The following is a 72089-nucleotide window of genomic DNA, read 5'->3' on the forward strand; positions in this document are numbered from 1 at the left end:
ATACTCTGGAAACTCCCTAAATGTTTTATTTCAACAATAGCCATTTTTTTGCTACTTCTCAAAATTACCAGGACTAAATACAACACGTTACTGCACTATAATGAAATAGCTCCTATGCAGCCATTAAAAATCACCTGTTTAATGAGTTTGAATAGTCTGACAAAATGCTCCTGTTATGTTGTTAAGTTTTAAAAACAAGATACAAAACTGCCTATATAATATGAATCCAAATATTTGTGTTGCATATGCATATACTCCAAATATTTCAATTAATATCCAAAATATTAATATGCCAAAATAGCATTACTCTAAAATATTGATAGCAGTTACTTCTGGACTACAAGGTTACAGTTGATTCTGATAATTTTTTGCCTTTAGCAGTTTCCAATAGTGATTAAGCTATATTTTCATAAAAAAAAAACATAAAATGCTATTTTAAACAAAGATTACAATGGCCAGGAACAACTATATGTACCCTTCCCCACTCCCACCTTATCAATAGTACTGGGTTCTTCCAAGATGATAAGAGAATGTAGGGTCAGAAAATCCATAAGAAACCAATGAGCATGTGAGTTACTTAATTTCTGGGATATCACATCTAAAATCACAATGCTTTCATTCTCTCAAATACCAAAAACTTCATCTCTCTATGCAGAAAATTTGAACTGGGGTTTCATGTTGTTAAGTCCAAAGATGAGTTACCATAAGTAAAAGGCAAAGGAAGAAGGAGGTGTCCACAGTCATAATGCCCATGAACTTCCTAAGGTCTTCTCTCATTCACCTGAGGTAATTCATTTCTACTTCTCCTTGAAGGAAATGTGCTCACAGATCACTGAGGGAGGGTTAGCCAGTTGTTTTAACCAGTATAGAATCAACAGGGCTAACATGTCAAGGCCTTGCTGGTATCGTGCAACATAAGGATAACTCAGGTAGAACATGGCACTTGATAATGGACAAAGAGGAGTAAGGTTTATGAAAAACACCACCTCTCTGTGAAAAACTTGTATTTTGATGTGCTCCCTGCTCTTCTAAAAGATATAGCATCTATACAAACACTGACTTACTCAATACCAAGCTCCCAACCTTCCCAAAGACAATGGGGAGTGTTTCCTCACACTTGTTTTATATTTTTATATACTAAAGGCTTCAGTCCTCTTAATCCAACCATCTTGGTCCTATTATTCGTCGGAGAAGACTTGCATCTCCTTGTCTGGAAACTTTCCTGTGTTAGGTCAGGTATACCAAAGGTTTCTGCTTCAAGTAAACTAAACAAATCTATCAACTGAAAGAGAAAAGTTAAATGTTCTAAACCTTCCAGATATTGTAGTCTGAATCAGAAGGAACTACAATGTAAAATCATGGTCAAAAACTAGGTCTTCTATGAAGCTATGACTTGAAATTTAATTCAACCACTTAATGAGAAGCCAACAATTGGCAAAGTTAAGCAAGGGCTCAGAAGATAAAGAGAAATTTCTTGGACTCCAGGACTGAGACAGTTCCCCAGAGGTAGAATCTGTGCAGACAAAATTCCATTCTTGGACCAGCCTTTTCTGGAACTCTATCCCTGGAAGACAGTTTTTTAAAGCATCTAAACAAAAATGTGCTTATCAACTATATTAGCCCTTGACTCATGTCTTCAAACTGGAAAAACAGCTCTACATGAGAGAATCTGAGGTAACATTCTCCTGTATATGCAGACATTTCACAAATTTTAGTTTTCTAAAAGAACTTTGTAAAGAGAATATGAGTTTATAATATGGACCTAAGTCTTCTTTATATTCACAGGGCACGTTTTTGTCTGGTATGGCTGTGCATTTGGTACATTTCACTGGACACTCTGCCTCACCAGATCCTTTTCTAACACTGAACCAATGTATGGGAAGTCAAACAAATATCTTATGCCAGAATCCCAGACCCCATGATGATAAGAGGTATGGTGATCATTTTCCCTTAGGTTATCTGATACCATATATATACACACTACTCCCAGGGTGTTATTTTTACTTCAAACTTTTACCTGGGTTAACTCAGCTCTCACTAATATCTGAGTCATTTATCTTAGCATGGACTCCAAAAAAAATTTTTTTAAGCTTATAAGCTTTCAAATTTTGGTTGAATACTGCTCCTTGGACACTTCTCAACCTTCATAATAAATCTTTCTTTTCGATATTGGGTCACTGGGTGCTTCATACCTTCCTACAGAGCCATTTATCTTAACCAACATATTTTCTCATTGGCTGTATAAATACATATACGTTTTCTTGTTTTATTCACCTTGCAGTAGAGGGGTAAAAAATGAACTCTGACAATATAATGTGGTTATTCTTCTTCTGCCACAGTCACAGGAAGCAAAAGTAACACAGAGAATGTCAAAACCTGGAGAATGCCTGAAGTGCAAAGCCTTTTATAACTAGATTTCACAATATAAACCACTTTGAGAAGCTTCCAGAATAGCAAGCACAATAGTAAATCAACGGTGCCATCTGCCAAATGACCTGGAGATGCAGAGAACCATTGGACTCATTAATTATTGATGACAATCAAAGTCAATTTGACTTCATTATGGGCCAAGAAGAGGAAATCATTAGGAGCTTGTTCTTAATGGACCTAAGTATAATGGGGGGTAATTTGGGGGTGGGAGAGTCCATCTCCCCACCTCTTCTCGTCCATCTCTTTGAAAGTAGCAATGTAACCAGAACTACACGAAGTGTCTAAATAATTTAGGCAAAAGTCAAGTGGCAGGAGGCCCTGAATTTCCAAAACCTAACATCTACCTGCATGGCTCACAGTTCTTCAGATAATTATACTATCCTCTCTTGTAGGGAGGGAGGCTGTTTAACCAAAACTGAGCTTCTTCCAGAATTTTTACCTGTTTTTATTCCATCTTTTTGGGGGATGAGGCAAACCACCTTCCTAAAGATAAGAGTGGGGGATACACATGCCATTCAAGTGTGGGGATGCAGGGATATACTGAGGCTCTTGGTCACACTTATTCAGCTTCCCGGGCCCTTCACTCACTCCTCACATGCAGCCTCTATTTATCAGAGCACAAACTTTAGAAAAGAAATGAAGCTGAATACCATATCTGATTGGAACTGCAGGGGGCTTTTGGTAGACGGATGCAATTACTCAACTTGGATTGCAGCCAGAGCCAACACTCCTGTGATCACTCCGATTTCTTTGTATTTCTCCAGCACCTTCTCTAGCACAGCTCATTGCGGTTCTCCCATCTGAGCTTAAGAAGAACTTCTGTGCCTCCCCAACAGCTTTTCTTTTAAACAATTCACTTCAACTGAACAACACAGAGCCTGTGATATTCCCAGTGTCGTTCAAATCATTCTGGGCGTTACAAGCAAAGGGTAAGGCACCATGTATGTGATCAAGAAATTTAGTCTATTTGTGGGAACAAAATCTAAACCAAAGAAATAAGGCGCCTGGGTGGCTCAGTCGTTAAGCGTCTGCCTTCGGCTCAGGTCATGATCCCAGGGTCCTGGGATCAAGTCCCACATCGGGCTCCCTGCTCGGCGGGAAGCCTGCTTCTCCCTCTCCCACTCCCCCTGCTTGTGTTCCTGCTCTCGCTATCTCTCTCTCTGTCAAATAAATAAATAAAATCTTAAAAAAAAAATAAACCAAAAAAATAATCAGAGAGCAATAGAAAGCACAAGCCAAGTACAAAAACAAGGGGCCACAAGCTAATGTTATTGTTATTCCCAGGTAGGAAAGGGAAGTGTACACTCTCTTCTTGGCTACAGGAAACACAAAAACTGATCTTGAACCTAGTTAATTTGTTAATGGTCACATCTACACATGGGGAAATTAACGGAGATAGCATATATGTGCTTTGATCATCTATACAATCCCAGTTCATTTCTGTGTTTAGACCTGGACTCTTTCTCCATTCTAAAACAGAGGGGTTTTTTAATCATACTTTTCTAGAATCTTTCTTTAGCAAGTGGCTTGGTCACCATGATACTCCATACCACTCTTCACTCAAAAATGAATATGTTTTGAGCTTCCAGCAACACGAATGACAGTTGATCCTTAGCATGGTGGCATTTTACTCTTATAGTCTGATATACACTCATGTACCTTTCTCACTAGAAACTATAACAAATTAACTCATAAAAATCTCTTCTGCTCATTTTTGAAGTATCCTTTGCAATTCACTTATATTTATTCTTTAAAATTACTACTTCAGAATTTTAAATGGACATGGAATTTATTGGACATTATGGTTATGTCTAATAGGAAACAAATCAAATGCAATATTGAGAAATTTCTATAACCATTAGTGCCCAATATGCAGCTAGTATGGTCCTTCCCAAAATCTACACCAGAAAAAGCATGTTTATTTGAATAGTATCTCAGAAAGACTCCTATTTTTCAATATAATAAAGTACCTTCATGACTATTCAAAGTACTTGCACACACATTCTCATTTTTGATTCTTACAAAGATACTCTGAGGTAGATAAGACATATCTTCTTATTCTAATACTCCTGGCAAAGAAACTGAGGTTTAGGGCACTTATGTGACTTATCCAAGGTCACACTTCTAGGAAGTATCACAACCAGCTATCCTGACTCCTGGCCCAGTGCTCTATTTGCTGCAACCTCTAGTGACATTCTTAGAATACCAGATGCCAAGAATGGAGAAATTAAATGAGACAGATTCTACATTATTTGCAAGCTGACAAATGAGATTGCCACAGTCTCATGGATGGTGGTAGAAAATATGATATCCTGGTTCAGAAACAAAGGACTACTATTCACAGCAATCATCATAGTCAGAATAACAGCATTTTTTCCTCAGTTGCCATAACCCAGCTCCCACCGTGAAGTGGGCCAGATGACTCCTGAACATGCAGTAAGCTCCATTATAGGAGAGTAACCCTAATTATTGGGAACCCAAGCTCTTTATAATATGCATTAAACATATTTGCCCTTTGCTCTGGAAGGAAACATTATATTTATTATACTAGACAGTAAGAAACCTCCCCTTCCCTTCAGAGGGATGTTTGTTATATACATACATTCTTTTAAAAAGAGTCTAGAACAAAGGTATTCAGTACCTCTGTTTGCAAGATGTGCAGGAATATAAAAGACTGAAGAAAATTGTCTCACAATATTAAGTTGTGCAAGAATTAGGGGTGGCTCCAGTTTAAGCAACCTATTCCAAGTGACAAAAACTGGTAAGTGGCTGAGTGACATAGGATTTAAACCTATGTCTTTTCACTCTGCATTCCATATTCTATTGTTCTCTGCTGCCTGTTCCAGCGTGAGGCAATATTTGGGGATAATGAGTATCTCTACATCCATTAAATCATACCTTTTGGTCAATCATTTCTTCAGTCCTGGTGTAGTGGAAATATCAAACATCCACTTCCCATACATATATTCTACACCCTATATGTAGCAGGAAAATGATTTATAACTCTGAAGAGAATAAAGATAGAAATAGATGGACTTTTGATCCTTTGAGCTACTTGTCAAGAGTGTAAGTCCAAGATTTGGAGCCAGAGAGAAGGAGATTGCATTGAATTAAAGGCTAAACAGACATTGAAGTGGGAGGAGAGTGTCCAACAAGGGAGGGAGAACACCAACAGAGCCTGAGGGCTAAATGGAGTAAAGGCAGATATTTAAGAAAACAGGTTTATCTAATAGGAAGTTCCCGCTTATGTTGCACCCAAATGCTCTTGTAGGAGTAACATCTTTGGGGAGAAATAAACTCAGAAGTGCTGAATTTCATTTCTGGGTCTCCATGGTTTAGAGACAGTGTCAATGTAAGGATTCTGAAGGGGAGGGAATCAAAAGATTGCACCTCTCCAGAAACTTACCCCCATCTTTTCCAGCTTTTAGTTGGGTTCAGCCAATGGAAGGAAGCAACCAAAGATCCAGAGTGTAGGAGGAGACAGCTACCAGAATATTAATTTACCCAGCTCCTTCCACAGTTGACTATCTCCCTCTACCTAAGCTCACAGTTCTCATCAGGCCATACTCTCTAGACACCTACTCTCTCTAGCTTCATATCTTGATCTCAAAGAAAGTCCAGTTGCCATCATGGTAAAGTGCCATATCTTGGGTTCTTAATTAAGCTTCAGCACTTGCTACGTGTGTGACTTTGGGTAACCAATTAACTTCTTTGTGCTTGACTTCCTTATGTGTATAATTGGGCTAAAAATAACTCAGACTGGGGGCACCTGGGTGGCTCAGTCGGTTAAGCATCTGCCTTTGGCTCAAGTCATGATCTCAGGGTCCTGGGATCAAGCCCCACATGGGGCTCCCTGCTCAGCCAGGAGCCTGTTTCTCCTTCTCCCTCTGCCCCTCCTCACTGCTTGTGCTCTCTTTTATGTACTCTCTCTCTCTCAAATAATAAATAAAATATTGTTTAAAAAATACCTCAGATGGATGTGTGAAGATTAAATCAGAAAGTCCTTACCATAGTGCCTGGCATATAGTAAATAATGGATAAGTATTAGGTCATTTTTAATCATTTTATCATTGTTGTTGTTGTTATTGTTATTTTTCAACATCTTCAGTGTGGAAAAGAAGAAGAAAGTTTTGCTCTCAAAGGCCCATTAACTTTTAAAACTGAAAGACCTAGCTAGGGACCCAGTAAATGTCAGTGAACATATGGCCCTCCTAAATAGAAAAATGTCTAGAACCTATCATACTCATAGCATATTCAGAGCATAGGTTGCAAATATTTCAATTGGCATGTCAAATATTAACAGCCTGTGTTTGAATATGTTCATTCAGTTATAGAAAGATGTCATCTCCATATCAAGGGATTAAAATCATTGTGTGAATGTTTCCTCTAAGCTGAGATTTCTTGCACATTATAGGATTCTCTATTATTAATCATTTTCTTTAATATCTTAATAATGTGATAGAAAAATCAAATTAGGATGGTAGAAATTTCCCATCAAACCATATTAACTGTCTGCTAAAGACTTCAGTTTTCTTCCTAATGAAAATGCTAACAGCCAGCTTAGTCTGCACATTGAATGGATCGGACAAACTCCCAACCCTTCCTTTTTGGAGAATACATCAGAGACATCTTAGAATCTTTCTCCTTTGTTGCCATTTACAGCTGACCAGTTTCCAATGCTTATCAATTCTACCTTTATACCAACTTCCCATTCTCTTTCTCTTTATGGCTGCATAGGTCCCCATTAAGTCTTGTCTAGGTGACTATCAGAACCTCCAACAGTGGCCCCTACCTAGTCTTTTAACACTCAAATCAGTCTTACACATTGTTGCCATATTAATTATCAAAGGCATATCACTGATTATATCATTCCCCTGTTCAAGTCTTCTGTGATACACCATTACCTACCAAAGGCAGCAATAGGAGGACGTGCTCTTAGCATTTCAAGTACTCCACATTCTGGTCCTAAATTACTTTCCCAACCTTATCTACTCTCTTCATTTTCTTTGATAGCCCAACTGGATTTTTAAGCTATGCTGAACATTTTCACTTTGCATATTTGTGCAATATTTCCAAATGCACTCTCTACCCTCTCTGCCCTGCTCTGTGTGTGAGGAAGCTGACCAATGGGGGCTTTCTTGCTTTCTGGTTTCTAACTGGGTTTGACATTGGAAGCACAAACAAGAGATCAGGGAGCTGGAGGAAAGTTAGCATCGGGTCCCTCTAAAAGCCAGAGGTGCTGTCAGGAAGCCTTCTCCATATGGCTTTCTCTATTGGTGTTCTAGTTACTTCCATCTCCTTGCTCTCTAGGCAAGACTCCAGATACTAGACCAGCCTTTGTTGGTCTCTCTAAAGCCTGATCACACTTCTATAGACAAACCCTTTATTAAACTCTCTTCAACTACACATTTCAGTATTTGCATCCATCTGTTTCCTAATGGCACCCTGGCTGATACAGTAAGAGGGACCAGGAATGGCTCTGAGAAACCAACCCTCAAGTGTGATTCAGAGGATGGATTTGAGGAGCACACGGATAACCTAGAACCAGGAAAGGGGACACTGGTTATCCGGGTTTTAGTGGCATTAAAATTTCTCAAACTAATAACCATGGTAGCATAGGACAGGAAGGTACGGCACTGTAATGACAATAGCAATTCTAAAGTTGTGAGGTCAGATGACACCACTCCTGCCAATCATAGAAAGAGTTCCTGGGAAAAAGACATACTGAAATCCTTTGATTTCCAGCTTAGTCCTTGGGTGGAAAATGAGAAAGTCCCCAGACAGCTTTGAGGGAGGCCCTCATCCCTTCAGTGGTAGGGCAGATATGGCTGAGCAAGGTCACAGAGACAATTAAACATCAAAATTTGCCAGATACCTCTTATAAAAAAAAAAGTAAGGGCATCAGTGGGAAAGGAGTGGAATCCTATGACATGAGATGAGGACATTTAGGCAGATGAATCAGAAGAGTCTGAGAACTCTGAACCTGGTAAATCCCCCTGCACCTCCCTCATCAGTAGAGGCAGCTGCCCCTTATTCCCACCTTTTCTGATAGAATCCACCTTTCCCTGCATAAACAATTTTAGTGACTTACATGAGGGCATTACCTTACAAAACAATTCTCCCACCACCACCACCACCTGAATTGCCTCCAGGACCAGACCAAGAATTCGAGCCCAGAAGGAGAAGCATAAGGCCCAATCCAGAAAGGTGTGGCCTGTGCAGAGAAAGTTGAGGACTTGTAGTGCAAACTCTATAAAAATGTAAGACAGCAGATTCTAAGGATGTTAGATCAAGGTTGCCATTGGTAACACCATCTATCTACAGAAAGTTATAGTTCCTGTCAGAAGGCCCTCTCCCTACAGTTCCCTTCTCTGAGTTTCAGTATAACCACCCCTTTCTTTTCCCCTTCAGGCTCAGAGGTAGTAATGGCTCCCCATTGTTGCTAGCCCCAAGGGACTGCATTACCGCCCTCCTTGACTTCACTTAATTCTGCCCACAATGTTGAACTTTCCTTAGTTACCCTGTCCAAGTGGGCTGACTCTTGCCAGGACCCTGACTGACACACTTTCTGGTTTCATGCTTTCTCGCCACAGTGCTTTGTATTCACGCCATTCCCTCTGCTCAGAATTTCTGCCTATTCATCCTTCAAAGCCCAACTTAAAAATCAGTTTTGAAATGATGCTTTCCTGAAAGTGGTACTTATGTATTCCTTCCTGAAACCATATTTTTCTTCCTATATACCTCTTTGATGTTTCTTAGCAATTTCTTCTTTGCACTGTTGCCATTTCTAAATATGACGTATTTCCTTTCTCCATCAATAAGATTCCTGCAAGCAGTATCCATGTTTAATTCTTGTTTTTATCCTTAATTGGCCTTGTCAAGTTGCTGATAAATAATAACAACCTTATTTAATTATTTCTATGTTTCAGGGGTGCCTGGGTGGCTCAGTCATTAAGTGTCTGCCTTCAGCTCGGGTCAAGATCCCACGGTCCTGGGATCGAACCACACATCGGGCTCTCTGCTCTGCGGGAAGCCTACTTCTCCCTCTCCCACTCTCCCTGCTTGTGTTCCCTCTCTCGCTGTCTCTCTCTGTCAAATAATTAAATAAAATCCTAAGATAATAATAATAGTTATTATTATTTCTGCACTTCAGGTACCGTTCTATGCCCTTCATCTATATTAACTGATTTGATCCTCCAACAGACTTTAGAAGTTACTACTATTTTAATGTCCATTTTATAGAGAAGAAATTGAGGCTCAAATAACTTGCAGTAACTCCACTGCAGTAACTCCTAACTTGTTCAAGGTCATACAGCTAATAAATAGCAGAACAAGCTTCAAGCCTAGCATATACTTTTAACCACAGGAATATGGTCTTCGTTCAAATGAGCAGAAACAAGAAGGAAAGAAATTCTGATACACATTACAACATGGATGAGCCTTACAGACATTATGCTAGTGAGAGAAAGTAGTCACACACTGGCAAATAAGATTCCAGTTATATGAGATCGAAGTCACAGAGAAAGAAAGTAGAATGATGGTGTCTAGGGGCGGGGCGGAGAGGGGAAAAGGGAGTTATTACTTAATGGGTATGGAGTTTCAGTTTCGGAAGATGGAACGTTCTGGAGATGGATGGTGGTGGTGATGGTTGCACAATAATGGGAACATACTTAATGTCACAGAACTGTGCTCTTAAAAATGGTTAAAATGGTGAATGTGATGCTATGTATAGTTTATCATGATTATTAATTAATTAATTAGTTAGTGAATTAATTTTTAAAAGTGAGTGGAAGAAATGCATGAGCCAATTAACAGACTGACTAATTAATTTATGATGAGGTAGCTTGTGGAGTAGACAGCAGCAAGCCTGAGAAGGTGAGGCGAGACCATCTCTCTGCATCCAGTTTCATCACACAATCCAGGTTAGCGTTGCTTCCATGGTTGTGGGTTAGGTTTCCATATAAGCACTGACGTTTCTCATTTGGGGGCCCTAGAAATAATCACATAATCACTTAGCCTAAAGGAGAACCCCAATTATTTGCCCTTAACCAATTAAGAAAATGGCTAATTGTCCTAAACTGTGAAAGAACTAATCCAGTTATATCAGATTTTTCTAAGAAAATTGTCTTATGACTAGGACCATGGTGGGTAAGCTCCCTTAGAAAAAGGGAAAGACCACCAACTCTACATGATGGAAAGTCTGGGCCCCATTTTGCTTTCCCTTCTCTAGTTATTTGCCTTCTCTCCCAGAGTGTTAAATACCCTCTACCTGCCAGTGATTCTCAAATCTATATCTTCAACCTTGACCTCTCCTTAGTTCAGATTCAGATTTCAACTGCCTACTTGACACCCCCACGCAGACATCTAATAGCTATCTGAAACACAAAGTGACCAAACAGAACTCAGTTCTACCCCTGTCATCCTTCCTCTTGTGGAAGTCCGCCCCTCGCCCCAATCCTTCCCATTAAAACAAATGCCACCACTCTCCAAACAATTGCTCAAGCTTTAAAACTAGAAATTGCTCTTAACTCTTTTATTCACTGAATCCAGTCACTCTTATATTGTGATATGCAAGTTCTCTCTACTCTACTTCCAAAACTTATCCAAAATTCCACTATCATCACCTTTATCCAGTCCACCCCCATTTCTCCCCTACACCACTGCAGTAACTCCTAACTGCTCTTGCCTCCACTCTTGCCCTCTGCAGTTCATTGTCTACACAAAGAAGCCAGACATGTAATTTTAAACAACCTAAAGAATATCATGGCAGTCTCATGCCTAAAATCTTCTAATCGTCTCCATTTGAATTTAGAAAATAATCCAAATTCCTAATGCTGCCTTACAAAAACTCCATGTAATTCAGGCCCCCACCTACCTCTCACACTTCACTTCTTACCATTTTTCTACTTGCCCATTATACTGCAGCCTATGTGGCCTTCTTATTATTCTTCAAAAAAGATAAGCTCATTCTTGTTTTATAGCCACTGTTCCCTCTACTCAGACTACCCCCATGCTGACTCCTTTAAGTGACTCAGACTTTGGCTCAAATATTACTTCCTCAAAGAGGCCTTCCTTGACCACTCAATCTAAAGTAACCACTGATTTACTCACTATTCTTAATTTCATTGTCTCTATAACATTTTCCTTCCTTCTTTCCTTCCCTCCTTCCTTCTTTCCCTTTCTTCTCTCTCTTTTTCTCTTTTCTTATCTCTCTCCCCAAGTAGAATGAAGCTCTGTAATGAAAAAAGACCATTTCTATCTTAAGTATATTCCCTACAATATCAACTAGTACTTAGTACATGGTAAACATTCAATATATGTGTGTTGAATGTTGATTGTGTAAGGCATTTTCATTTCTAGTAAACCACTTGTCCAAATGGAGTACCCATTCACTTACATTTAAAGGTATATTTGAGTTTCAATGACCTTCCAGCCTGGAAACAAAGCAATAGGTTAAATTCCAGTGCAAGTTGTTAATCATAAAAGCCAAACATGGAAGCAACCTATCAATCTACCGACTGGTAAATGGATAAACAAAATGTGGCATATCCTTGGAGTGGAAAATTATTCAGCAATAAAAAGGAATGAAGTACTAAAACATGCTACAACATGGATGAACCTCAAACATGTGACTCTAAGTTTGAAACATGAAACTAAGATGAGCACTGGGTGTTATATGCAACTAATGAATTATTGAACACTACATCTGAAACTAATGATGTACTATGTGTTGGCTAATTGAATTTAAATTAAAAAAAATGAAACTAGTGACAAAGGGCCACATACTGCATAATTCCATTTCTACTAAATGTCCAGAACAGTTAAATCTATAGAGACAGAAAGTAGATTATTGGTTGCCTGGGGCTGGAATAAAAATGGGAATTAACTATCATTGGGCATAAGGGTTCTTATCAAGGTAATAAAACTGTTCTAAAACTGGACTACATTGATATTACAAAAGAAATAATTTAACTGTGCACTTAAAATGAATGAATTTTATGATATATAAATTACTCCTCAATAAAATTTAAAAAAATAAAGAACTACTTGCCACCTACCCTTTCTCTCCCTCCTGTCCCCTCCCCCCCCCCCCAAAAAAAATCCCCAGTGAAAGCGCTTGAAAAACATTCCCACGTATTGCCTGTTTGGGGATATAGATTCCTTCTTATTTTTCACTAACTAACTAAATTGATTTTTTTTTCAGTCAGAAATCTAGTTTTTCCCATTTACAGTGGCATCATGCTTAGCTCATCAACAAGTTTTTTCAGCTCTTTTCTTTCACTGACACTTGGCACCTCTATTGCTGTAACATAAACACAGAGTAATGAGTTGTAGTTGCAATTTATAAGGCCCACAGGAGGAGCAAGAGATTCCCAGAAACAGAGATTCTAAGCAATAACATGTAAAAATATCCCACTTATAAATGGCGCTTTTCTAATCTTACACTTACCAAATTGGTAAAGAGCTATATTTTATCGCCTTTTTACCTTAAATAACAAAGATAAATTTTAGAGGGAGTGCATCACTGTTAACACACAACTCCCCACCCCTCACCATGATCAAACTCTAAATAACTAGACCAAAGTTTCCTAAGTGCGGCTTCCCTGACTTAAACAGGCCAAGTGGGAATGCCAGAGGCACATGGAATCAGGCTATCCTGGAAGCATAGAGATATGCTTATGCCCTGGGGATAAGTTGATGGAAGGGCAAAAGGCATTGAAGGTACAAGGAACAAAAGAATCTGGAGGCTACAGATCACTTCAAAATGTCAAGAAACAAGAGTGAGTCATGAAAAAGAATCCAAGGTTATCGTTGAGTATTATGGTCCTTGTATATTACATTTTTGTCTTTTAAATCATAAGATAAATATATACTTACCAGAAGATTTCAGCTGTGTTCATTGTTCGTTCACATTACAAATACATACTGTGAGCCTACTATGTGTCAGATGATATATTATGGAAAGCATAATGGTGACCCACAGGGAAAACAATGTGGCATATTTGTTGAGTACAAGTTTCAAAGCAAAATTCCTCAAGGTCAAGTCTGGACTATTCCCTTGGTTAACTATGAGAACTGAGGTTATTTACTTAGCCTCTTAAGCCTATTTCCTCATTTATAAAATGGGGATGATACATGACCTACATCATAGGAATATTTACAGAGTAAGACAAGAGAATATATATGAAAGTGTTAGCATTAGCACAGTGTCTGGGAAATAAGTACTCAGTAAAAGTTACCTTTTATTTCCTGAAAGAGTTTATGAAGAATGGTATTATTTTTTTCTTTAAATGTTCAGAGAAGTTGCCAGTGAAACAATCTAGGTCTGGAGTTTTCTTTGTGGGATAATAAATTTAATTGCTTTAATAGATACAGGGCTATTAAAATTTTCTATTTCATGTTGCATCAACTCGTAATTGTATTTTTTTTAATATTTTTTTTGTTTGGGATACCTGGGTGGCTCAGTCGGTTAAGTGTCTGATTCTTGACACAGGCTCAGGTCATGATCTCAGGGTTGTGAGATCAAGCCCCACATCAAGCTCTGTGCTAAGCATGGATTCTCTGCCTCCCTCTCCCTCTGCCTCCCCCCGCATCCCGCTCCCACTCTCGCTTTCTCTTTCTCTCTCTTTCTAAAAATAAAATATTTGTTTCTTTCAACCAAGTTGTTGAGTTTAATGACATTAGTTGTTTATAATATTCCCTTATTTTTATATATATGACATGTTTTACATATGATACATATATATTATATTACATATTATTATATATCATATATGTTTGTGTGTATATATGTGTATATGTATATATGTCCACGTATTCCTGTTGTTTTTTCTTTTCTTCTTCAGCTAAAAGTTTATCAGTTTTGTTGCTTTTCTTCATAGGATCAACTTTGGCTTTGTTTTCTCTATTTGTGATTTTCTATTTCATTGATTTCTGCTCTTATCTATTATTTCTTTTCTTACACTTACTTTGGGTCTTTGATCTTCTTTTTCTAGCTTAAGATATAATCTTAGACCATTGATATTATACCTCTTTTTTCCTAGTGGAAACATTTTAATGTTATAAATTGCCTTCTAGGCTCTGCTTTAGAAACAAATTCTAATATATTGTATTTTCATGATCACTTAGTTATATTTTCTAATGTTCTAGGTGATTTCTTCTTTGACTCATGAATTATTTAGAAATTGGTTGTTTAACAAATAAAATCAAGTTTTCTAGCTATCTTATTATTGGTTTAGAATTTAATTCCATTGTAAAGAACATGCTCTGTATGATTTCAATCTTTCAATTATTGAGCTTTGATTTATGACCCAATATATAGTCTATCTTGGGGAACACATCATATGCATTTGAAAAGAATGTTACCTGCAGTTGTTGGGTTTGATAATTTATGAATATTAATTAGATCAAGATTGTTGACTATGTTGTTCAGATATTCTATATCTTCAGTAATTTGGGGGAGTCAAATAGTTCTAAAATAATTGAGGGAAAGATGTTAAAATCATCATCTGATATTGTGGATTTTTCGGCATCTCCTTTAAATTCTGTCAATATTGTACTCATGCTTTTTAAAGCTCTATTGTTAGGTGCATAACCCTTACAACTGTTATATGTTGTGTTATGTATGAATTTATCCATTTATCATTATGAAATGTGTTGTTTTATCTCTGGTAGTACTCCTTGTTTTGAAATCTACTTTATCTGATATTAACATAACCACTCCAGCTGCTTTATGCCTATTCTTTGTATGTTATATCTTTATCCATCATTTTCTTTCTCACCATCTGTATCTTTACATTTAAAGTACATATCTAGTAAATAGCATATAATTGTACCCTGCTTTTTTTAATCCATTCTGATACTCTCTGCCTTTAAACTGAAATGTTTATATTCCAGTTACACTAAATGTATATGTTATGTTGGATTTAAATCCACAATATTATTATATTTCTTTCTGTTCATACCTCTGTTTACTGTTTCTCATTTACTTCTTTCCAGACATTTTATTATTTTTGTTTTAGATTCAATTTTAATTTGTCTATTCGTTCTTTAAACTATGCCTCTTTTCATTTTTTAGTAGTCGCTAGGGATTACAATACATATCTTTAATTTTTCACTACATACTTAGAGTTAATGTTAGACCACATCATATAAAATGTAATGATCTTGCAACTAAACAGATGTATTTATAACCTCCTAGTCCTTTTTGCTTTGATTGTCATATGTATTATATCTATGTATGTCCTTAACCCTGCAATGTAATCATTTTTGCTTAGTGACGTGAACTTTTTAAAAACTTAGATCAAACTTCTATATTTATCCTACATTTAGAATCCCTGTGCCCTTCAATTCTTCCTGAAAGTCCAGATTTCCATAAGATGTCATTTTCTCTCGGCCTGAGAAACTTCATTTAGTACTTTTCATCATGCAGATCTGCTGTTGATAAATTCTCTTAGTTTTTATTCATTTGAAAATCATCTGTATTTTGTCTCCATTTTAGAAAGATGTTTTTACTGAGTGTAGAATTCTGGGTTTGCAGGTTTTGCCTTCAGCACTTTCAGGATGTCATTTTTCTACCCTCTGGCCTCCATTGTCATCTTATCATTGTTCTCTGTGAGTACTGTGACCTCTTTCTCTGGTTGTTTTCAAGATTTTCTTTGAACTTTTGGTTTTTAATAGTTTGTCTTGTTATGTATAGGTGTGGTTTTCTATGGTCTTTATCATCAGTTTTCAGAGCTTCTTGAATCTGTTATTTATGTTTTTACCAAACTTAAACATTTTTCAATTTTGGTTTATGCAAATAGTTTTTCTGCACTCTCTCCTCTCCTTCTGAGACCACCATTACATGTCTGTTAGGATTTTGCCATGGTCTTGGACATTTCTCAGACTTCTTTTTGTCTTTTAAAAAATATTTTGTCCTTCCAATTGGATAATTTCTACTGACATATTTTTAAGTATGCTAACTCCTTATTCTCTTTTTCTTTTGTCATTGCCAGTATGCTCTTAGGCTCATTAAGTGAAAATTTTTTATTGTAAAATTTTATCTTACTGCATTTTTTAATTCTAGAATTTTCATTTTATTCTTTTTTATATTTATAGTTCCTCTCCTGAAATATCCTATTTATTCATTAATTATTATCTTTTTTTTTTTTACATTCTTGAACTCTATATCTGCTAAATAAAATATCTGGATCAGTCTCTCTTGATTGCTTTATCTCTTGAATATAAGTTGCTATATTTTCCTGTTTTGCCCTGTGCCTAACAAATTTGTTTTTTATTTTTATTTTGTTCCAGGCTTACTGAGTTATAATTGATATATATTATGTAAGTTCAAGGTGTACAACATGGTGAACTGATATACTTACATACTGCAAAGTAATCATCACCATGGCATTAGCTAATAGCTTCATCACGTCATATAATTGCCATTTGCTTTTTGTGTTGAGTGCATTTATGGTTAACTTTCAAGTATAGAATACAGTATTATTAACTTTTTTTTATTATGTTCAGTTAGCCACTGTATAGTACATGATTAGCCACTGTATCCAAGTATAGTACATCATTAGTGCATCATCATCATTTTGATGTAGTGTTCAATGATTCATTAGTTATGTATAACACCCAGTGCTCATCACAACACGTGCCCTCCTTAATATAATCACCATGCTGTACATTAGATCCCCGGAAGTTATTCATCTTATGACAGGAAGTTTATATCCTTTATATCCTTTAACCAACGTCTTCCCATTTCCCCTACCCCTGCCGTCCTAGTTATAACTACCACTCTTCTCTTTCTGAGTTCAGCTTTTGCAGATTTCACATTTAAGTCATATCATACAACATTTGCTCTTTCTCTGTTTGACTTGTTTTACTTAACATAATGCCCTCAAGCCTTAGCCATGTTGTTGCAAATGGCAGAATTTTCTTCTTTCTCACAGCTGAATAATATTCCATTGTACATTTATACCACATCTACTACATTCATTCATCTATTGATGAACACATAGTTTTCCAAATCTTAACCATTGTGAATAATGCTGCAATGATCATGGTGTGGGTGCAGATCCTCTTCTAGATTCTCTTTTCATTTCCTTTGGATATATACTCAGAAGGAGGATTGCTTCATCTTATGATAGTTCTATTTGTAATTTTTTGAGAAACCACCATACTGCTTTCCATAGTATATTTTGTCAAATGCTTTTTCGTCTATTGAGATGAGCATATGATTTTTATATTTTATTCTATTAATGTGGTATATTACATTTATTGATTTGCATATGTTGAACTTTTTTTGCATCCCAAAGATAAGCTCCTCTTGATCACAGTATGTGATTTTTTTTTTAATGTACTGTTAAATTTTGTTTGCTAATGCTTTGTTGAAAATTTTTACTTCTATATTCATTAGGGATATTGGTGTATAGTTTTCTTCTCTTGTATCTTTATCTGGCTATGGTTTGTGGGTAATACTGGCCCTGTAAAATAAGTTTGAAAATGTTCTCTTTTATTCAATTTTTTGGAAGTTTGAAAGGATTGGCATTAATTTTTTAAATGTTTGGTAGAATTCACCAGTGAAACCATCTGGTCCTGGGCTTTCTTGTGTTGGGAAGTTTTTGTTTATAGATTCAACCAGACTTTCTTTTTTCAATGATTCAATCTTGGTATTTTGAATGTATCCATTTCTTCTAGATCATCTAATTTGTTGACATATAATTATTCATAGTAGTCTCTTACAATCCTTTGTATTTCTGTAGTATCACTTGTAATGTCTCTGCTTTCATTTCTGATTTTAATTATTTGAAACTTCTCTCTTTCTTAGTCTAGCAAAAGTTTTGCCAATGTTGTTTATCTTTTCGAAAAGTAGTTCTTAAGTTTGTTAATCATCTCTACTGTTTCTCTGGCCTGTATTTCATTTTTTTCTGGTCTGATCTTTTTTATTTTCTTCCTTCTTCTAACTTTGGCCTTAGTTTGTCTTTCTATTTCCTTGAGGTGTAGTTTGGTTTTTTATTTGCCATCTTTTCTTTTTTTTAATGTAAGTACTTATCACTATAAACTTTCCTTTTAGAACTGCTTTTTCAGCATCCCATAGGTTTTTCATTTGTTTCAAGATATTTTTTATTTCCCTTTTTATTTCTTCTTTGACCCATTGATTTTTCAGGAGTGTGTTGTTTAATATATGCATATTTGTGAGATTTCCAGCTTTCCTCCTATTCTGATTTCTAGTTTCATATCATTATGGTCAGAAAAGATATATGATATCATTTTAATCTTTTTAAATTTGCTAAGAGTTTGTTCCAGCTCTGTGAAAAAAGTTTATGGTATTTTGATAAGGATTGCACTGAATGTATAGATTGCTCTAGATAGCATAAACATTTTAACAATATTTGTTCTTCCAATCTATGAGCATGGAACATTTTCCCATTTCTTTGTGTCTCCTGCAATTTCTTTCATGAGTATTCTATAGTTTTCTGAGTACAGATCCTTTGCCTCTTTTGTTAGGTTTATTCCTAGGTATCTTATGGTTTTTAGTGCAGTTGTAAATGGGATTGACTCCTTAATTTCTCTTTCTTCTGTCTCGTTAGTGTATAGAAATGCAACTGATTTCTGTGCATTGATTTTATATCCGGCCACTTTGCTGACTTCCTGTATGAGTTCCAGCAATTTTGGGGTGGAGTCTTTTGGGTTTTCCACATAGGGTATCATGTCATCTGCAAAGAGTGAGAGTTTGAACCCAGGAAATACAAATCAAAACCACAATGAGATACCACCTCACACCAGTCAGAATGGCTAAAATTAACAAGTCAGGAAACGATCGATGTTGGCGAGGATGCAGAGAAAGGGGAAGCCTCTTACACTGTTGGTGGGAATGCAAGCTGGTGCAGCCACTCTGGAAAACAGTATGGAGGTTCCTCAAAATGTTAAAAATAGAGCTACCCTACAACCCAGAAATTGCACTACTAGGTATTTACCCCAAAGATACAAATGTAGTGATCCGAAGGGGCACTTGCACCCCAATGTTTATAGTAGTAATGTCCACAATAGCCAAACTATGGAAAGAGCCCAGATGTCCATCAACAGATGAATGGATAAAGAAGATGTGATATATATGTACAATGGAATATTACTCAGCCATCAAAAAAATGAAATCTTGCTGTTTGCAATGACATGGATGGAACTAGAGGGTATTATGTTAAGTGAAATAAGCCAATCAGAGAAAGACAATTATCATATTATCTCACTCATCTGTGGAATTTAAGAAACAAAACAGAGGATCATGGCGGGAGAGAGGAAAAAATAAAACAAGACAAAATCAGAGAGGGAGACAAACCATAAGAGACTCTTAATCATAGGAAACAAACTGAGGGTTGCCGGAGGGGAGGTGGGTGGAGGGATGGGGTAACTGGGTGATGGATATTAAGGAGGGCATATGATGTAATGAGCAGTGGGTATTATATAAGACTGATGAATCACTGAACTCTATCTTTGAAATTAATAATACATTATATGTTAATTAACTGAATTTAAATTTAAAAAATTTAAAATAAGAAAAGGAAAAAATAAAAAATAAAAAAAATTGCTAGGAGTTGTTTTGTGGCCTATCTTATGGTCTATCCTGGAGAATGACCCATGTGCACTGGAGAAGAATGTGTATTCTGCTGCTGTTGGATGGAATGTTCTGTATATTCCTGCTAGGTTTATCTGGTCTAAAATACAGTTCAAGTTCAACATTTCCTCATTAATTTTCTGTCTAGATGATCTAGCCATTGTTGAAAGTGTGGTATTAAAGTTTTTTACCATTATTGTACTGTTGTCTGTTTCTCCCTTCAGATCCCTTAGTAATTGCTTAGTATATGTAAGTGCTCTAATGTTGGGTGCATTTATGCTTACAATTGTGTTTTCTTGTTGAATTGATCCCTTTATTACTATATAATGATTTATTTGTCTCTTTTAAGCATTTTTGGATTAAAGTCTATTTTGTTTGATATAAATATAAATATAGCTATACTTGCTCTCTTTTGATTTCCACTCACATGGAGTATATTTTTCTATCTCTTTACTTTGAGCCTGTGTTGTGCCCTTAATGCTGAAGTAAGTCTCTTGTAGGCAGCATTTAGGTGGGTCTTGTTTTTGTTTTATCCATCCAGTCACTCCATGTGTTTCGATTGGAGAATTCAATCCATTTATATTTGGAGTAATTATTGATTGATGAGAACTTATTAACACCATCTTATTAATTGTTTTCTGGCTGCTTTGTAGTTTCCTTGTTCTTCCTCTCTTACTGCCTTCTTCTGTGAATTGATGATTTTCCATAGTGCTATGCTTTGATGTTCTTCTCTTTGTCTTTAGAGCATCTAATGAAGGTTTTTGCTTTGTGGTTTCTTTGAGGCTTGAACAAAACACCCTACCAAAATAAGTTTATTTTACACTGATAACAACTTAACTGTGATCAAATACAAAAACTTTACTCTCTCTTCTTTTATGTTTTTGATGTCATGATTTACATCTTTTTATATAGTATACCCATTAGCAAATTATTATAACTATAGCCATTTTTAATGCCTTTGTCTTTTAACCTTTATACTCAATATAAGTGCTTAACACACCACCATATTACATTATTATATTATTATAAATATTACATTATTTGAGAATTCTGAATCTGACCATATCCTTACCTTTACCTGCGCATTGTATATTTTAATATGTTTCCATGTTACTAATTAGTGTCCTTCTTGTAAGGCAGGTCTAGTGGTGATTAACTCTCTCAGCTTTTGTTTTATTAGGGAAAGTCTTTATGTCTCCTTCATTTATGAAGGGCAACTTTACTGGGTAAAATATTCTTGTCTGGCAGTTGTTTTGTTTTGTTTTGTTTTGTTTTGTTTTAGCACTTTGAATATACCATCCCATTCTCTCCTGACCTGCAAGGACTCTGCCAAGTAATTTGCTAATAGTCCTGTGAGGGTTCCCTTGCATGAGATATTTTTTTCCTGCTTTTAAAAACCTCACTTTGTCTTTGATTTTGGACAGTTTTATTATAATGTGACTTAGGGAAGATTGTTTGGGATTAAACTTTTGGGGAGAACCATTAACTTCATCAATTTGGTTGTCCAAATCTCCCCAGTTCTCAACCATTATTTCTTTAAATAACCTTTCTACACTCTTCTCCTTTCTTTCCTTCTGGGATGCCAATGATGTGTACATTTGTTTCTTTCAATGGTGTCTTTAAGTCTCATAGGCTTTCTTCATTCTTTTTCATTCTTTTTCCTTTTTGCTCCTTTGGATAATTTCAGTTGATCTGTCTGCTAGCTCATTGATTCTTTCTTTTGCTTGGTCAAGTCTGCTGTTGGAGCTTACCATTGAATTTCTTCAATACAGGCATTGTATTTTTCAGGCCAGAATTTCTGTTTGGTTCCTTTTTCTTTGTTGAATGTCTCATTTTGTTCTTGAATTGTTTTCCTGATATTGATAAATTTATCTATGTTCTCTTATAGCTCTCTGAGCATCTTTAAAACAATTATTTTGAATTTTTTTCAGTCAATTCCTGGATCTCCACTTCTTTGGGGCCAGTTACTTGAGGTCACTTGATAGAGTCAAGTTTCTCTGACTCTTCATGATCCTTATAGCCTTGTGTAGGAATATGCATATTTGAAGAAGCAGTCACTTTTTCCAGACTTTATGGACTGACTGCAGTAAGGTAAGACCCTACAACCTGTGGTTTGTAGCATTCTGGAGCATGTTGTGATCCCAGGTTTAGTGGTTCAGGGCACCAAGTGCAGGGATGTGTGCTGGATCAGATGGGCAGTGGGTATGATATCCCTTTGGCTCAGGCCACTGTGGTCCACAGCATCTGTGTGGTAATTAGCAAGCACTACAAGGTTCTGCAGTGTCTGCAAGGGGTGTTGGAATCTTCAGTGGCAACTCCAGGTCCCGTGATAGGTACATGGGCAGGCAATAGTGGTGGCCAGAGTTATTGGTGCATATACACTCAGATGCAGGGTCCAGCTGCAGGTGACTGTGTACTTCTAGGGTTTGGTCGCAGATACCCATGTAGTGGTAGGGGACAAGGTTGCAAGAGTTGGGGCCATCTACATGCTCACTGGTGGCTGTGGGGGCCTCTGCTGTCAGAGTGCATTGTCATGGCTGCTAGGTCTTACCACAAGCACATGGTAGTGGAGGCCTGTAACAGAGGTCAAGCCTGAAGTAGGCTAATGTACAGTTTTGCATGGGTTGGTAACTGCAATGAACAAAGTAGTGCAGGCCAATGACAGAAGACAGGGCCTGATCAGAGCCTACAAGCATCTGTGGGGGCCCTGACTTTGGTGTACTCTCCCATGATGGCATAATCTGCCCCCCACTGCCACCCCAGTGCATACTACAGTGGAGGCTGATAACAGGCATCCAGGCCAGCAGTATGCAAGAGCATTTAAGAGGCTAGCCCCAAGTCCACACCTGGCAAAGGGGATCAATTGTGGGGATCTAGGTTAGTGTCTTACATTGGCACAGCTGCAGAGGTCTGAGCTGGCTGCTAAAGCAGTTCCTAGGCTGAGGTAGAGGGGAGCAGGGACTCCAATGGATGGCATTAGCAAATGCAAATACCTATGGGGTAAAATCTGGTGAAATCTGCAGGGAATCCACAGCAGCTCAGATGGCCATGGACTTCTTTGGTGGTGAAATCTTCTGGGTTTGTCTGCAAAATAGGTCACTGCAAACTGCAGTTACTCCCACAGTGTGGTTGTTCCTGGTAACCCTGCTCTTCTTCCTTGCTCCTAGTCATCTCTATACATCTCAGCTTTGCTGGTCTGGGTTAGGTGAAACCAAAGTGGGACCTTCATGCAGTGCCATGAAAGGCTGAGGAAGCTGGTTGTTCACCCAACTCTGGCAAGGGGAACCCTTTCTAGCTGGGAAGTTCCCTCTTGGCACTGAGCAATACTGGTTTCAGGGGCAGGATGATGCAGGTAAAATGAAGTTGTCTTCCTTCCCTCCTTGTGCAGTTATTCTCAGGTTTTTTGTTCCCCTGTGTCACTGAAGTTTTTTTTAAGTATAATCCAGAGCTGTCCCAGAGCTGTTTTTGTTCATGGATAACTCTCTGATTATTGATCTGTGTAGGGGATCAGAAACTGGGATCTCCCATGGCACCATTTTGGTCTATATCTAATAAATTTGAATTGTCTTCTAAACACTATATGTGATACAGTATAGAAACTCTAGATCCAGACACATCTTTCCAAAGAGTCTTACATTTTTTGTTTTAGTGGCCAATTAGGTAGACCTAGATTCAAAGTTCAATCTAACTTTTAGTGGGAAGTGGCTGAAATCTCTGTCCATTCTTCATTCCTTAGCTGGAATGCTTGAAGTCTGCCCTGTGCATGCATTTTTAAGAGGTTAGTCACAGATTTGGGCAAAGTTTGTTTATACACCGAATGTGGGTGTCCCTCTCTCCAGCACTCTCCTTCCAAAGATTCCTCTCCTCCTTACTTTCTACCAGCTAAGAATGACCTAAACTCCATCCTCTGGTTCTTTAAGACAGTATGATTATAGTCTTCTATCTAAGCTTCTCTCATTCTACCTGGTATGTTCTTGGGTCTGTGCTCAGGAAAAACAAACAAATGTAAAACCAGTTGTTTGAGAATGGATTGAATAACATTGCAGAAATTAAATTGAAAAACCTATCATCTAATTAGCAATAAGGGAGTACAGTAGAAATCAAAGACATGCACACAGTTTCTCTTGTCTGGAAAGCCTTCCTGTCCTTCTGCACACATCAAAAGCCAATCCATCCTTCCAGGCACAGCTCAAGCTGCCTTGCCCAGTCCACAATCACTCATTTCCACAAGACATCAAGTGCGCACAGCCTTAGGTTGTGTGGAACTGTGTGTGGTATATACCTTGCACTATCCAAGGTGATTTCAAGCTCTCTGAAATTAAAAACATGCTTTATGCATCAGTGTATAGTCATATGGCCTATCACAGAGTAGGTTCTCCATAAATACCTTTTGATTAATTGATTCTCCCACTAATCTCCCCTCACAGTGTCTCTGATAATAGAGAAATAGCTCCTAAGCATCTTTAATCCTCACCATGACTTCTTAATACTTGCTAAACCTCCTCTCAGAAGGAATCGCTACTCTTGCTATCAGGTTTGCTCATCACTTTATAGTATCATGCCCATTTTAAAGGGACAACGGAAATACTGCACTGAGAAGAGGGAACTATTCTTTTTGAGTAGCTAAAGACCCGAGGAAATATACTGGGCTCGTAAATATGTCCCTGTAGAATGGCTCTAGCAATGCTATGACAGCCTTTGATCAGAAAGAAGAGGAACGAAAAGGAAAACATTGTCTGTAGCCATAGGGCACTCCCTTTGGCCTTTACCTGTTGATATCAGTGCAAAGAAAATCCAACTCTTAAAAATGTTGATGCGCTAGATTGTAGGCATAATAAATGTTAATATGCAGCTGCTCACACCCAAAAGCTTCTTAGTATAAATAACAAATGCAAAATTAGAATAAATAGAGGCTCTGTGCTTCTAGAAAGTTCCCAGAAGGCAGCAAATTGAAACAGCACAAAACCCCAAAGCAATAGTAACAGAAAGGAGAGCCAAGGTGCCTTGAAGAGCTCTCAGCAAGGCCAGTGGAGAGAGCAGATGGAATCTCCTATGAAAGAAGCCCATGACTAGCCGACAATTTGATGGAGCCTGTTTTAAAACTGCACACACACACACACACACACACACACACACACACACGCATTTCCCCCTTCCTGCAACGAATGGAAAGAGACAAGTCTTCAGATACGGAGAAGTCTCCAAACCTTATTCACTTTATCTCTACAATGCCAAGATTCTGATTGAAGACAAAGAATTGTTGAGAAACTTCCATATTAGAAGAATGAGATTTAGGAGCCAAAGCAGAGACAAAGTAGGACCAGAGCAGAAGCAGAACAGGGACAGGTTAGTTACTGCCCACCCCCCACCGCCCCGCCTTTACCACCACAGCTCTGCTTTACACACCTCTCCTGGATTTACTACTGACAGTGCAGCACAGGGTGTCCATCAGCATCTCCTGGAATTTGACTCATGAACTCTGTATCCATTCTTTATTAAAGAGCCCCTGCAGCTAGAACAGGTGCTTCTGGATCCCTCGTACTTTAACATCCCTGCAACCTCCACGACCCTGGACCCTGGGATGGGTCAGTTCAACACAGGGACATAATTTATTTCCTAGTCTCACTCCGTTACTGGATTATGAGTTCTGTGATGATAGAGATGCCACCCAAGTTGTTCTTGGAACACTCATGTTTAGCAAAATCGAGCTTGGCACATGGCACGCAATACATGCTTCTTGCTAGCTTTGTGCCTTGGTTTTCTCATCTTTAAATAGGGATAAATAAAATACTTAAATCATAGGACCTCATTATTATAAGATATTAAATGAGTTTAAACATTCAAAGAATTAAATCAATGCTAGGCCATAGTAAATATCCAATAAGTGCTACTCATTATTATAATAGTTGTTATTACTAACATTAAATGGGATCATTGCAAGTGACCTTATATTTTTAAAATTTTGTGATTTTTTTTTAAAGATTTTATTTATTTATTTAAGAGAGAGAGTGAGTGAGAGAGAGCACAAGCTGGGGGAGAGGCAGAGGGAGACAGAGATGCAGGCTCTTCACTGAGCAAGGAGCCCAACGGAGGGGTTCAATCCCAGGACCCTGGGATCATGACCTGAGCCTAAGGCAGACGCTTAACTGACTGAGCCTCCCAGGCACCCCCAAAATTTGTGATTTTTAAGGACACCTAAAAAACCCCTATTTTAAAATATTTCCTTCACTGAGATAAAAATTCCACATATAAAGATTCATATATAAAGATTCCATATATAAAGATTATATATCTTTTATAAAAAAAAATTTTCTCTTTACTTACTGATCTTTTGGAACATAAAACCTCTGGGTGGAGGAACACCTTAATGCTCCAAGTCTGAGTTTTTAATATGGTTTTTCCCCAGGCAGAATGGAAGCACTGAGAATCTTGGAGAGGGCTGGGGGGCAGTGCAAAAGTAGAAACCATTAGTGCAAAAGAAGAAAGACAAACTTCTCGGGGTTCAGTTTTTTTTTCATTTATAAAAGCAAGTGCCTGGCCTACAAGATTTCTAATGTGCTTTCATTTCTAATAAGCCATAAGCTCATTTAATCAGCTAACTTGGTTGAATTTAAAATTTCATCTACGCTCAGACTTGCCGGTTGTTAAGGTAAAATCCAGCTCTCCTGGTTTTACTTTGGAAGCTAGCCTTCTGGTGATCTGGGCTTCCATCTTCTTATCTGTCAAATGGGTTGAGCAGAAAGACGAGAGCCTCTTTGGCTCACAATGGCTCACAATGAAGAAGGACAGAGCTGTTCCCAGTCTCAGTGAGAGTCCAAAGAGAGTCCCACACTAGGAATTCAAGGCAAAACAACTACTATTACAGTCAGTCGCCTCAAACCTCTGCTCAACTGTTCTTTCTTAGATCTCTGTACCTTTGGCATTCTATGTAGGCAAATTCTCCAATACAAAATGACTTTGTTCCTGCACTGGTTATATATGAGTGTACAAACATGCATGCATGATCACAGACAGGCATGGCACATGCAGAACAATGCTACCCAAGAATGTACTTCCAAACATCAGCTTTATGAAGGCACAATGCATTATGCCCATTTTACAGGTAGAAAAAATTATCTACAGAGTCCTACCCAAAGGTTTCCTCAAGGGCTGATCCTGAAGATACTAGTTACATACCTGTGAATGGCTCCTTACACTCTTGTGAGTAGGCTTCCCACAAAAGCACTCAGTAACATCTTGAGAATGAAGTACATATTTTCAAGGAATAGAGATTATAGGACCAACATAAAACTAATCAGACCCTACATCCAACTCCAGGGAAAACCCAAGCTGAACTATAAAATATTATATACTCCCCAAAGAGTGGGTCAACAATAAAGGCCAGAAATCCTCCAGATAGGAAAGATTGAAAAAAAAAAATCCCTGGTGTTACTTCTAAAGATGCAAATGAGACCTCGTATGTAACATCGTGTCTGGCTTCACTGATGGTATCCAGACTCCTGCTTGCCCATTCCAGCTGGTGAGGACCAACAGCACTGCTCCAGGCTTCTGTGCCCTCCTTCTTTGTTCTAACTGCTGGGAAGATGAAGATGCCCAGTGGGTACTTTTAATCATGCAGTTTCCTTACGTCCAAACATAAGGAAAGGAATTGAGGGTAGGGAGAAGGTCAAAGTATCAACCTTTCCTCTCTTTTCATTTAGCTTTTCAAATGGAAAGAAAGGGGAAAGGGGAGATGTTTTGGCTGACATCCAAGCCAGGAAAAGAAAGAGCTGAGGCCCTGCTCAGGAGAGTAAAGAAAAAGATATCTTATATCCAGAGGTAAGTAATGAGGCATTTCTGTTTGCCAATAAACTCTAAAGAAAATATTTATTTACTGAGAAGATGTCCAGGACTCTGGGGTTCTTAGGTGGAAGAAAGTAGCTCATTGACCTCCCAATGGCTGTCCTGGAGAATCTAGAGAATTCAAACATGGAAGTGCTGTAAGTAGGAAACAACCCTTTCCTGCCTGTGCCTTCCAGAAATGGCAGTAAGAAATGGCTCCTGAGGGGCGCCTGGGTGGCTCAGTCGTTAAGCGTCTGCCTTCAGCTCAGGTCATGATCCCGGAGTCCTGGGATCGAGCCCCGCATCGGGCTCTCTGCTCGGCGGGAAGCCTGCTTCTCCCTCTCCCACTCCCCCTGCTTGTGTTCCCTCTTTCGCTGTGTTTCTCTCTGTCAAATAAATAAAATCTTTAAAAAAAAAAAAAAAAAAGAAATGGCTCCTGAGTCCTTATTGCTGAGGGGCTTGGAGCTTTGGGCCCCTATCATGGAGTATGTGAGCAGTCCCCCAACAAAGAGAAAAACCGGGGACATTAAGAGAGGAGCAAGTCTTGCTACAGTCCTGAGATGAACGGCAAACCATGGCCGTGACAGCAAAGGTGAGTCTACATTGAAGGGGATTCCAGCCAGGCCATGTGGCTACTGGGCTCCCAGAAAGAAATACAGGGCTGAGCTAGAAAGACACACATTAATCTGGAAAGAGCATGGCAGCAGTAGTGGAAACTAAGTCATTGCCCTGGAGAATCAGGGAGGGAAGGGACTCCATTCAAGCATTAGTTGGTAGTGGGGCTGCTGTGGTAAAGAGGGGAGCCACAGGCTGGGGGTCCTGGATAAAGCTCAGGCCAGGCTCTTGGATAATTCTTGGCAACCAAACACCTATGTAGAGTGAGTTCAGTGACTAGCTGTCTACCTGGAACCTTCCTCTGAATCAAACTGGCAAAGGAATGGAAGGTGTTGGGGTTGTATAATGACTTTCCTGGGGAAGGACATGATAGGGAAGTTTTTTGAAGCCCATAAAATCTGACTCTGACAGGAGATTATTTTCAGCAATGTGGTGACAAACCATGCCTTATTAAATGTAGAGGAATTAGGTAGATTTCTAATGATGGAAAATAAGAGACACTAGGGAAACATGAGTGTTTGTTTAATAAATAAATTTGGTCCAAGGGTTGTAAAAGAATGTCTAAAGACTAAAAGTGGAACTGTCTCTAGAAATATATATATGAGATATAATATATATACAGCATGCATTTTCCAATCTTCCAATTCAACATGGCCCCACCAATGCCTATTGTAATCTATATTTCTTACCTGCTGGGCATTGTAGGTTTTTGAGTCTGTCATCAGTTGTGATCTTACTCTAATTCCTTTTTGTTTAACTGATGAGGACACTGAAAGCCAATGAGTTAGGGGCAGAGATGCTTTTTCTTTAGGGTACCTTCTACCATGACATATTCTTTCCTCTATGGTAAGTAAATATCTGAATTATTTCTTCTGGTCCTCCAAGGTTTTTAGTTCTGTATGAAGGACTGGGTCATTTTCTGCCTAGAAATTCGGGCAGCACCATTCCCTCCATTGCATTGGCTTTGGATGTCACTGTTCTTCTGTAGACAGAGCCCCTGGTGAATGTCCCAGACCTGAATGAACTTTTCCATCTGCGCTCTTCTGACCTTTCCTGCATTCATCCAGTTCCACCAGGTTGTAAAAAATAGTGCCTTTTCTCCTTCTGTTCTCACAATTCATCACCTGATTCTCAATTCAAGTCTATTACCTTTGAAAAGATCATGAAGAATTATTTTTCTTTTGTCAAATCTAAGTTGAAGCAAATACTCTTATTTAAGCTTTGGCCTGAGACTTAACCAGCTTAGCCTCTAGTACCACCTGCTAAATACCTATCCTGGCAACTAAGTTACTGGCAATTTGCCAAGAGTTCACTTTTTTTTTGTTAACTAGACTGTTGTTACCTTGGTACCCTTTACCACTCAAAATTGAAGGGTACTTGAACCAAATGCTGTAAAAATGGGGCTTCCTTAAAGGTCTTCAGACATGTGTCCATCAGACCTAAGGGCCACACTCTTAATTATGGCAGCTTTCAGAAAATGGCAGGATATTTGCCTGAGTTTCTAATCTTACTGATCCCTACTATGGGGGATCCTCCATTATTTGATTAAAAAACAAATGATATCAAATGATATCTTTGTTGCACAAATGAATGTTTAATAGACTGACTGAGTGAATGAGCACATAAATGAATGCATGAATGAATAAACAAAAGAAAACAGCAAACAAAGTGGAATAGATTATAAGCAGTTGAATTTTTCAAATTGTCAATTCTAGGGGCACCTGGGTGGTTCAGTCCAATTAAGCGTCTGACTCTCGGTTTCGGCTCAGGTCATGATCTCAGGATCCTGGGATCAAGCCCTGCGCTGGGCTCTGTGCTCAGCAGGGAGTCAGTTTGAGATTCTATCTCTCTCCCTCTGCCCCTTACCGCGCCCCCTCCCTTAGCTCTCTCTCTAAAATAAATAAATAAATCTTTAAAAAATTGCCAATTCTAAACTTTTCAGTTTAGAGAAGAAAGGTGTTGAGCATTGCTTGGGATAGTCCAAGAACTTTACTGCAGTAAGAAAACTTAGAATTTAGTTCATTATCTTCTTTGTACCACCATGTCACTTGATGTTTTCTTGTGCTCGAAATCAAAGTCACCCAGACAAGAGAGAAGACAGGGAAAGCACCCAGGTCTCAGACTCCCAGGGCCAATGTGTTGTCCACCACCCCAGGGCTCTCCCTAGCTGGAAAGGTGTCAGGGAATTTTTGAACATAGCAGTGTAGGTGTTCCAGAAGCTACTTGGCAGCTTTTTCTTTTTTTTTTTAAGTACTCATTTCTTTTTGTTTCCTAATGTGGATGCCCAATCCATGAGGGATAATTCACATTTTAAGCACAAATTTTGCCTGATGCTATATTCTCAGAGAACGGTCAATAAATACACATTTCTCTAAAACACATATAAATGGCAAAAAAAAATGTCTATCAAACTGGGTTGACAGAAAGAAGAAAGGTTTACATTAAGCCTAATGGTCAATAGCCTGAAGTCATTCAAAAATCTGAAACTTTGACCTAAACACTGTGTTCCTCGAGGAAAAAAAAATACTGTTTAAGCCAGAAGACTGCTGGCAAGGTGCAGGGAGCATGGATGTGATTTGAGCCACAAGTGTTTCTGAGACTAAGGGATAGAGGTAAGCAGGGAAAGGTGATTGGCCATTTGACAGATCAGGAAGGAAGGTTAAAATTGTTGAGGTCATCTGGTCCACCGATTGTTGGGGGCAAATCCTACTCACCGCCCACCAACTCCCCAAAGGCCACTGTGTGCTCAGAGGCCTTCGATTGGGCCTAGGCAGACTCCACTGTACCTTCCCTAGGACTGACAGCTTGACAGACAGATGGTTCAGATAGTGACAGCACAGACACCCTGCCCTGCCGCCTCACTGGTCAACCATCAGCACTTTAAGAAAGGAGGCAGAATGTCTCTTAGAGGAAACAAAGGAAAGAAAAGAGGGAGGAACACATCTCCTCAAAAAAAAAAAAAAAAAAAAGCAGTCATAGAATTCGCTCTGGTTTAAATCCTGCCCTTCCTTTCCCTTAATGCCAGTTAGATTTGGGATCTCCTGCTAGCATGACCTTGACCAAGGGCTGTTTCACAGTCTGCAGACCAACATGGGCTGCTTCCTCATCCAACCAGTCATCCCGTGGGTGGCTCGAGTCTTAACTGCTTCCTGCCTTCTCCTAGCTGACCCAGGCATGCCCCAAAGCGTGATCTTCAATGTGAACTTATGGCCCAGATTACTGAGCCATATTCCTTCAGCCTGTGGTTCATAATTCCACTCCCTGAGCCAGCAACCCTCATGATCCCAAGAAGTAGTCTGTATTTGACATGTTCAGTTATAACTAGTGGCTAGAAGACTGCAAACACAGGCCAGATACTCAAATATTTCTTGAGTGAATGACAGAAGGAATAAAAATTTCTGTGACATTCAACTGCGAACCGGTGCAGAAGTCTTGAATTTACTATCTCACAATTTAACCAGGGCTGGATGGAATATCACCCCTCTGAACCTTCACTTTGTCTATCCTTTATAGGGCAGTTGCCATTCTGATTTATTATAGTAACTTATTTTTAACTTGGTAATGAGCTCTTTAGAATCTGTGCTTGCTTCTTCTTATTTCATGCATTCGACACATGTTTATTGGAGACTAAATGTTCTAAGAGTTCTAGAGAATAAAGAGATGAATCAGGTCTATCCTGTTTTCTCTCCCATGGATGTTGGTTGGAAGTGGTGAGAGAAGAGGATGTATGCCTGAGTTGAAAGGTGTGGGGAGTGGGTAGAAGTGGATGAAAAGTAGATAATTATTATAATAGCCCATGTTTATTGAGTGTTTATGCCTAATAAGCACTTTACTAAATGCTTTACGAGCATTATCTTAATCCTTTACAAGACCTTCATGACATAGGCATTATTATTATGCCCATTTTACAGATAAAGAAACTGACCCAGACTCACCCAGAATGGTTAAGTAATGGGCAAGGCAAAAGCCAGGAAGACCTTTCTGATTGTAGAACCAATCTCTTTCTCTCTCTCTCTCTCATGATCTCTCTCTCTCTCCCTCTCAGACACTCACATATACACACACACAACACACACACCACACACACCCTCCACACACACACACACATGCACACCTCCCCCACACACACCATACACACATACAAACACACACACACACCCTTCACACACACACACACACACACACACACATTTGGGGCTGAATTTATATTTTAATGACCATAACTTCTCTATTACTTGAAAACCAATCTCACATGTGGAACTATTTTATTAAATGAACTGGACTTGATAAAGTACAACCAAAAGACTAAATTTATTCTTTCTTCCATAGTCCCTACAAAATCACTCTGGATTAGTCTTCTCTATCCCTGGGATAAAATTTCAGGGAAGTCTTAAAGCTGCCCAAGCTCCTTTTAATCACAAAAGTAGTTTCAATCCAGTAATTGAGTCCCCAAACATCCAGTACATTGTACTTATCAAAATGCTCAACTTCACTCAACTTTGGAATTCTCCTTAAGCCCCAGTCTGAGTTCTTTTAGGCTGGCAGCCTGAAGCAAGGCAGTGGGTGTGCATTTCTCTATCCCCCCTACCCCAGTTCTCCTTCTCCTCTCCCAGCCCCCACCCTTGCAGGACAAGAGGGAATTAGCAGGATATAACTGGAGGTTTCATGGAAGGCAGAGCTGTAATCGGGAGAAGGGCACCATCTGGGTATCAGAGGTATGGTTGCTAGCCTTTTTGCTGTGTTTGTTGTCTTTTGTTTTTAAAAAACCTCCTACTGGGGATTCTCATGCATTTCCTTGATACGAGCAAAGTGTCTCCTCTGGGGATCATATAGGACTTTCCTTCCAGAAACCCAGACCACCAACCCTCACTATGGGGGTTTTGCCCCCTTTAAGCAAAATCCCACTGAAACACTTCCAGGCCAGCCCCCACCCCTATCCCTGTGGAGTCCATCCAGGCACTGGGACATATCTCTTTTTGTATCGGGAAAAGAGAACTCACTCCCAAGACCTTCTCTGTGCTGGCACCAGGTGACCTACCCCAGTCTCAGCCTTAGTCTTCCTTGAGCCGAAACTAAAGACCAGTCCTTAGGTTTCCCAAGCTCCAGAGGGCTCCTGACAGGCTTTCTGAGTAGCCCCCTTGAAGTTTTTCTCATTTGCCTTGAGATAAGAAGAAAGAGAAATGCCTCAGTATTGCAAAACTCCCTTCCAGTCTCTCCAACCATTACTGCTCCTGTGCGCTGGATGAGGTGGCCCCTACCTAGGAAGAAGCAGCTTCAGAACCTCCTAGTAGGTCCTGCATGCCCTTCTGGAAGCAGGACTGCTCGGCCTTATGGTATGAATCTCAGCATGTCGGGCATCAGGGGAAATCGAGCCAGAAGGTGTCACTTTACCATCCTGTCACTCATTTGCATGTAAGACCCCCCTAGCCTCACCACACATATTTAACCATTGGTAGCAAAACTGTCTCACTTTTGCAAATAGGTGTCCTCTCACTACCATGGTCCAGATTCTTAATATTTGCTCTCAACCCAGCTTTCCACAGGTCACCAAGGTCATTCCAGCATGCTGATTCTGGCCCCTGTGCCCTAATAATATGCTGAGAACCAACTCTGAGGGGCTCTCCAGATGAGGCTGATTGTCTGCTCCTGGGCACTCGCAGAGTCCATGCTTCTAACCACCAACCAGGCGGTGAGGTAGGGGTTATCATTTTTACAACTCTGGAATCTAGCAGGTGGAGAGAAGTGAGAAAGAAGGAAAACACAATGAGCAAGTATCTTGGCTAAGAAGGCCGAAATGAGGGGTGCCTGGGTGGCTCAGTACTTAAGTGTCTGCCTTTGGCTCAGGTCATGGTCCCAGAGTCCTGGGATGGGGTCCCACATCGGGCTCCCTGCTCGGCGGGAGGCCTGCTTCTCCCTCTCCCACTCCCCCTGCTTGTGTTTCTGCTCTCGCTGTGTCTCTCTGTCAAATAAATAAATAAAATCTTTAAAAAGAAAAAAGAAGGCTAAAATGACTAGCTGAGGAAGTTTGATGAGGGAACAGTAGTGCAGAATGACCAAAATAACTGACGTCAATCAGATATTTGTTTGCCAGACATTGCCGTGGGCACTCTCCATGCATTGATTTATTTAACTCGTATGCATTTCTAGGAGGGCTCTACGACTAGCTCCATTGTGCAGATGAGAACACTGAGGTGCAGAACATCTACCTACCTTGCCCCAAGTCACACAGGGAGTAAGTGGAGAACAGGCAGTCTGCCTCCAGAACCCATGCTTGGAAGAGGCTCACTTATTTGCCTCTCCTAGATAAAGTAGTGGGAATTCAGAGGCAGACAAGGTGTGTGGAGTGCCACTTGTATGTAAGATGTTTAGAGTTATCTCCTGCAGGTTTTGGCGAATGATGGACTCTTTTTGTACGGGCCATGAACTAAGCATGGATCTTTATATTTTTAAGGGGTTGTGCAAAGCAACTCAAATAATAATAACAACAATAATATATGACAGAGTGACAGGTAGTATGGTTCTGTGACCTGCAAAGCCTAGAATATTTACTATCTGTCCCTTTATGAAAAGTTCACTGAGCTCCGGCTAGACAATGGTTCTCACACATATCATCTTGGGTTTTGGGGTTTTGCTAAGATCTCAGTGAGCATTACCAAGGCAGTAGATAGTGGAGGCTACCAAGCAGGAAATACTCCAGATTTCCCTCCTCAAAATCCCCTAAATGGAACAGCTCAGCATTTTTAAAAATTCAAGTTCTGCGCTAATATATTGTTTTTCAGGGATTCTACCACAAAAAGGAAATGGGAAACCAGTGCCACAGGCTACAGGGAACCATTTTTGGCCTGTAACTGGGAAAGTGGACTATAAGGCTGAAAGAAACAGAGGCTGGTAGTGGCGTTCAGGACCAACTAGAGCAAGAGAAACTCAAAACAGGCATTAGAGAAAAAGGTAGGAACCCATTTTAATAATCCTGGCCTGAGACTCTGGGCAGAGGACAGGAGTGGTGATGACAGACAGGAAGGGGAGGACCTGGGGTATGCCACGCAGGAGGAATTATGGGCTTGATAAGTACCCACATGGAAGAAGATGGAAGTCTCAAGGCTAACGCCAAGATTTCAAATGTGGGTTGTTGGAGGCAAAAGGATACTGCTGATGGAAGTAGTATGATGAGGAAGACCTGGTTTGGGTGAAAACATGGAGCAAAGTCCCTTAGAATCTTAGAAACCCTTAGAAACCAGTGGTTGTCTGTTCTGTTGCCTAACCTGAGGTGCACAGGACAAGAGAGAGGACCACATGGAAGAAAGCTAATTCTGCGTTCAACATCCAATCAACATAGGGAGTTCATGGATATCCCAGCTCCAAGAGGGCTGGCCACAACCTCTTCCTCTTAGTCACCTTTTGTGGAGGAAGACCTGCGGTTTGGGCTTTTGGAGCTCTCTTTCATCTCCTGTTTTTTCTCTTTCAAGATACGTTTCATCAACAGATAGTAACACCACCACAAGGAGATCAGATGTTTTGTCTGCATATCTGAAATGGTGCTCAGTGGGATTTTATCTTTGTCCCCCTCCCTCCAAACAATGAACCTTAGAACTTTCTTCTCTTTCAGGGGCACTCACAAGCTGCAATGGGTGCCTAATCTTGGATTTGACTTCCGATAAAGAATATAAACTTTCAGCCAGAAGACTTTCATTCCCTCCCATTCCTTTAGATCAGTGCCTGTGTCAGCAGGGTACTATTACAAGAGACTTTATTACATCTTATCCAACTGTTGGCAAGTTCTGAAATTTAAAGAGAACGGTTTTGTAGTACAAAGATTAGAGCGCTCCATAGAATACTAAAAAGGAAAAGAGAAAAAACTAAGTCATCAAGAAAAGTTCCTAAAAACCCTCTCTGCATATGGTTATTTGAAGAGTCTGTATTATGCACTTGGAATTTACTTTAATTATTAACATTGGAGGAAAAGGTTCCTTCTAAGCAGAGAAACTTCAAAGGGTAAATAGTCATCAGGGTTCAGGTACCTTCTTCTCTAAGTGTCTCCACAGTAGCTGTGAGGGCAAGGCAGCTATTTGGAGGTTTGGTTATTGTTTGTGGCTGGGTTCTGTTTTTTGTTTTGTTTTATTTCACTCAGTGATTGCAAAGTGCTTTATAAGGAAAAAAAAAATCAATAAGGCTTCTACCCAGTTAGAGTAAACTGAGATACAAACTATGACTTGGCCCCATGTCATTCTGCCAGTCCTCAGAGAATGCCCTGCTCTCTACATTCATCACCAGCTCAGGAGCTGGCTTCCAAGGGGAGGGTAGAAGAAGGGATGTATGTGTGGCTACCTGCTAAATGTGAGTATCTGAGACATGCCAAGGGTACCAATGCCAGGAGGGAGGGACTGATTGGTGAGACTCAAAGTCAGAAGGAGGCAAACCGCTGTTGGAAACTCACAGCAACCAGCTGGATATACACACATGACCTTGGATGTCCTGGAAATGGCATGGGGTTCCCCAAAGCAGTCTCCATCATTGGTGTCGTTTAAACCTCAACGCGAGGACACGCTGGCCCTCCTTCCCCAGGGACAAGAAAATGCCCTGCTAGTCTGTTGCTAGTTTCACATCTTCCCATCTGCTGAAATAAGTAACAGAGGTTCCACTCTGGAGTGAAACAATGGCTCAGAAGTCAGAGAAGAAGCCATCTAGGTAACACTGACCTCTTGAAAAAGGTCATGATCATTTTTCTAGCTATGGGGTAATTATTTTCCCATCTGGCTCATATTTGGCCAGCTTTCCCTGTACTCCTTAAATATTCATTTTCACCTAGACTGCCCTTCCCCTTGTTACCCTGAGCTGAAAATTTCTTTTCAACTGTAGTCTCATGACCTTGTCTCATCCAATTAAATTCTATCTGTGGCCCCAAAAGTAACCTATATAGGAGAATGTAACATTTATGCTCATATACCCCTGGAGGTTGCTAAGAGACCTGTCACTAGAAATCCACAAAGTCACCTGCTTGGTTCTGTTGGAAGACACACACACACACACACACACACACAGTACACACTCAACATTGGTGCTTTTACAAGATTAGAATATTGATGGATTATTTTGAAGGTGGCAGAAGAATAAAGAAGAAACACAAGGCATAAACAACACTGATTTGCTCACTAATTAATTCATTCAACAAAAACTTCTTGAGTTTGTAAACTTAAAATATTCATTTGTACAGCCTTGTTCCTCAGTGAACTTGCCTGTACACAGAGTCATCAGAACCAATTATCTAATGAAATCGAGCCTCACTGATTGACAATGTCAACTAAGCAAACCCTGTCCTCTCTTTTCTTGACCATCTTGTCTTCATTTTTAGATAAATGCAGACTCCTAAGGCCAGCTCTACTTCCAATAAATATCATGCATTCAGCCTAATTTCAGGTTTCTCATCCTTAATAACACCCATTTAACTGGTGTCATTCTTGCCACTGTCACTGTCATCAATAAATATTTATGGAGCAACCACTGGGTATCTTGTACTAAACCAAAACCCTTAAGGATTGTATAACCCAGAGGATGTGCAGTCCCTGCTGTCTAGAAGCTTAAAGCAGTAGATGTTAAACAGATTAGTTAATTAATGGCAGATAATTGTTAAGAAGCTATGGAGTTAAGCAAACCTGAAAAAAAGAAAAAGAAAAAGAAAAACACATTCTCGTGTATAATCAGTTATTTTGGATTTGTGGAAAATATTCTCTCTTCCTTGCTCATAACAAGCAGGGGAATAACTAGTTTCTGTTTCGCCCATAGGGATCTCTGCATACAAATAATTCAAACAAAACTAAACTTTCAAACTTCATGCTTTCCCAAGGGAATCATCTTTTATTAGAAACAGTCACTTCAAAGGTTTGAGTAAATGTGTTTTTTTTTTTTTTTAAACACTGCAAGCGGGGCGCCTGTGTGGCTCAGATGGTTAAGCGTCTGCCTTCGGCTCAGGTCATGATCTCAGGGTCCTGGGATCGAGCCCCACATCGGGCTCCCTGCTTGGTGGGGAGTCTCCTTCTCCCTCTCCCTCTACTGTTCTCCCTGCTTGTGCTCTCTTGCTCTCTGTGTCAAATAAATAAATAAAATCTTTAAAAAAATAATAAATACATAAACACTGCAAGCAATTTACATTTTTGTGTGCATATTCACTAAATGATTCTGATCAGATTCAGGGAATTTATCCTGCCAGGAGTGTGGTGAAAGGGTGAAACTTCATTGCACAGCAATATCAACCAATTAGTGACAGAAATTGGCAGGGTGTTCAAACCCCCCAAATAAACTTTGGATCAGATGAATTTCTGACCCAAACTCCAGAAATGGTAATAAGAGTTTGTGTGTGTGTGAAACATCTGCTCCAGCAATATCAAGGGCTTTTAAAGACATATTAGTTTCTGACAAATGTCATTTATGACAATAAGAACCTGACACTCTCTTTAGCACCTTACCCAAGTTTACAAAGTGCTTTGTCACCCAATATTTTATGTATGCCGTCTTTAAACAGTTCCATGAGTGTGATCTTATTATTCCTCTCATTTTATGATCAGAAAACTAAAGATTGAGCTCAACAAGAATTGCACAGCTAAAACATAAAGGAACAAGATCTTGAAGCCAGATTTTATTTTAATATATTGGAATCTATCCTAAGCTGTTTGGGCCTGAAATTTTCAGATGGTTTTATATCAAACAGTATGGGGAGAGTAATGGTGATAGTAAAAGGAATCTAAATTATCCAGAATGACAGTATATGCATTACAAATATTCTAGATTAACGGTGACCTTTTTACATCCCTTGATGCTAAGCTGAACCAAATCAATAAAAGACTTAAATCAAATTGCTAACTAGTCTTGTCTTCCTAACCACTAAAACCATGCAATGTGGATAAACTAGCGATTAATACCCAGAGCTGATAATGATGGGTACACATCGATCGGTACAGCTAGGCTAGTTCTTAATGACGAGCATCCTTTCTGATAACAAGTACATCCAACTAGATCCTAACTGCTTTCTATAAGCCCAACTTTCAGCTAGGTGACTCCTAGAACCCTTACAACACCATTCTGTGATAAACATCAGACTAATTTTTTTGTTCTTCTTTCTCTGGGGGGGGGGTACTTCTTAAAGATATTGCAAAATTTGTGATGATGATGATCTGTAACTGACACAGTCTGTAGCTATAGGGACACACACTAGGAAAAGCAGCAGCCAGCTATATTTAGATGGAGGGGAGTGGCAGTAGGTATCTCATGCTAGGGGCAATTATAACCTATTGTATAGTCATCGTAGGAGAGATGTGTTTTTTAATCTGCTTATCTTCCATTTAAGCTTTACTTGCCTTTGACAAGACCTCTCTCTTAGCATAGTCTTGCATAATATACAGCAGAATGCCAATGAAGCATGGCTAGTTCTCAGTCCTAGAAATCCTTAGGAAATCATCAATTCCCCACAGGGGCTGGAGTCATTGATTCCCTCCTGAGACCTGCCTTTGGAAAGAATGATCTCAGAGGAATTTAGAAGAAGCATTAGCTCTGTCAGTGAGCCCAGAGGGAAAAAGTAGAGACAAATTCTACTTTCAGTTCAATTCAATTCAGCAAGTATTTATTGAGCCTAACACAGTCTTCAGGATGTGAAAGTAGAAGGCAGTCCTTGACCTCAAGGAGTTTGCCATCTTAGGGGCAGGGGAAGGGAGGCTGATCCCTAGGTGAGGTACTCCACCTCCTTGAGCCTGTTACCTACAGAGTGGACCTTTGTTGCCCCCCAAACGAGCTTTCTCTTCCCATTGGATCCACTGGATGACCTCCTTACACTCGCCCACCTTGACTTCCGAGACTTGGCCCACGTCGGCACATTCCTGCAAGCATTTGGGGTAGAGCTCAACATGGTCCGCTGATACTTTCCAGCTGTTCTCCACCGACACCTTCCCTCTCCTCTGTTCAGGATAGTTCCTCAGCTCCCGTTTGTGGGTCACGCACACTTGCTTAGCATTGCCAGCACGAATAACCATAGCCCAGTGGTCCCTGAATACCGCACTACTGTTCTCATTGGCCACTCTCTCTCTTTTTGTTGTTCTTGGAAAGTGCACAAAGATCCAGATTTGTTCTTTCCTTTGCAGTTGTTTAGCTCTGGCTTGTGTTGTATCTACACATAAATCAAATTTCCTAAATAAATAAAGCTAATAAAGAATGAGCTTCGGGAGAACAAAGGGCCTATCACACTGGAGAAGTGAGTTGGAGAAGAGGCTTACTGACCAATTAAGAGGATGATTTGGAAGAGGGAAAAAGATCTTACTTTCTACCAATGAGTGTAAAATGTATGTGCAGGTAAGAAAACAGTCAGGGTGGCCTGGGTGGCTCAGTTGCTGAAGCGTCTGCCTTCGGCTCAGGTCATGATCCCAGGGTCCTGGGATCATGTCCCGCATCAGGCTCCCTGCTCAGCAGGGAGTCTGCTTCTCCTTCTCCCTTTGCCCCTCACCCTGCTCCTGCTTGTGCTCTCTCTCTTTCTAAAAATAAATAAATAAAATCTTTTAAAAAAAAAAAGAAAAAGAAAACACTAGTCAGATTAACTTTATGTTCCCGAATTCAAAAATACTAGATCCATTTGTCAACGTCACATGCATGTACACACAAGCACATACACATACACACTCATGTATAATCAAATTCTAGACAGTACTCTTGCCTCTCTGCATAGTGGGGTTTATGCACAAAGAGACCCACATATACATCTCAATATTGAAAAGCTTTAAACGAAATAATAAACTAAGTAAAATCTGTGCTATTCTCCTACCTTGATTCCTAACGACCTGAAAGATCTGCGTGCTTCCTCGCAACCTGGCAGCAAGGAGAGACTTCATGCCTCGCCGGTACCCCTTCTCTTCTCACCTCTGGCTCTGATCAACAACATGAAGAACCTCACAGACAAGTCTATGGACCCCAGCCCATCCACTCAAGCCTCATCCCCACCCCCTCCCATAGCTTCCCTTGGTCCTCAGTGGCAGAGTATGCCCTCAGAAGGATGGAGCAAGAAAGAGGTCCATTCCGATGCAGTACATGAGCTAAAAGCCTTTCAGGTAGAGAATTTTGGGGATCCTGGGTAGCCAGAAAGTGATCTTCAAAAGGAGTAAAGGCTCAGAATATATACCATCCCTTTACCCCCACAGACTCCTTGCCCATGAGGAGAGAAATAGGACTCTCTGCTACCATGGAATGTCATCGTCCTCATTACCTGGGAGATTCACATTGCATTTTCATGAGATCCTCAGATGAACTGAATGCACAGTGATGCTTAGGATCTGCTGCCTTAAAGCCTAGAGCCCAAAAGCAGCCTGTCTTGCCTTGGGCCTCAGGTCATCATGGACCAGAAGAAGTGTGGATCCCTCTCTCCCTCTCTCACCCCAAAGATATACACGGAGTACAAAATCAATGGCCTGGGACTCTACCCTCGTTGCCTGACCACCTCCTCATATTGGATAGTGGCTTATGGTAAATCTTGATCTCAGCCGTGAGTCATTCCCAGCCACGAATGAGGTATCCAGTTATTTCAAGTCCATTTTCCTGGCCCTCGAATGCATGTGGGAGACCCTCAGAGACTATCACAAGAAACACAACTTTGATACCAAAGAAAATCCCTTCCTTTGTGACCCCAATACAAAGTAAGTCAAGAAACCCAAAGATAATCAAAGCGTTTTAAATGGGAAATCAGCTCCCAGATACCCCCTAATGGTTTGCAAATGCAGGTTTATCTCTTTCCTGTTTAATTCCCTTTAGTAGGTACAGGTAGAGAGAGGCCTACTTTATTCCAAAACATCCTTGAGCCATAGCCCCTGGACTCCAGTTACTGAAAACATTACAACATTGATCAGAGCTGATTCTGAACTAAAGGGTGTCTATTATTAGAGGGCCCTGCTGCTAGGCAACATTAAGGGTGCTAGAGGGACTTTAGAAGGACAATAAGAGGCCCTAAGACAGGAAACAGTCCCCCTGACTATCATGACTCCAAAGACAGATCCCTGAGTGAGGAAAGGCAGAGAGAGGTACAAATACCATACAAGAAAATGAAGACATGGGACACCTGGGTGGCTCAGTCAGTTAAGCATCTGCTTTCAGCTCAGATCATGATCCCAGTGTCCTGGGATCGAGCCCTTGTCAGGCTCCCTGCTTGGGGAGACTGTTTCTCCTTCTGCCCCTCCCCTGCTCATGCTCTCTCTCTGTCTCTCTCAAATAAATAAATAAAATCTTAAAAAAAAAGAAAAGAAAAAGAAAATGAAGACACTAACTTAGAAGAGCCCCTAATTCGGATAGGTTTCCTCCAGCCTGCTGAACACTTGATGCTACAGTTTTCAGAAGGATCAAAAGAAATTGACCCCAAGTCTTAGAAAATGTTCTTCTGCCAGGGACACCTCTTCTGATCTAGGTAAGGCAGAAAGGCTGTTTTTGACACCTCCGCAGTTTTATCTTTATAAGGACTTTATTTATACATGTTCCCCAAAGTTCAGTATATATGTTGTCATCTGCATTTTCCAATTTATAACCAAATAGAGACATTTGGAAGACGGAATTTTTGTTCTGATATTTAAAGTGGGGAGACATGGTCCAGAAAGTCTATTTTTAGGAAAATGACTAATCGATTAGAGTCACTACTAATAGAAAAGGTTAACATAATTCAAAGTGGAAAGCAGGGAATTATCGAGATAATTTATAATTCAGCCCAAATGTGCACTAGAACATCTACCTTAAAATCCCAATTCCCTACATCGGTGGTTCTCAAAGTACAGACCCCAGACCAGCAGCATTGACATCACTAGAAAATTGTCAGAAACACAAATTCTCAGACCCCACCTCAAATAGGATCAAAATCTCTGGCCACAGAACCCAGCAATCCGTGTTTTTATGGGCGATTCTGATGAACAATAGATTTCACTGCACTGGATCACTGGCTGACAATCCTGGATGCTCATTAGAATTACTTGGGCAACACTTAAACAAGTACCGAGGCAGGACCCACCTTAGACCAATTAAAACACAATCCATTGGGGTGAAGCCCAAACTTCTCGGTAGTTTTTAAGCTCCCCAGGTTGTTCCAGTGTGAAGCCAATGGCTGAGAATCCCCGTGCTGGATAATTTTTAGTTGGCTAGACCTAACTCGCATGTACTTCTAAGCAAACTTTCATCCAAGAATCAGCAGGCAATCATTTACAAACAGGGGCGTATTATAAAAGACCTACGCCATCGATGTATGATCACAAAGTCCACCTGGGCTTTGGACATATCTAGCTCAAAACTCCTGTATTCCAGCCTACCGAGCATCATTTACACAGCTACAATTATTTCAACCGTGGTTAAAAATGAGAAGGGAATTAAATTAGCTTGCAATCTTTTTACATGTTTCTAGAGGACATGTCACCTGTCACTCGGAATGAGATGTGCTTCTCCCTCTCTCAGGATGTGGTATAATGAGGTCTCTCTCTGAGCTCTGAATGCAGAAATGTATTTATGGCACAAAGGGAGATTTATGTATTTTCTAAAAATCCTGGCAGCCAATAATAGCCTTGACTGACTCTCTAGGGCTCCAAATGCAACTAGATTGTATTTGGATATAAATCTGGATGCATTGTAATCTTAGCCCTGTTTCCCTCCATTAAAGGCCAGATGGGGCAAAAGGGTTTGGAGGGGAAAAGTAATAAAATTATTGATAAAATGCATAAGAATAAAATACTAAGCCAGAGAAGGCCATTTCAGTATAATCCGTACAGAATTCTCAGAGATACGATGCGTAAGTACCATCTTAGTGACTATGCTAATGAATCCTGGGATAACAAGGATTCTATACAATCACAGCTTGGTGAGTAACATTTTTTTCTCCCTTAATGTCATCGAAAGTTGTAAGGAAAATATATTCAGTAAAGGATTTGTCCCAGGGTAGGGAAGAGATTCCAAAACTGTTTAACATCTGCCATCTGATATTTCCTCTCTCCTCAATCATTTCATAATTCAAGAAAGTATTAATAAAAGAATGAAAAGTGAGGGATGGTACTAATACACTTTGTGCCCATTCTGCAATCAAGTCTCCAGAAGCCTGGGGCTGAGGCAGGTGGTACAGCTCTAGAATCACTGGCTCTGAGGTGTGGCATGTATTCCACAGCTAAATATTAGTGCTCAGAAAACAAAACAAAACAAAAAACAAAAAACAAAAGCCTTAGAGTTGCCACAAGGCAGTCTCTGAAAATGTGCCAAATAAGTACCGTAATCACTGTAAAAATTCATACAGGGGCATCTTGAGCTGTGTCCTAAATGGTACCAGAATCTGCCAGTTCCATGAGATGTAGCCCCTTCACCAGGATGGAGCATTCTTGGAACTAATTTGTTTTTAGAACTAAACATCTTTCTGCATTATTGAATCCTGATAAATTGTATTCATGACCCATCAATTGGAACAAGCTATAGATTCATGACCACACAGGAGGACACCAGCAGAGGCCCAAATCTGTGGAAGCTGGGTGACAAAAGCCCCAGGGCCATTGTATGTGCCCCAACAGAGGGTAGCAAGTCAGCACTGCCATAAATTGCTATCCTCCTGGATGGTGACCTATATTAGTTTTGGCTACTGCCATTCGGGGACTTGATAAAAAAAAAAAAAAGTATCTGTCCTATAGAGCAGAACCAAGAGTAGCACAAATGCCCTAAAGACATTTTTCCAACTAAATTACATGCATTTATTTTTCACCATGGGGGTCAGAATCGAAAAGCTAACAGGCTCCAGAGGGACAGTGCATGCTAATTCCGCTCATGGTAAAGGTCCTTTAAAATGCCACTCATGCCCGAAGCACTGATGAGTTTGCAAGTTGCCAGGCTCGAGGTATGCTGCTCACGCTCCCATTGGAACCCATTAGATGGCCTACAGATAGATGAGCTCTGCACAACCACGTATGTATACCCACCATTCAAAAGTTTAAAAAAATTACTAAGCAATTACACAGATTTTCCAGCTCTAACAACAAGGCTAATGGCAGCCCATTTGCAATTGAGTACAGTAGATTAGAATGGCACTAAGAGAGCTAAACTGTTTAGCATTGAGCACAAAGCTCCCATGGACCATGTAAATTACAGTCAATTGCAATTCATAGAAAATAACGGGGGGGGGGTTGTGTTTGATGTCACAAACATTGGGTGTCACACTCACCCGTGTGGAAGCAGACCATATTCAACCCTAATCTGAACACACCAAAAGCTACAGAGATGCTCTCCTAACCAACTTATGGACTATATAGACTCATAAACACGTTCTTCAGGTACTCATAAAGTAGCATAGCCATGCCACGCTGAAAGCAAACCTAGTTTGCCTACCCCTTATTTTACCAATAAGGAAGAACAATGAGACTCCCAAATTTATACATTTGCATACATACGTGTGTATATACCTACACATGCATATATGTGGACACATATACATGCACACTCACACACACATGAGGGTGACCAACTGTCTCACTTTGCCCCAGGTTTTGCACTCAGAGTCCCATGTCCTGTGGAACCTCTCAGACCTGGGCAAACGGGGACACTTGTTCACCACAATACACCTCTTTAATGAATGCTATCTAATCTAAAAAAGCTTAAGAAGCTGAGTGCTATTAGACACTCTTCCAAAGAGGTATCATGCCAACAAAATTCTCTTCATGGGAAACCTAACCCAATTACCCAGGTTGGGTTCCTCTGGGAACCAAAAACACAGTTTTTATATTTTCACCATGGGGGTCAGAATCGAAAAGCTAACAGGCTCCAGAGGGACAGTGCAGGCTAATTCCACTCATGGTAAAGGTGCAGACCCTATCCGGGTTACCTATTGTCACATAACTCAGAGCCTTTACCACAATTATAATTAATGATCTACTGCACGATGGCTTGTTTCATATCTGTCACTTGCTGCTGTAATTTCATGAAGACAGAGTGTGATCATGGGTTTCTCTACTATTTGCCCGATGACTGGAACAGTCCCTGAGCCATGATAGGCATTCTATAAATATTTGTTGCACTAAATGAACAAATTAAGAAAAATCAGTGGATGTCCTGGTACGGTCATGGGTTGGGGGTGCTTAAGCTGAGCAACCCCAGCAAAGTATTTCTTTTCTTTACAAATAAGAAAGCCAGAGAATACACAGTTGCTTTTTCACAAAAACGGCCTCACCCCATCCTGCAGCCCTGATCTCCATCTTTGATTACTATGAATAACACTATTACATCTAATAATAATAATCATAGGTATAGCAAGAAAGTTGAGTGCTTTCTTGCTTGTACTTACCAACTTTTATGTTGGTAAAGTATAAGTTCGGAGTTTCATCCTTTCTTAGGACAGAACCACCATTCTCATAGTGAAGGATATTTGGGGAAGGCTTCTCACTCTCCACTGTGCCATTAGTCATCAGAAGGGACTCATTTCAGGAAGGTTAAATCTATCACCGGCTGCCTATAAAAGGGATGGTGGGCAAGGCCAGGCTGAGCTCTTCTCAGACAGGCCATTAGAAGAGCGCCCAGCACTGAGTAGCAGTTCAAGAACGTTTGTTGGTGGAGAGTGAGAGGGGGTAAGAAAAGGTAATAATTGAAGAAAGAAAGCAAATGATGACTGGGACGATGTCGTACTTACTTTGTGTCTCCAGTTCTATCAGAGAACAGGAAAGTGCATAATGATACCAAGGGAGAATATGAGAGATTTCCATTCTAAACTCAAGCACAGCTTCCTGAAATCTGAGGACGAGAATCCAAAGTGATGAATGCTTTGTTTCTTGAAAGAAAATTACCTGGTCCATCAGCTCAGCAAATCAACTGAAGTGTCCCGACGTAACACGCTTTTCACCTTTGACTCTGCCTGTCCCCTCCATCCTGCTACAAGAAACCTCAGCATCCAGGGGCCACCTGGCCGCTCTGCGTCTCTCCTTGTCTGTTTCATTTCCTCCTGCAAGACCAGCTGCAGCTCAATTGTGGACCACGTAATTCAATAGATTCGCAGATACGTCTTGAGTCAATTTTAATTCTATTTAAAGGACAGTCGATAGAGTCATCTCTGGGGCTTCCTGAGATGAATTTCATATTCCATACGCTGAACAAAATGGAAGGGAAAAACGCACTTCTCTTTAAAGATATAACAACTGAAGTTTCTAAAGTGTTCCGTGTTGGTCCCACTTCTCCAATTCATCAAGACTCTGGTCCAATTTAGGAGATTATGTAGGAAATCTGAATGGCAAAGGAGACATGAATTTATATATAGAAAGTTTCAGACCAACCATTGTCCTTAGAGTTTGCCAAAATGGAACTTGTAGTCAGTTTTTCTCAGGGATTTCTCAGCCTTGTACCTTCCCCTGAATTGATGCTATCCCCTCTGTCTGGGACGCTATTCCTTGCCTTTCCATATGTTCTCGTCCCTCCATGCTTCAAGATCCAGCTCAAATGCCACAGCCACCTCGAACTTTCTTTCCTTTTTTTTTTAAGATTTTATTTATTTGGGGTGCCTGGGTGGCTCAGTTGGTTAAGCGACTGCCTTCGGCTCAGGTCATGATCCTGGAGTCCCGGGATTGAGTCCCACATAGGGCTCCCTGCTCAGCAGGGAGTCTGCTTCTCCCTCTGACCCTCCTCCCTCTCATGCTCTCTCTCTATCATTCTCTCTCTCTCAATAAATAAATAAAAATCTTTAAAAAAAATATTTTATTTATTTATTTGTCAGAGAGAGAGAGAGGATGAGCACAAGCAGGGGGAGTGGCAGGCAGAGGGAGAGAAGCAGTGAGCAGGGAGCCCGATGCGGGACTCGATCCCAAGATCCTGGGATCATGACCTGAGCTGAAGGGAGACGCTTAACTGACTGAGCCACGCAGGTGTCCCACACCTCAAAATTTCTCTTATCATCTTCCCTCCCTCTCATCCCCACTCCCATGATGGGCGAAACCTCCTGTGAGCATTGCCTCTTGGGCACTTAATTATGCTGTATCTCACACTTTTGCTATTAAATGTATTTGTTTTCTTTTCCTAGTTCATCTGCAAGCTCCTTGAGGGCAGGGTTTATAGATTTGATTTCCTTTGGTATTCTCCTGGATTAGTCAGGTTTTCAGACTATGAGTTTGCTGTTGTAATGATGTATAGCAAATATGCCCAAAGTTTCACTGCCTTACAACCAACATTGATTTTCCTCACTTGTGAGTCTGACCATCAGCTGGGGCAACTTTTCTCGAGGCTGCGGTCTCTCAATCTGGGACTCAGGCAGAAGAAGCAGAAGCAACCTGGGCAAGCTTTTCCTTTGGTGAATAACAGGGGAGCATAGGGTCAGGCTAAGCCACACGAGTATATTTAAAGCCTCCACTCATGTCACACCTGCTCCCACACCATTGGTCAAAGCACGTCATGTGGCCAAACCCAATGTCAGCAGCGAGGGAATGTATACTCTGCGCTGCAAAGTCACATGGATGCATAATTCTACCCCATTGGAATTCACCCCCACAGCCTGGCAGCTTCTCGTGATACCTGCCTGAGTATCTAGGAAGTCCAGGGGATGTCACACCTATTCCTAGGAAGCTTAAGCATGCTCCCCCACTGCCTGTACTTGGCTCTATGCATGTCTGGAAGTTGTTTGGGAGTTCAACACACAAGCAAGCGAGTAGAGCCTAGCAAGTGGCTCTGTATGTAACACAGTCTAGCCCTTGGTGCTTCCTAACCCGATGCGTATACACAAATGGGTAAAGGGGTGACAGGAGAAAGCAGAACAGCCAATGCTAAATGATGGTTGAAAAGTTTTGGGAGAAAGTAATCCATTTTAAAACACCAGTACTAGCAAGAGCATCGCCACTGGCCCTTATTGCTGGAACTCTGGAGATGAAAACAGAATCTTTGTTATCTAAGATTTTCATCTACTCCTGCTGCTTTTCCCCACCTGAAGGGCTAATCCTCTGCTGGCCTCGTCATAACCACCTCTGTGGCAAGACTCACCGCAGTGTCCAAATACTCGATTGTGGGTTCAGGTGGTGAATGACCAGCAGGTGTGTTTGAAACAGACAAACAACTATCATCCCAATTTCTCCGGCACTGTAAAAAAAAAAAATAAAAAGAGGGAAAGGAAGACAGATTCTCTAGGGAAGAGCCTCTTGCATATACTTGACTTGGCCAAGTTCAAAGTGTTCTCTCTACATTAATTCATGAATACTGAAGTATAAGTAGAATGGAAAGAAGGTTCAGCACACACCTGCTCTTCCTCAAAAGGATAAAAAATAGGGGCCTAAAAGAGACCAGTCATTTTTGGAAGGTCAATAGGGATTCAGTGATTGGGCAAGGTCTAGCATGACCAGATGGTGGTTCCCAAAGGTGCTATGCTTGTTTGCCAGACCATACTCTGGAAAGTGTTATTATTAAGGCACTTATTTTCTATTGGATGTCATTCCAGTCAGTGTCCAGGTAGGTTTTTAGTTGTACAATAAAGTCCAGCTTTGTTGTTTGATCCTCGATCCCAGCTTTCTAAATTTTGTTTGTTCCTGTACACTCTAATCCACGCTGCTCACGCTCAGCAATTAGTCAAGGCGGTCCCGGCCCTTAGTGTAAATTAATGAGGTTCTACCAGAATGGGCTTCTGAGGTTTTGATGAGACATGAGAATGGTTCTCTCTGCCCTCCTCCACTCCCATGATATATGATCAATTTATTTAACTCAAATTGCATTTTCAATAGCCCTCTCTTCCCAGAGTCAGCAAGTCTGCTGTAACTTACACTTGAGAAAGGGAGTGACAGGGTGGTGTGGCGGGAGATAAGCCGGGTAGGAATCGGAGTGTTTTCTTGTATGCTACCTTGAATAAAGCACAGTGACATTTCGAGCACAGACAACAACGTCAGTGGCAGCCACGGTCCTCTCAGCCAGGAACAATTACCTGGGGAACATGGTGCTGCGAGGGCTTTCTGTGCGATCTCCCAATGTGATGGTATTGGAATAATTAATGTATATCAAAGTGGAGCCTTGCCCAAGTGGATATTTAAACAGTATACCATGTTCCCTTGTCAGATGGTTTCTTTTTAATGGTGCAGAAAGCCCAAGTGAACATTTACTTCCCTATTATGCCTTAGAAATGAACTTAAACGTCACTAATAATAGCATCACTTTAAAACATAAAGTTGAGACGACATATTCTCCAGTGTCACCACTATGGCATATTTGTCTTCTGCTTAATTTGCCCTCACTGTGTATTATTAGGAGTTAACACTACAGTTTTGTTTAATAACTGGCTTCACCGCCCATGGCTGACTCCAAACTGATCACTCAGGCCTGCTGATGAAAGTCCTAATTCATCCTTGTTAGAGCAATTAGAGGGAAATTGGATAACTGTGCCTCTTCTTGCAAAGGTCTACATGCAGCTATAGCCTATCCCCCAAGAGGTTAAACAAACGCTCACTTTGGCTGCAAGTGAAATAGATACTTTCCTTGTAAGTGAGATAGTACCAAATTAATTTAGACTTCAAGAAGTTTTTAAGCAGGAGCTGGAGCTCGGCGTCTATCCTCCTCCTCACTGCGTTCCTCTCTCTGCACACGGCCAGGTTAAATGTTCTCTGCCATTAGAAATCAATTATGATTCCCTGCTATATTCCCTGTTGCGGCATGAGCTACACCTCAGCATACTGACTTCAGCTGCCTTTTCTTCCTGCCCTTGACATTCGAGTAGCGATTTGAAAGTGGAAAACTTCTCAGACCATTACGACACACCCTGTTTCAGACTGATTACATTGGCCTGATGGGAGTGTAGCCATATACGGCTTTGTTTCTGACTGGGAAGATGGTGTTTCTGCTGCCGATGGATTTAACCAGATTGGAAAGGTTCAGGTATTGGGGAGAGGGTTACAATAGGCTGGAGACTGGGGATGGGAGAAGAAACGCAGAAGTTAGACGAGGTGTGAGGAGAGATGTCTGCTGGGTCATGGTGGAGTTGGTATGGACCCAGAGAACAAAGAGGAACAAGAAACACGTGCCACCAAAGTATCATGAGATTTCTAATCCCTGGGCCAACGTTTCTGCTAATTTTGCTGTGAGCCTTGGGTATGTCATTTAACTTCTTGGGTCTCTTATCTGTTTTTTTATCTGTTAAATGAAGCACTTGTGATCTCAAAAGTTCCTGCTGATTCTGTAACCGTTAAGAATGTTTTTTGCCACAAGTTACAGAACAAATAGGTTTGTTTGTGCCACATCACAAGAAATCTAGAGATGAGTGGCTCTTGACATTTGTTCAGAGGCTTGTAGTTTCCTGAAATCAGCACCTCTGCAGTTCTTTGGAGCTTTTTCTCGTCTTGCCACCTGATGGTCACCCAGGTGGTGGCTGCCTTTCAGCTGTGACATCCATGTTCCACACCAGAACAAGGGGACAAGCAAGGAATCAGCTCTTCCTGAGGCTCTTTTTTGGGGAAGAGATGTTCTCCTAGCAGATTTCCACCTACACCTGGTTTCTCTAGAACATGCGCTTAGCCACCCATGGGTACAAGAGAAGCTGGAAACTGTTCCATTTTCCAGTCTCTGCAGAAAAAGAGGCAAAGTAGAATGGTGTTGAGATGGGTGCTAATCAACCTATAATATCTGCCATGGGCTTGGAGGCTTGGAATGGGCTATCCCACCTCAGCTTGCCTATCACTTTGCCTGTCTCGGACACACAGAGTAAGGCAGTGACTAAGCATTGTTACTGCTCATAAGCATTCCCGAGGCTTCTCCCTTTCCAGCCACATTGGAGACAGGTGTAGCCAGGTAACTTGCTCTGCCCAGTAACATACATGCAGACGTGATATGCATCCATTCCAGGTGAAAACATTTATAAGCCAGTGTGCATTCTTAGTTTCTCCTCATCTCCCTACCCCTATACCTAAAGATGTTCCAGATGGCAGAAGCTCCATCAGCCTGGGTCTGAGGTGAGGACGAAATGGAGCAGAGCCCCTGATGTTACACAAGGGATGTGCAGGAGGAGTGTGACTCGAGGAGTTGCTAGTTATCATAGCATAACCTAGGATGTCCCAAATGAAACAGATGGGCAGAGAGGATAGGCTTATTCTCTGGAAAATTCCACAATTCTCATCAGGCCCCCGTTTGAAGTCCAGCATCTCCAGCTTGTGGTCCTGATTTGGATCATTTCTTTGGCTCCTTCCTTCACTTCTGCCCTGCAGTCTTTTTTTTTTTTTTTTTTTTTTATTGTTATGTTAATCCCCATACATTACATCATTAGTTTTAGATATAGTGTTCCATGATTCATTGTTTGTGCATAACACCCAGTGCTCCATGCAGAACGTGCCCTCCTCAATACCCATCACCAGGCTAACCCATCCTCCCAACCCCCTCCCCTCTAGAACCCCCAGTTTGTTTTTCAGAGTCCATCATCTCTCATGGTTCTTCTCCCCCTCCGATTTCCCCCCCTTCATTCTTCCCCTCCTGCTACATTCTTCTTCTTCTTTTTTTCTTTCTTAACATATATTGCATTATTTGTTTCAGAGGTACAGATCTGAGATTCAACAGTCCTGCACAATTCACAGCGCTTACCAGAACACATACCCTCCCCAGTGTCCATCACCCAGTCACCCCATCCCTCCCACCCCACCCCCCACTCCAGCAACCCTCAGTTTGTTTCCTGAGATTAAGAATTCCTCATATCAGTGAGGTCATATGATACATGTCTTTCTCTGTTTGACTTATTTCGCTCAGCATAATACCCTCCAGTTCCATCCACGTCGTTGCAAATGGCAAGATCTTATTCCTTTTGATGGCTGCATAATATTCCATTGCATATATATACCACATCTTCTTTATCCATTCATCTGTTGATGGACATCTTGGCTCTTTCCACAGTTTGGCTATTGTGGACATTGCTGCTATAAACATCGGGGTGCACGTAGCCTTTCGGGTCCCTACTTTTGTATCTTTGGGGTAAATACCCAGTAGTGCAATTGCTGGATCATATGGTAGCTCTATTTTCAACTTTTTGAGGAACCTCCATACTGTTTTCCAGAGTGGCTGCACCAGCTTGCATTCCCACCAACAGTGGAGGAGGGTTCCCCTTTCTCCGCATCCCCGCCAACATCTGTCATTTCCTGACTTGTTAATTTTAGCCATTCTGACTGGTGTGAGGTGGTATCTCATTGAGGTTTTGATTTGGATTTCCCTGATGCCGAGCGATATTGAACACTTTTTCATGTGTCTGTTGGCCATTTGGATGTCTTCTTTGGAGAAATGTCTGTTCATGTCTTCTGCCCATTTCTTGATTGGATTCTTTGTTCTTTGGGTGTTGAGTTTGATGAGTTCTTTATAGATTTTGGATACTAGCCCTTTATCTGATATGTCATTTGCAAATATCTTCTCCCATTCTGTCAGTTGTCTTTTGGTTTTGTTGACTGTTTCCTTGGCTTTACAAAAGCTTTTGATCTTGATGAAGTCCCAATAGTTCATTTTTGCCCTTGCTTCCCTTGCCTTTGGCGATGTTTCTAGGAAGAAGTTGCTGCGGCTGAGGTCGAAGAGGTTGCTGCCTGTGTTCTCCTTTAGGATTTTGATGGACTCCTGTCTCACATTGAGGTCTTTCAACCATTTGGAGTCTATTTTTGTGTGTGGTGTAAGGAAATGGTCCAGTTTCATTCTTCTGCATGTGGCTGTCCAATTTTCCCAACACCATTTGTTGAAGAGACTGTCTTTTTTCCATTGGACATTCTTTCCTGCTTTGTCGAAGATTAGTTGACCATAGAGTTGAGGGTCCATTTCTGGGCTCTCTATTCTGTTCCATTGATCTATGTGTCTGTTTTTGTGCCAGTACCATACTGTCTTGATGATGACAGCTTTGTAGTAGAGCTGGAAGTCTGGAATTGTGATGCCGCCGGCTTTGCTTTTCTTTTTCAACATTCCTCTGGCTATGCGGGGTCTTTTCTGGTTCCATACAAATTTTAGGATTATTTGTTCCATTTCTTTGAAGAAAGTGGATGGTATTTTGATGGGGATTGCATTGAATGTGTAGATTGCTCTAGGTAGGATTGACATCTTCACAATATTTGTTCTTCCAATCCATGAGCATGGAACGTTTTTCCATTTCTTTGTGTCTTCCTCAATTTCTTTCATGAGTATTTTATAGTTTTCTGAGTACAGATCCTTTGCCTCTTTGGCTAGATTTATGCCTAGGTATCTTATGGTTTTGGGTGCAATTGTAAATGGGATCGACTCCTTAATTTCTCTTTCTTCTGACTTGTTGTTGGTGTATAGGAATGCCACTGACTTCTGTGCATTGATTTTATATCCTGCCACTTGACTGAATTCCTGTATGAGTTCTAGCAGTTTTGGGGTGGAGTCTTTGGGATTTTCCACATAAAGTATCATATCATCTGCAAAGAGTGAGAGTTTGACTTCTTCTTTGCCAATTTGGATGCCTTTGATTTCTTTTTGTTGTCTGATTGCTGTGGCTAGGACTTCCAATACTATGTTGAATAGCAGTGGTGATAGTGGACATCCCTGCCGCGTTCCTGACCTTAGGGGGAAAGCTCTCAGTTTTTCCCCATTGAGAATGATATTCGCTGTAGGTTTTTCATAGATGGCTTTTATGATATTGAGGTATGTACCCTCTATCCCTATACTCTGAAGAGTTTTGATCAAGAAAGGATGCTGTACTTTGTCAAATGCTTTTTCTGCATCTATTGAGAGGATCATGTGATTCTTGTTTTTTCTTTTGTTAATGTATTGTATCACGTTGATTGATTTGCGGATGTTGAACCAACCTTGCAGCCCAGGGATAAATCCGACTTGGTCGTGGTGAATAATCCTTTTAATGTACTGTTGGATCCTATTGGCTAGTATTTTGGTGAGAATTTTTGCATCCATGTTCATCAGGGATATTGGTCTGTAATTCTCCTTTTTGATGGGGTCTTTGTCTGGTTTTGGGATCAAGGTAATGCTGGCCTCATAAAATGAGTTTGGAAGTTTTCCTTCCATTTCTATTTTTTGGAACAGTTTCAGAAGGATAGGTATTAATTCTTCTTGAAATGTTTGGTAGAATTCCCCTGGGAAGCCATCTGGCCCTGGGCTTTTGTGTTTTGGGAGATTTTTGATGACTGCTTCTATTTCCTTAGTGGTTATAGGTCTGTTCAGGTGTTCTATTTCTTCCTGGTTCAGTTTTGGTAGTTGATACATCTCTAGGAATGCATCCATTACTTCCAGGTTATCTAATTTGTTGGCATAGAGTTGCTCATAATATGTTCTTATAATTGTTTGTATTTCTTTGGTGTTGGTTGTGATTTCTCCTCTTTCATTCATGATTTTGTTGATTTGGGTCATTTCTCTTTTCTTTTTGATAAGTCTGGCCAGGGGCTTATCAATCTTGTTAATTCTTTCAAAGAACCAGCTCCTAGTTTCGTTGATCTGTTCTACTGTTCTTTTGGTTTCTATTTCATTGATTTCTGCTCTGATCTTTATTATTTCTCTTCTCCTGCTGGGTTTTGGCTTTATTTGCTGTTCTTTCTCCAGCTCCTTTAGGTGTAGGGTTAGGTTGTGTACTTGAGACCTTTCTTGTTTCTTGAGAAAGGCTTGTATTGCTATATACTTTCCTCTTAGGACTGCCTTTGCTGTATCCCAAAGATTTTGAATAGTTGTGTTTTCATTTTCATTGGTTTCCATGAATTTTTTTAATTCTTCTTTAATTTCCTGGTTGACCCATTCATTCTTCAGTAGGATGCTCTTTAGCCTCCATGTATTTGAGTTCTTTCTGACTTTCCTCTTGTGATTGAGTTCTAGTTTCAAAGCATTGTGGTCTGAAAATAGGCAGGGGATGATCCCAATCTTCTGGTACCGGTTGAGACCTGATTTATGACCTAGGATGTGATCTATTCTGGAGAATGTTCCATGGGCACCAGAGAAGAATGTGTATTCCGTTGCTTTGGGATGGAATGTTCTGAATATGTCTGTGAAGTCCATTTGGTCCAGTGTGTCATTTAAAGTCTTTATTTCCTTGTTGATCTTTTGCTTAGACGATCTGTCCATTTCAGTGAGGGGGGTGTTAAAGTCCCCCACTATTATTGTATTGTTGTCGATGTGTTTCTTTGCTTTTGTTATTAATTGCCTTATATAATTGGCTGCTCCCATGTTAGGGGCATAGATATTTACAATTGTTAGATCTTCTTGTTGGATAGACCCTTTAAGTATGATATAGTGTCCTTCCTCATCTCTTATTACAGTCTTTGGTTTAAAATCTAATTTGTCTGATATAAGGATTGCCACCCCAGCTTTCTTTTGGTGTCCATTAGCATGGTAAATGGTTTTCCACCCCCTCACTTTCAATCTGGGGGTGTCTTTGGGTCTAAAATGAGTCTCTTGCAGACAGCATATCGATGGGTCTTGTTTTTTAATCCAATCTGATAGCCTGTGTCTTTTGATTGGGGCATTTAGCCCATTTACATTCAGGGTAACTATTGAAAGATAGGAGTTCAGTGCCATTGTATTGCCTGTAAAGTGACTGTTACTGTATATTGTTTGTGTTCCTTTCTGGTCTATGTTGCTTTTAGGCTCTCTCTTTGCTTAGAGGACCCCTTTCAATATTTGTTGTAGGGCTGGTTTCGTGTTTGCAAATTCCTTTAGTTTTTGTTTGTCCTGGAAGCTTTTTATCTCTCCTTCAATTTTCAATGACAGCCTAGCTGGATATAGTATTCTTGGCTGCATATTTTTCTCATTTAGTGCTCTGAATATGTCCTGCCAGTCCTTTCTGGCCTGCCAGGTCTCTGTGGATAAGTCTGTTGCCAATCTAATGTTTCTACCATTGTAGGTTACATATCTCTTCTCCCGAGCTGCTTTCAGGATTTTCTCTTTGTCTCTGAGACTCGTAAGTTTTACTATTAGATGTCGGGGTGTTGACCTATTTTTATTGATTTTCAGAGGGGTTCTCTGTGCTTCCTGGATTTTGATGCCTGTTTCCTTCCCCAAATTAGGGAAGTTCTCTGCTATAATTTGCTCCATTATACCTTCTGCACCTCTCTCTCTTTCTTCTTCTTCTGGGATCCCAATTATTCTAATGTTGTTTCGTCTTATGGTATCGTTTATCTCTCGAATTCTGCCCTCGTGATCCAGTAGTTGTTTATCTCTCTTTTTCTCAGCTTCTTTATTTTCCATCATTTGGTCTTCTATCTCGCTGATTCTTTCTTCTGCCTCATTTATCCTAGCAGTTAGCGCCCCCATATTTGATTGCACCTCATTGATAGCCTTTTTGATTTCTACTTGGTTCGATTTTAGTTCTTTTACTTCTCCAGAAAGGGTTTCTCTAATAACTTCCATGTTTTTTTCAAGCCCAGCTAGTATCTTTAAAGTGATGATTCTGAACTCTAGATCTGACATCGTACTAATGTCCGTATTGAGTAGGTCCCTGGCAGTCGGTACTACCTCTTGTTCTTTTTGTTGAGGTGATTTTTTCCGTCTTGTCATTTTGTGCAGAGGAGAATAGATTAATGAGAGAACAAAATGCTAGCAGGGTAACAACGTCCCCAGAAAATATACTCTAAACAAATCAGAAAAACCTGAAGCAGTGGGAAAAGAAAGGGAAAGAGAGAAAAAAGAAAAGGAAAGAAAAAAAGAAAAAAGATAAAGATAAAGATAAAAACAAACAAAAGCAGAACAAAACAAAACAAAACAAAAACAGAGTGTGATCAAATATGATCAGGCTGGATTATAGATCAGTGCCACACACTAGATTTTGGGTGTATTTTGGTCTGTTAAAAGAAAGTCCCTCCCAAAATTTTAAAGAAAGAAAAACTTATATGTGTACAAAAATAAGGGTTGATATGATGAAGGGATGGAATATGACTGTAAAGATGGAAATTATAAAAAATTTTTAAAAAGGATTTGATAAGTTGTTTGAAAAAAGAAAGAAGAGGATTAAAAAAAAAAAAAAAAGAAAGAAAGAAAAAAGGGAGAGAATGTGATCATGCAGGGGAGTAGAAAAAAACCATACACTAGAGATTTAGAGTATATTTTGATCTGTTAGAAGAAACTATCTCAAGATTTTAAGGAGAGAACAACTTATATATATATGCCAAAAATACGGGTAACTACTATGAAGGGATAGAATATGACTTTAAAAATGAAAAATAAAAATGTTTTTTTTTAAAAAAGGGATTGATAAGATGTTGGTTGAAAAAGGGAAAAAGAAAAATTCAAAAAAAAAGAAAAAAGGAAAAAAGAAAAAAAGACAGTTAAAAAAAATAATTAACTTTGAAAGACTAAAGAATCATGGTAAAAAAGCCATGAATTCTATGTGCAGTGTTCCCCTAGCGCTGGAGTTCTGCCGTTCTCATTGATCGGTAAACTTGGTCTTGGCTGGCTGTTCTCGCTGATCTTCTGGGGGAGGGGCCTGTTGCCGTGGTTCCCAAATGTCTTTGCCGGAGGCGGAATTGCCCCGCCCTTGCCGGTCCGGGCTAAGTAATCTGCTCGGGTTTGCTCTCCGGAGCTTTTGTTCCCTGCAAGCTCTCCGTACAGCTTTGGAGGCGGAGAGTGAAAATGGCGGCCTCCCAGTCTCCGCCCCGGAGGAGCCGAGAACTCGGGGTCCCGCTCCTCAGCGAGCCCCCAGAGAAAAGCCGTCAGTCACTCCCGTCTCCCCGGTCTCCGGCCGCACTCCGCGCTCACCCGGCCTGTGACCGCGCCTTTTTATCTGGCACCCGACCCCGGGTGGAGTCTCCAAACCCAGCAGATCCCCGCGGTGCGCTCCCGCACCTCTCCTCCCGGGGGAAGAAGGTGAGTCTCCCCGGATCTGCCGCTTGTTGGGTCCCTGCTGGAGGAGCAGTGGCCCGACTGTGCCGCGGATCACGGTTTACGGCAACCCCGAGCTGAGAGCCCGCGCCTGGGCTCCGTCTCTGCAGCCGGCTTCCCTGCTCCGATACCTGGGAGCTCTGCCGCACTCAGGCACCCCCGGTCTTTCTGTGACCCCGAGGGTCCTGAGACCACACTGTCCCGCGAGGGTTCCACCCCCCACTTCGCCACCAGAGTGACGTCCCTCAGCGGAGCAGACTTCCAAAAGTTCCGATTTTGTGCTCCGCGGCTCCATCACTTGCCAGAAGCGGCCGACGGAGGCCCCTCCCCCGCCGTCTCTCCTCCCGAACATCGCCTCGGATTCACTTCTCCTCACGTCCTACCTTCCAAAAAGTGGTCGCTTTTCTGTTCAGAGAGTTGTTGCTCTTCTTTTCTTTGAACTCCTGTTGAGTTTGTAGGTGTTCAGAATGGCTTGATCCCTATCCAGCTGAATTCCTGAGAGGAGACGAAATCCAGGTCTCCTACTCCTCCGCCATCTTGCTCCGCCCCCTCTGCCCTGCAGTCTTAAGAGCTCCCCAAATGACCAAGCATTACACTAGCCGAGGAGACACAGTGGCTGGAAGTCTGCTGAGATGAGTGCCTCTCAGAGCCCCGCAGCTTTGTGCTGTGATGGCGCCACACGGAGGTCTTCCTTTTGGCATCTTTTTGTGAGGTTTCTCACGGGCTCCTCAAAGCAGGAGACATTGGGGATGTTTCCCAGGCCACAGCACTTGAAATCATTTTTGTGCTACAGCAAATCTGATAATGATAATGGCAATGGTTTTGTAACAAAGTTGCATGCGATCCATTACCACCATCATCACCGTCACCACCATCACCATCATCATTATTACTGTCACCTCTAATAACAGTTCACACTCAGGGAGCACACCCATTGGGCTGAGGACTGGAAATGTGATCTCTTCCCACTGAACATACATCTTTAAGAAGCCACGGGGATAAGCAAGTCATTGAAACCCCAAGAAAAATGGATATTCCTCACTTATAAATGCAAAGAAAGGCAGAGTAGGGATGTAGAGAAGGGGTTGATCAGGCATTCAGGAAAATTATTCCTTACTCATTTATAGGTTTGTAGGGTTCTCTTTTCTCCAATTTACTATTAAAAATAAAGAACATGTATATGCACTTAAGCCCTTCCTATATTTTAGTGAACCCGGAGAGACCAAGTTTGACCTAAGAAAAATCTCCGTCATGGTCAACTTGCCAAAGCCAAGTGCATGGGTGCGGTAAGTTACATCACAGGCACCAGTCGCTCTAGTTAGAGGAGGATGTGAGGCAGAGTATGCTTCTCCTGCCCTGTGGGAGCTATCTGCTTATTTGGAAGGAGAGAAAGGAACAGGCAAACAGGAATGGCTAAATAACATTAGGCTATTTATTTGCAAATATGAACAGCCCTGTGGTGTGTGTTATGCAGGAACACGTTGGATAGGAAAGACGCAGCAGGGCTGGCCACAGCAGTTTACCAGCCTGGAACTCCTCATTTCCGGCTACAAACGCTCACATGTCATCGGACACATTAACACTTCATGTCCTTCCTGACATAGCTTGCTAACAGACTGAGCTTTGCCCAGGACTTGTCTTACACCTGTGCGAGCAGTCTCGATCACCTCTGAGCATTCTGAGGAGCTGTGGGCTTCTTCCCCATTCTCTGGTCCAGGGGCTGGCAGAGTCCATGGGCATATAGATTATACGTGTGGTCAAGTCCCCTAAGGGCTTGAAAATATCATTGAGAGGCCAGTTTCCCTTTGAAAGGAAATATGGGCATCGTGACTCCTTCCTGGGATGCTGCTTTTCTTAATCTGTTTTTTCTTTACCAGTTTTTCCATTCATATTTTTTTTTTCTGTTCAAAGATACCACACTGCATTTAGTTGTGTCTCCTTCGTCTCCTCCAACCTGTGATCATTTCTCGGTCTTTCTTGTTTTTCACAGCTGTGGCAGTTTTAAAGAGTACTAGCCAAGTATTCTATAGAATACCCCTCAATTTGGATTTACCTAATTTTTTTTCAGGATTAGATTGGAATGATGGGTTTTTTAAACGAATATCACAACAGGTAAAGGGCCCTCTCATCACGTGTCAGGGGATACATGGTGTTAACATGACCTATCACTGGTCACGTGAATGTGGATCACATGGTTTAGGTGGGAGTGTCCAGTTTCTCCACTATAAAGTTATAGTTGTTCTGTTTCTATCTAGTTGTTCTGCTCTATTATTTGGAGGTTCAGTCCACACTCAAGAAGAAGGGAATTAAACTCCACCGCCACTTCTAATCTACATATACTATTTAGAATTCTTTTGCAAGAAATCCCTTTGGCACCATTTATTTATTTATATTAGTAGGAACTACATTTGTTTTAGACTTTGGGTTATAATTCAATACTATGTTATTTATCTTCTTGCTCAAAGTATTCCAGCTTTGGCTGGAGTGCTTTCAGGATGACTCCTGAGTTCTTTTGCTAAGCCTCCATTTTTCTTCCTTTCTTCCTGCCTCCCTCCCTTTCTCTCTCTCTCTCTTTCTCTCTTTCCCTGGAAAATTTTCAGCACTTCCTAGCTGGCAGTTCAAGATGCTCCAAGCTTACCTTGCATGTTCCCTGCCCCAGCCTTATCAGCAAGCATTTGTCCAAAGAACCCTAGTTCCTTTTATTGGAGAATGGTATATAGAAACCAAATCCTGTCCTGAGTGTGCTCCTAGCTACTGGGATGTCATTGCTTCTAGACCATCTCAGCAAACCGAGCTAGGAAATATATGCATGCATACTAATGCATGTATGCATACATATATGTATCTGTCTGCATCTATGTGTTTGTATATCGATAAACCTGAGTTAATACCGTTGCTTCTGGTATGAGCCAACACCACAGGATTCATTCTAGCCTTCCACCCTTACTTATTGGGAACTTGCTTCTCTGACGGTTTATTCCCATTATCTAAAATCCATTTACTTATTTGTCCAACTCTTAACCTCATTTTAAGTTTCTCTCTAATCCTTGAGTCTCAGTCGCTTTCCTGTGTATAATCTCCCAGCATGCCTTGCATATCTTACTCATCATATCTGGCACAGAGTGGCTCTTTGACATCTGCCTCCCCTGCCGTGTTGAGTTACCTCGATGGCAGGACCATGCTGCCTTGCTCTTTGTTGTGCACTGTGGATTTACTAAATGAATGAAAGAGAGAAGTAAGAAGCCTAGGCGACGGTTGCCTTTACACAGGTCTGTCCAGGCTACAGTCCCATTGCACAGATGGAAGGATGCCTGACCACTCTTTAACACTCAACACATTACCCTGTTTGCCCATCTTCAGAGCACTTATCTGCCATTATCTCAATTGTTTTCTGTCTCCCCCTTCTAGACAGTAAGCTCCACTTGGGCAGAGACTTTGCCTGTCTTCTTTACCTCTGTATCCTAGAACAGTATATGGTCCAAAGCAGATTCTCGATTTTAAAAAATTGCTGAATAATGAAAACATTGTATTATTAGCAGTAAGTGGGAATGTTACTAAGATTATTGGTTTTCTTAAATTCTATCAACGCAGATATTAACCAGATGTGTGATTAGAATGGTTATTTTAGAAATCTGTTTTGGTGACCTTATCATACAGGTGTGTATCATACAAATAAAAAAAGACCTAAACAAAGAAAGATCAAAGTAAAACAGAAGAAAAGAAAAATAAACAAAAGCCCTTAAGATCCAATGTTAGGTTGCCATAAGAAAATAACTTGTTACAGATGCAGGTCTTAGAGGTCAAAGTTCACGTCATTTGCAGGCAGGATAGGGTTTTCTGACATTTTTCCCTAATGCTCTTCATATGTATTTGCACAACATTGTCTGTGCCGACTGCTGGTTTATGCTCTTTTCCATTTCCCCTCTATCATCCATCTTTCCCTCCCACAAAACTTATGAAACTTATGGAAAAATATAAATCATTCAAAACACAAACTAACTGGAGAGTTGCTGGTTGAAGTAAAAGGGGAAAAGGTTTCCCTGGGGGCCGGCGGGGCGGGGGCGGGGATGATGGTCAGGCTTGCAGATTTCCCCTGTGGATGACTTCAGTCCTTTGTTCTACTCCGGAGTCCTTCTTTCTGGCGTCATTGATCTGTAAATGGCCTCACTTTTAGAATTGAAGCTTATTAATTTGGACATTTTTAAGTCAACGTTAGGTAATTTTGGAGTATGCCAGGAAAACGTTTACTTTACCACTATTTGAAAGAATTGTTTTCTGCCCTGTGGGGTGTACAACCTGGCCATACATCAGGGTCACCTGAGACACTCACTAAAATACAGATTTCTGGACATCACCCTAGACTGACTGAGCCGGACTCTGCAGAAGTTCAGCCTTCGAATAGAGGCTTCCAACCCATTCCCCCAGGTGATTCCTAGGCCAGCAGCTCAGCCTTAGCCCAGACCAACTACATATCATAATACTGTAAATGAGCTTGTAATGGTACTGCTTAAGCTAAATAAAACAATGTTTTCAAAAACTGGAATTCTGTTTATTCAAACCTCCAATTAATTAATTTTTAAATATTATTGTTAAGTAAAGGAAGCCAAACTTGTTTCTTACCATGGTCTATAGGAAGAAATATATTTCACCTTGTGTTCCTGTATACACACACATGCATGCATGTGTGCGCATGTATATAAACCAATAGAAAACTCACAAAATAGGGGCACCTGGGTGGCTCAGTTGGTTAAGCGTCTGCCTTCGGCTCAGGTCATGATCTCAGGGTCCTGGGATGGAACCCTGCTTCTGACTCCCTGTTCAGCAGGGAGTCTGCTTCTCCCTCTCCCTCTACCTGCCACTCTCCCTGCTTGTGTGCGCTCTCTCTCCGTCAAATAAACAAAATCTTTTAAAAAAAGGAAATTCATGGGGCGCCTGGGTGGCTCAGTTGGTTAAGTGACTGCCTTCGGCTCAGGTCATGATCCTGGAGTCCCGGGATCAAGTCCCACATCAGGCTCCCTGCTCAGCGGGGAGTCTGCTTCTCCCTCTGACCCTCCTCCCTCTCATGTTCTCTGTCTCTCATTCTCTCTCTCGCAAATAAATAAAATCTTAAAAAATAAATAAATAAATAAATAAATAAAGGAAATTCATAAAATAATATAAAGTAAAAATGCAATTAATATTAATCATGATTTTCATATGATCAAATTTTAAATATCAAATAAAATATAGAAATCATCTCAAATAAACAATATAAGAATATTCTAGTAAAAAAATCCATAAATATTGATTTTGTGACCCACTAAGGAGATGCAGTCTATGGTCTGAAAAACACTGAACTAGGGGAGCTTGGGTGGCTCAGTCAGTTAAGCATCCAACTCTTGGTTTTGGCTCAGGTCATGATCTCAGGGTTGGGGGATTGAGCCCCGCATGGGGCTCCACACTCAGCAGGGAGTCTGCTTGAGATTCTCTCCCTCTCCCCCTCCCCCCCTCCCCACTCATGCTCTCTCTCTCTCCTTCTATCCCTCTCTCAAATAAATAGAGGGGGCACCTGCGTGGCTCAGTTGGTAAAGCATCTGCCTTCAGCTCAGGTCATGATCCCGGGGTCCTGGGATCGAGCCCTGCTCGAGCTCCCTGCTCAGCGAGGAGTCTGCTTCTCCCTCTCCCTCTGCCCTTCCCCCCACTCCTCATTCTCTCTCTCTCTCTCTCTCATGCTGTCTCTCAAATCAATAAAGAAAATCTTTTAAAAAAAGAAAAAAGAAAAAAACACTGAACTAGTCCAGCCCTGGTAGCCCTGTGTGTTATTCCAAGCATTACCAAGTACTTAAAAATATCACAACTGCGTTTTAAAAAATTCAAAATTTGGAAAACGAGCTCAAATTCTGAGGTGCTCTTGGATTTTGAAGCTACTTCAAGAACTTTTTTTTTTTTTTTAAGATTTTATTCATTTATTTGACAGAGAGAGAGAGAGAGAACAAGTAGGCAGAGAGGCAGGCAGAGGGAGAGGGAGAAGCAGGCCTCCCACTGAGCGGGGAGCCCGATGCGGGGCTCGATCCCAGGACCCCGGGATCATGACCTGAGCCGAAGGCAGTGGCTTAACCGACTGAGCCACCCAGGCGCTCCTCAAGAACTTTTGATAAAAAAAAAAAATACCTGTTACAATGTTTGACTGTTCAAACTACTATTAACTTTTTAACTCTAAAACTCACGGATCTCTCATTTCCCATTATGGGTTTTCTGCTACTTATTCCATCTCCTCTCTCAGTTTGGAGAGAGGTTCTCAGGTATCATTGACTCTGTAGAGACTAGAGTAGAAGCGACTCCAGCCACACGTTGTAGATGTGCGCTATAATAAACTGTGTTCTCCGCTGATGTCCGTTGCACCTTGTGCTTTCTTGTGGACAACTCATTTCGGTAAAACAGGCAGCAATATCCCTTTTGATGTCACCTATCTGCTCCAGAACTCTGCTGAATTCCTCCCTACTCTGCAAAGTCTTAACCAAACGAACTCTGTCCAAACCAACTATCCCGGACACAAATCTTTTCTTTTCATTTCCTGTTCAAATGCTATCTTGTCCTTCTCAGGCTGCTAACTGTGCTCATCCGTCTTGCTCACCCTTGCTTCTTCTAGCTGTCCTTCATGTTGCCAAGTTCACGGGACCAGGGACAATAACTTCACCTTGCTGAATAATAATATCAGAGATGCTGATATTGATGATGATCCAGTAAATGTATTTCAATCCCTCCTCCAGCACCTTGTGATACCCCAAGCTTACAAAAATACTATATACAGAGACTCATTATTTTAGGCTAGAGGAAACAGGGGGGAAAAGGAGGCATTCTTTAAAATCTGAATTAAATATACATGATAAAGAAGTTCAGCTTAATTTTTTAATACAATTAATAATAAAACCCAGGTTTAAAAATTATTGTTGAATATACATCCTAAGGGACCTGCTTTAACATAAGTAAATGCTATATGCTTGGCAGTTCACATTTGATCTTAAACCAATGTTAAATGCCAGTTTTCATAAATAGTAATGGAAATAGCTAACTTTTATCAGATGCTTATTGTAGATTGCTTTATTTAAGCATATCTACAGTGCACTATAATTACACCCATTTACAGATTCGAGGTTGAGATGTCAAGATGTAACCAACCCCAGGATGGCTGGGTGGCACAGTTGGTTGAGCATCTAACTCTTGGTTTCAGTTCAGGTCATGATCTCAGGGTCGTGGGATTGATCCCCATGCTGGGCTCTGAGCTGGGCACGGAGTCTGCTTGGGATTCTCTCTCCTTTCTCCCCCTGCCCCTCCCTCTTGTGCTCTCTCTCTCTCCCTCTCTCTAAAAATAAATAAATACATCTTTAAAAAAAAATGTAACTTGCCCAGAGGTGAATAGCTAAGACATCCTGGGACACAAACCCTCATTTCAGAGCCCTTGCTCTTAACCTCACTTCCTAAAACTTTATTTATTCTATTAACTTGCTTTGTAACCCCTGTATAAATAAACTGAATTCCAAAGCTTTATCTAAATCATGAAGGCTTTGGATGGAGAGTGGTCACAGTTGGTGACATGTTACTGTAACTGCCTTGGGATCTAGGAAATGAAGGACTGAATTGCTAAAAATGGCTCCATCATTTCAGGATTTGAAAACAATTCCTCTGTGAACCTTTATTTTCAACTCTCATAAATATTACCACATCAATTCTGTGGGGATCCCACTTGCTCCCACCTCACTTTGACTCAGAGGAGAGTCATTTTGGAAAGTTCCAGCTGAAGCCGAGGTGCCCTTTGTGAGTTATAGGCCTGAGAAAAATTAATGTGTTTTGGTTTGCTTGTTTTGTTTTGTTTTTAAAAAGTCAAGACCTTTTTTCCCCAGCTCCCCATAAGTCACAAATAGCTTTTCTTTCAAAGTTCAACCTTGTCAGGCCGTTAATCCTCCATGAGGAAAAGTGCATGTGATAGGTTTGGAAAGGTTTAGCTTTCAAATAAGGAAGTTATTAACTTTTACATTCCTGTTTGGCGCCTTCTCAATGGTTCTAGGAGTCTCTGGGGGACTAAGAATCCCAGAAGCTCCCGAACTGAGGCAGCTACAAAAACCTTTTCCTCTGTGACCGCCTGCTCTTTGCTGGCTACTTTCTCTGTTAGGAGAGAAGTTCCCCTTGCAGGGGAAGTCACCGCAGGGCAAGGGGCAGGTTGGGGAAAGGGGTAAACTTCAGAAAGGACACTGAGGGGCTGGCCAGCCTCCTGGGATGGAGGCAGCCTAGACTGGGAAGCATGGCAGGCGGGTCTCAGGATCCAAGGAGCGACTCACAGGAGACTTCCACTCATGGGGGCTGAGGAACGAAATTTAGGCCTCAAATATCTTCGGGCATATTCCCCTTCAGCTTCATTATCTATTCTTTCATAAGGATATTACTAAACCAGACTTTCCATGGCTGCTCTGGAAGGCGTATGGAAAACAATGGAGATTTAAAATCAGAAGACACGGTTCTGAAGCTCAGCTCCAGTTTAAGGTAAGTCAAGACTCCTGAGCTGGTATTTCCTCACCTATAAGATGGGGATAGTAAGATTTTTATGAAATTAGGGGCGCCTGGGTACCTCAGTTGGTTAAGCATCTGCCTTCGGCTCAGGTCATGATCCCAGGGTCCTGGGATCGAACCCCGCGTCGGGCTCCCTGCTCAGTGGGGAGCCTGCTTCTCCCTCTCCCTCTGTCTGTCGCTCTGCCTACTTGTGCTCTCTCTCTCTCTCTGTCAAATAAATAAATAAAAATCTTACCAAAAAAAAGATTTTTATGAAACTAGCAATAGCTGGTGTTTATTGGATGCTTACTATGTGCCAAACGCTGTGGGGGTTTTTTGCTGTTTTTATTTAATCCCTAGGTAATCCTAAGAGGTACACACTGTCTTTATCCTCACTTTCCAGGTGAGGAAGCTGAAGTTGACAGAGATGAGATAATCGTTTGCCCAAGAGAACAGAGATGGTTTCCAGGCAAGGACAGTTGAGAGCCCATTCACTTAGCCATGGAACACATGGCCTCCTGAGGTAATGAATAGGAGAGTGTCTTATAAACTCTAAAGGGCTACACAAAAGCCATTCTTTTTCAATACGTGGCATCCTGAGTAGAATTCCAGACTCTTGTTTTTTTTTTTTTCAGATTCCTGAAGTGACCTCAAACTAAACCTAGCAAAGCAGGAGGAACCATGAGCCCCTGGCAAGTGATTTTGTGTAACGTGGTGCTTCTTAAACTTTAGCAGATTTCCTAAGAATTACATGGAGGGGTTCCTAAAATATAAATGATTGGGCCCCAAGCCCAAAGTTTCTGCTTTAGTAAGTCTGCAGTGGGGCTCAAGAATTTGCATTTCTCACAAGTTCCCAGATGGAGCTGATGTTGCCAACCAGTACCCCACTTTGGGCACCACTGGTGTAGTGGTTTAAACCATGGGTCTTGGCACCAGAATTGTGTCTTGCTCCTTGCTGACTTATGTTCTCTGGGTCTCAATCTTCTCATCTACAAAATGTAAAGAATACTGATATCTACGTTGTAGACGTTCAATGAGGGTAGAAACAGTATAACACCACTAGACTCCGATCTGGACTATAGGAAGCATCATGGCGGCTGTTGTGTGTGTGGGTACCCTGTCTTCTGCAGACCCAGCTTTGCATTCTTTAAGGAACTGAACCACCAAATCCTGAAAGAGTTAAGTAGACCATTGTAATTTTGTCTTTTAAAATCTGTAGTTTCAGTTTTCATTGAAAGGGGGATGAAGTAATATTAACATGTTGTATCAGTCAGGGTCTCAACAGGAAACAGATGGTACACTCAAAATAGGAAAGTTCCAGGAGGGTTTATTTACAAAGGGACTGTTTCTAATGTGTAGGTGTTGAGGAACCACAAGGGATAGTACAGTAACCTGGAGCTTAATAGTAGGTAAGCCGATATCACTCTGAGGCCAGAAGGAATAAGAAGGGAAGAAGCAGTTATTGGAGCCAAGATGTGAAAGAACTCTTTAGAGTCTGCTGCCTTGAAAGCAGTGATCTAGGATCAAGGAATACAACCAGTAGACTACCCAGCAGGGAAGAAAGCCCAGAGAATTAATACTTACTCTCCTCCCTCCCTCCATCACCTGCCAGAGCTCCCAACTAAGTGCAAAGTTGGACTCTGTTCAGTCCAACAATGACCAAACCCAACTGCAAGCCAGAGGGCATGGGAACCGAATGAATCCAGCAAACATGTGTTGGCATGTATTATACCATTTAATCCTTCTGTCAGCCCTATTTTCTGCCCACTTTACAGATGAAACGGAGTTAAACTAGTGTAAGTAACTTTCCCAATGTCACACTATTTGGAAGTAGCTGGGTATTCAAAGCCAGACAATCTTATTCTGGAGCCTGTCTATTCACCAACTACAGTAGAGAAAGCTTCTGGAGAGAAATAAAAGAAACTGAAATGTTTATTCTTGGTTAGTACAAAAACAAATACTGTAAACTGTGGATTTTATCTATTAGGGGAATCTAGGGCCTCAGTGACCTCAATCTGTCTTTTTAAGTTTTAAAAATAAAAATAAAAGGAAACAACGTTTTCTGTACACCACTATTATAAGCTGGTAAAATATGCATATGGCAATTGATAGAGTTGGCAATAATAGGACATTAGGATGATGAATGATTTTCTTTTTATTTTCCCCATTTGCTGAAGTTCTCTAACATGGCCAGATTGAACTTATATCTTTTAGCATAAAAACAATCAAATAAAATTTTTAAAAATAAAGTAAAATGGTGAACCAGACAATCTCTAAGTTCCCTTGAATGTTTTATGAGCTGACAATCTTGATGTCAACCTATCTCTCCTCTTTTAATATTAAGGCCATCCTACAAATATGAATAAAAGTCCAGAGAATCCATGTCAAGTCTGTAGGTCCCATTCTTTAAAAAAAAGAAAAAAAAACTGGGGTGGTAGGGGTGAACTGAAAGAGGTAGGGCAAAAAAGCAATGAAGCCCCCTCTGGCTACCTCTGATCCATCTTCTGTAGCATTTTTGTGACTTTTAGAAAGGTCATAGAGATTTAGAATAGGGCTGGACAAAACTGATATGGGGAGATAGCATGCTGTGGAAGCATCCCTGGTAGAAGCTGCCACTGGAAGCTTATTTCTTGAGATGAGAGTTGGAGTGTCCCCATGATGGGCATCTGGCTTGGTGCATGGGCATCGCTAACAATGGCCACAGGTTCTGGAAAGGCTTCCAGGGGAGGCGTGGTTTGAGATGGACCTGAAAGGATGGATCAAATGTTGTGTGAGTGAGACACAAGCAAGAGAATTCCAAGTAGCAAGACTAATACAAATCAAGAAAGGAACGAGGCCAAAGGTATAGGCCGAAGGATGAGCTCCACCGGAATAGCTCATAAAATATTTGCAGGCGATACAAGGGAAACAAAGTCAGAGAGATTGGGTGGCGCCATGCTGTGGAGTAGCATGGAAACCACAGCAAAGAGTCACCGGAGGTGATTGTACAGAAGATCTGCCCTCCAAGAAGAAAATTCGGCCAAATGTGAAGACTGGATCTGTGTGGAGACAGTTAGGAGGTGGGGAGACCAGGCGAGGTTATCTCATCGATCTTAGCAGGAAGTAGTATGTCCTGAACTAAGGAGGCAACAACTAGATTAAGAGATAAAACCTAAGTGCTTTGACAGCTTCCGTATGTGTCCCCATATTGAGTGACATCTTTTTACAGTCATAAGCAGTCAAGATGTGGACATGGAGTTTCCCAGATTGAACTCAGCCCATGTTGTTCTCAGCGTGGTGCAAGGTGAGAGAACATTTGCAAGTTGCTAATGGACAGGTATGTAAATTCTCACAAAAGAAGATTGCACCGGCAGGAGCCAGTGACACAGTATGTGACCAGTTAATGATAGACTTCTGATTCCCCAAAAGGTGATTACTAGGTGAGACCGACCAGGAGGTAGAGCCGGAATCCAATGTACATTTCTCCTCCTTGACACTTACGGCTGCCAGCATCTGGGAGAGTCCCTAAACCACCACTCACTTGGAATTCAAGGTTCTGCAAACCTGAAACCATATTTAAAATTGCTCCCCACACAGTACACAAACAGGCCCTTAGAGCAATTAAAGTCCTGGGCCTCTGCTCTCTTGCAGACTAATTGGCCAACATGCAGCATGTGGCATGGGGAGTCTAATTTCTCAGGGGGCAGCAGGCTCTTCAGGCCTTCTGACCTAGATCCACGGCACAGAGATTGCTCACCCGGCACCAACTCTGGTGAGCGCGTGGGCCCAGAGAGGCCCTGTACTTCATCCGTCAGATGGAGACCTTGCTGCCCCATACTGTGGGAGGCAGATGTTTTCCTCTTTAATTGTTGAAGATTAAGGTTTGCAAACGAAAAAATAAAAACACCTCCCCCAGGCAATTATGGCCAATCAAATCACAGGCTTTGGGAAGAAAGATGATGCGCATCTCCTTCCCTCTCCCCATGAGTCAGCCACTCTCCCCTGAGTTCTCGTGGCCCCCCAGTGGGATTGTGTTCCTTCAGCACCCCTGTTCTCCCGTGATTTCTTCCAAGACAGCCGGGGAGGCTGGGCACTTTGTCCTCGGGGAACTTGTGTTTTTTCCTTCCCTCGTTTAGTCAAAAAACCTATCATTTCACTGTCCCTGTGGTAAGCACCGTGTTAGACACAATGAAGGATAAAAGTGGAGATTCGAGTGTTAGATCACTGCTAAATGAGAGAAATCAGGGAAGTCAACTTGGAGCTGCACTTCAAGACTAGGAAGAATTTTAACAGGCAAAGATGAAAAAGAGGACACTCTTTGGGAGAGAAATCGTCTATGTGAAAAAAATGTCAGGCAAAT

Source organism: Halichoerus grypus, chromosome 11 (genome assembly GCF_964656455.1).
Source record: "Halichoerus grypus chromosome 11, mHalGry1.hap1.1, whole genome shotgun sequence".
Lineage (NCBI taxonomy): Eukaryota > Metazoa > Chordata > Mammalia > Carnivora > Phocidae > Halichoerus > Halichoerus grypus.